This window comes from Salmo salar, chromosome 03 (genome assembly GCF_965601325.2).
Source record: "Salmo salar chromosome 03, fSalSal1, whole genome shotgun sequence".
NCBI classification, from domain to species: domain Eukaryota; kingdom Metazoa; phylum Chordata; class Actinopteri; order Salmoniformes; family Salmonidae; genus Salmo; species Salmo salar.
Window position 1 is genome coordinate 8,941,553 of NC_138293.1, and position 71,274 is coordinate 9,012,826.

General features: G+C 42.4%; 5 protein-coding genes across 7 annotated transcripts; 3 read left to right on the top strand and 2 right to left on the bottom strand.

Moving 5' to 3' along the window:
* The first annotated feature begins 429 nt into the window (after positions 1 to 429).
* Positions 430 to 13,478, top strand: LOC106597112 (dnaJ homolog subfamily C member 1). Of its 3 annotated transcripts, XM_014188344.3 has the most exons (12): positions 430 to 731; positions 1,685 to 1,786; positions 4,653 to 4,699; positions 8,927 to 9,092; positions 9,608 to 9,705; positions 9,998 to 10,091; positions 10,329 to 10,428; positions 10,937 to 11,109; positions 11,507 to 11,626; positions 11,803 to 11,851; positions 12,255 to 12,742; positions 13,043 to 13,478. In XM_014188344.3, exons 1-12 carry the CDS (start codon positions 576 to 578, stop codon positions 13,109 to 13,111), a joined length of 1,662 nt encoding a protein of 553 aa, XP_014043819.3. In that variant the 5' UTR covers positions 430 to 575; the 3' UTR covers positions 13,112 to 13,478. The 3 variants fall into 3 exon arrangements, with proteins under 3 accessions (XP_014043819.3, XP_082829375.1, XP_082829376.1); XM_082973249.1 differs by lacking the exon at positions 4,653 to 4,699; XM_082973250.1 differs by lacking the exons at positions 4,653 to 4,699; positions 8,927 to 9,092.
* A 3,051-nt stretch (positions 13,479 to 16,529) lies between these two features.
* Positions 16,530 to 27,658, bottom strand: riok1 (RIO kinase 1 (yeast)). Its single transcript, XM_014188363.3, has 17 exons — positions 27,510 to 27,658; positions 26,330 to 26,537; positions 25,983 to 26,073; positions 25,065 to 25,134; positions 24,911 to 24,953; positions 22,908 to 23,000; positions 22,477 to 22,589; positions 21,938 to 22,018; positions 20,703 to 20,789; positions 20,111 to 20,248; positions 19,523 to 19,626; positions 18,911 to 19,017; positions 18,671 to 18,736; positions 18,420 to 18,539; positions 18,124 to 18,177; positions 17,740 to 17,853; positions 16,530 to 17,151 (listed from the first exon to the last, which is right to left on the bottom strand). Exons 1-17 carry the CDS (start codon positions 27,563 to 27,565, stop codon positions 17,041 to 17,043), a joined length of 1,656 nt encoding a protein of 551 aa, XP_014043838.3. The 5' UTR covers positions 27,566 to 27,658; the 3' UTR covers positions 16,530 to 17,040.
* A 5,700-nt stretch (positions 27,659 to 33,358) lies between these two features.
* lyrm4a (LYR motif containing 4 a) lies at positions 33,359 to 35,040 on the top strand. The gene is made up of 3 exons (XM_014188368.1): positions 33,359 to 33,490; positions 34,184 to 34,304; positions 34,682 to 35,040. Exons 1-3 carry the CDS (start codon positions 33,405 to 33,407, stop codon positions 34,751 to 34,753), a joined length of 279 nt encoding a protein of 92 aa, XP_014043843.1. The 5' UTR covers positions 33,359 to 33,404; the 3' UTR covers positions 34,754 to 35,040.
* Positions 35,041 to 41,015: 5,975 nt separating this feature from the next.
* rpp40 (ribonuclease P/MRP 40 subunit) lies at positions 41,016 to 46,469 on the top strand. The gene is given in 8 exon segments (NM_001140959.1): positions 41,016 to 41,205; positions 41,350 to 41,494; positions 41,685 to 41,753; positions 42,741 to 42,836; positions 42,994 to 43,119; positions 43,448 to 43,646; positions 45,578 to 45,712; positions 46,093 to 46,469. Coding segments are annotated over 8 exon segments (1,086 nt in total). The 5' UTR covers positions 41,016 to 41,088; the 3' UTR covers positions 46,292 to 46,469.
* A 6,000-nt stretch (positions 46,470 to 52,469) lies between these two features.
* Positions 52,470 to 66,308, bottom strand: LOC106597143 (chromodomain Y-like protein). Its single transcript, XM_014188372.3, has 7 exons — positions 66,079 to 66,308; positions 60,626 to 61,430; positions 59,688 to 59,953; positions 59,165 to 59,337; positions 58,562 to 58,772; positions 56,405 to 56,548; positions 52,470 to 55,904 (listed from the first exon to the last, which is right to left on the bottom strand). Exons 1-7 carry the CDS (start codon positions 66,100 to 66,102, stop codon positions 55,746 to 55,748), a joined length of 1,782 nt encoding a protein of 593 aa, XP_014043847.1. The 5' UTR covers positions 66,103 to 66,308; the 3' UTR covers positions 52,470 to 55,745.
* Between the last annotated feature and the right edge of the window lie 4,966 nt (positions 66,309 to 71,274).

Below are 71,274 nucleotides of genomic sequence, written 5' to 3' on the forward strand. Positions count from 1 at the left end.
ATCACAGAAGTTCATATTCCAAAATGTAGTTTGTTGAAGTGTTGTCTTTCTCTAGGGTTGCAAACTTCCTGGTTATTTAACAAAGTTCCACGATTTTTTTTTAGAAACTATGTTAATTAACGCGTACATTTGGAAATATCGAACGTTTGGGAAATGTATCATTTAATTATTACTTTTTAAAAAGTATATTTTTTTCAGATTATTTATATCTGTGTCTGGTGTTGCCCATGAGCTCCAGTGGACAGACCACATGGTTCCTGAGAAAATAGCCTATTATAAAAACATCTAATCAACAAAGTAATTTCACTGGGTTCAAATCGGGGACACGCTGGATTGAAATCGGACTCGGAGGGATATCATGCGCATCAATTGGTGCTTTTATGTTGAAGGCAAAAATTACAAACCGGTGTGACACGTGTGGAAACCGGAAGAGGTGACAGAGGATTGTGGGAAATGTAGTAAATCTTTAGCGCAAGCAGCCTGTTGTAAGGATTGTAGCCGCGCTAGGTGTATATCAGCAGGGTTTTACATTTTTCGCGGTACAATATTACCGCCAACATTGTCAAAGCCTGATAATGACCTCAGCTTCATGGCACATCTGGTTTATTGCTGCCGTCAGTTTTCTTATTGCCTGCCCAAGACCCTCTCATTCCTGGGATTCAGACATTGAGCTCTACGATCTGGTGGAGGAAATTCAACAAAACTTTTACGAATTTCTGTCTGTTGAGCAGGTAAGTCATAACTAGTTGTTTTTGTAACCTGTAAATGTTTACTAACTAGCTTTTTCTTAAAGTCCTAAATAGAGATCTGTACCGATGATGAGGCCTGTTGTAGTTTTTTTTAACTAGCTAGCGAACTAGCTACGTGTACCTAGACTACCGGGAGACGAGCAAACCATGACGTGTCAGGTCGCTTCCCCTTATTTTGTATTATAACCCCTGATGGAAGTTAAGGTAGGTAGTTAAATATCGTTAACTAGTTGTTCATCTTGCAAGGAACACTTGCTGGGACACTGTTGCTTCACCAGCCAAAGTTTACTGGTCTGGGGGCAGGCTTTTGCTCCAGCCCTGCTCTAACACATACGATTTTTACTCATCTGATTCAGCTACGCATCAGTACCTTGATCAGCTGAATGAGGTGTGTTGAAATAGGGCTGGAACAAAAGCCTGCATGCCCGTCAGCTCTCCAGAAGGAGGGTTGGCCATCATATGAACAAACTTAGTACAGGATAGTGTTGAATACAGTGCCGTCCTGCAATGGAGTCATCCGAGTGCCATGTCTTGTAGGATGTCGTTAGCCCTGGAGGTGATTACTGTCCTCTGGATAGGATGGAGAAGCGTAGGCCCCTGGTAACCTTGGGGTGGTTACTGTCCTCTGGTAACCTTGGGGTGGTTACTGTCCTCTGGATAGGATGGAGAAGCGTAGGCCCCTGGTAACCTTGGGGTGGTTACTGTCCTCTGGATAGGATGGGGAAGCTTAGGCCCCTGGTACTGTGGGACATGTCAGGTAGAAGGAGAGCGTACAGACTGATTTAGTGCCATAGACTAGTTATTATGTTTGTGATAAACCATGTGTGATATATCACCACACACAATACACTCTGAAATGTGTCATGTACATGTCGTTTTCCTGCTCATCTCTCTCTCTCTCTCTCTCTCTCTCTCTTTCGCTCTCTCGAGTGCAGGATGCCTCGTCGACGGACATCAGAAAGGCCTATCGCAGGCTGTCGCTCACGCTGCATCCTGACAAGAACAAAGATGCAAATGCTGAAACACAATTCAGACAGGTCAGCCCACTCACTTAACATTTTGTATTTATTATGGATCCCCATTAGCTGCTGCCAAAGCTCTTCTTAGGGTCCTGCAAAATTAAGGCCGTTTATACCATTTTAAAACATTACAATACATTCACACTGTGTGCCCTCAGGCCCCTACTCCACCACTACCACATGTCTACAGTACTAAATCCATGTGTATGGATAGTGCGTGTATGTGTCTGCCAATGTTTGTTGCTTCACAGTCCCCTCTATTCCATAAGGTGTTTTATAATTTTTTTTTATCAAATGTTACTGCTTGCGTCAGTTACTTGATGTGGAATACAGTTCCATGTAGTCATGGCTCTATGTAGTACTGTGCTCCTCCCATAGTCTGTTCTGGACTTGGGGACTGTGAAGAGACCTCTGGTGGCATGATTGTGGGGTATGCATGGGTGTCCGAGCTGTGTGTCAGTAGTTTAGACAGACAGCTCGTTGCATTCAACATGTCAATACCCCTCATAAATACAAGTAGTGATGAAGTCAATCTCTCTTCCACTTTCAGCCAGTAGAGACATGCATATTATTAATATTAGCTCTCTGTGTACATCCAAGGGTCAGCTGTCCTGTTCTGAGCTAATTGCAATTTTTCTAAGTAATTTTTTGTGGTACCTGACCACACGACTGAACAGTAGTCGAGGTGCGTTGTTAAGAAGGCAGAGCATCGCTTTATTGTAAACAGACTTCTCCCCATCTTAGCTACTACTGCATCAATATGTTTTGACCATGACAGTTACAATCTAGGGTTACTCCAAGCAGTTTAGTCATCTCAACTTGCTCAATTTCCACATTATTTATTACAAGATTTAGTTGAGGTTTAGTGAGTGTTTTGTTCCAAATACAATGCTTTTAGTTTTAGAAATATTGAGGGCTAACTTATTCCTTGCCACTCACTCTAAAACTAACTGCAACTCTTTGTTGAGTGTTTCAGTCATTTCAGTAGCTGTGGTAGCTGGTGTGTATAGTGTTGAGTCATCCGCATACATAGACACTCTGGCTTTACTCAGTCAGTGGCATGTCGTTAGTAAAGATTTTAAAAAAACAAGGGGACTAAACAGCTACCCTGGGGAATTCCTAATTCTACCTGTATTATGTTTGAGAGGCTTCCATTAAAGAACACCATCTGTGTTCTATTAGACAGGTAACTCTTTATCCACATTATAGCAGGGGGTGTAAAGCCATAACACATACGTTTTTCCAGCAGCAGACTATGATCGATAATGTCAAAAGCGGCACTAAAGTCTAACAATACATCCCCCACAATCATCAAGTGCTGTGCTTGTTAAGTGTCCTTCCCTATAAGCATGCTGAAATTATGTTGTCAATTTGGTTACTGTTTGATAGCATTATATCTGGTCAAACACAATTGTTTCCAGAAGTTTAGTAAGGGTTGGTAACAGGCTGATTGGTCAGCTATTTGAGCCAGTAAAGGGGGCTTTACTATTCTTGGGTAGTGGAATGACTTTAGCTTCCCTCCAGGCCTGAGGGCACACGCTTTCTAATAGGCTTAAATTGAAGATGTGGCAATATCGTCCGCTATTATCCTCAGTCATTTATATCCAGATTGTCAGACTGGTGGCTTGTCATTGTTGATAGACAACAATCATTTTTTCACCTCTTCCACACTGACTTTACAGAATTCAAAAGTACAATTCTTGTCTTTTCATAATTTGGTCCGATATACTTGGATGTGTAGTGTCAGCGTTTGTTGCTGGCATGTCATCCGTAAGTTTGCTTATCTTGCCAATGAAAAAGTCATTAAAGTAGTTTGCAATATCAATGTTGCAATGCAACACTCCCTCCCTACACCCCATGGGGTTTAACACTCCCTCCCTACTCCCCATGGGGTTTAACACTCCCCATGGGGTTTAACACTCCCTCCCTACTCCCCATGGGGTTTAACACTCCCTCCCTACTCCCCATGGGGTTTAACACTCCCTCCACTACTCCCCATGGGTTTAACACTCCCCATGGGGTTTAACACTCCCTCCCTACTCCCCATGGGGTGTTAACACTCCCTCCCTACTCCCCATGGGGTTTAACACTCCCTCCCTACTCCCCATGGGGTTTAACACTCCCTCCCTACTCCCCATGGGGTTTAACACTCCCTCCCTACTCCCCATGGGGTTTAACACTCCCTCCCTACTCCCCACGGGGTTTAACACTCCCTCCCTACTCCCCATGGGGTTTAACACTCCCTCCCTACTCCCCATGGGGTTTAACACTCCCTCCCTACTCCCCATGGGGTTTAACACTCCCTCCCTACTCCCCATGGGGTTTAACACTCCCTCCCTACTCCCCATGGGGTTTAACACTCCCTCCCTACTCCCCATGGGGTTTAACACTCCCTCCCTACTCCCCATGGGGTTTAACACTCCCTCCCTACTCCCCATGGGGTTTAACACTCTCTATGGGTTTTTTTTAAGCCCAACTTTGTCTTGTTTGATCTCCATCTTACAAGTAGTCTATGGACGGACACCTTACAGAGAAATTCCTGCAACAAATAGAAAAGCTCATGTTTAAGTGGAACACTGTTTATATGCAGTGTTTTGTGGCAGTAAAAGTAGTTTGTGAGGTATAGTCATTTTCATACACTGCACTCTAACTGATTAGTTCAAATCAAATGTATTTATATAGCCCTTCTTACATCAGCTGATATCTCAAAGTGCTGTACAGAAACTCAGCCTAAAACCCCAAACAGCAAGCAATGCAGGTGTAGAAGCACGGTGGCTAGGAAAAACTCCCTAGAAAGGCCAAAACCTAGGAAGAAGTATTAGTTGAAGTATTGATTGCCATTTCTGTCTATTGCCTCACTGATTTATTTATTTTTCTCCCATAGTTGGTGGGCATCTATGAAGTACTGAAAGATGAAGAGAGGAGACAGAGGTTAGCCCCGCCCCCCCCCCCCCCCCCCCCCCAACCTTCTCTCACTACTTCTTCTGAAAGTGGGAGGAGTCTGTCACATTCACAATTTCATACACAATTTTGTGGAGAGAACATTACAGTATTCTGTCATTATTAGATATAAAAAAATCCATCACAGTATGGTTTAGGTTGGCACGGTAGTGTGAAACACCCCTAAAATTTGCCGTCGGGGAAATCCTCAAACCACGTTTTGGTTCCTCTGAACTACAGGTACAATGATGTCCTGGTTTTGGTTCCTCTGAACTACAGGTACAATGATGTCCTGGTTTTGGTTCCTCTGAACTACAGGTACAATGATGTCCTGGTTTTGGTTCCTCTGAACTACAGGTACAATGACGTCCTGGTTTTGGTTCCTCTGAACTACAGGTACAATGACGTCCTGGTTTTGGTTCCTCTGAACTACAGGTACAATGACGTCCTGGTTTTGGTTCCTCTGAACTACAGGTACAATGATGTCCTGGTTTTGGTTCCTCTGAACTACAGGTACAATGATGTCCTGGTTTTGGTTCCTCTGAACTACAGGTACAATGATGTCCTGGTTTTGGTTCCTCTGAACTACAGGTACAATGATGTCCTGGTTTTGGTTCCTCTGAACTACAGGTACAATGACGTCCTGGTTTTGGTTCCTCTGAACTACAGGTACAATGACGTCCTGGTTTTGGTTCCTCTGAACTACAGGTACAATGACGTCCTGGTTTTGGTTCCTCTGAACTACAGGTACAATGACGTCCTGGTTTTGGTTCCTCTGAACTACAGGTACAATGATGTCCTGGTTTTGGTTCCTCTGAACTACAGGTACAATGATGTCCTGGTTTTGGTTCCTCTGAACTACAGGTACAATGATGTCCTGGTTTTGGTTCCTCTGAACTACAGGTACAATGACGTCCTGGTTTTGGTTCCTCTGAACTACAGGTACAATGACGTCCTGGTTTTGGTTCCTCTGAACTACAGGTACAATGACGTCCTGGTTTTGGTTCCTCTGAACTACAGGTACAATGACGTCCTGGTTTTGGTTCCTCTGAACTACAGGTACAATGACGTCCTGGTTTTGGTTCCTCTGAACTACAGGTACAATGACGTCCTGGTTTTGGTTCCTCTGAACTACAGGTACAATGACGTCCTGGTTTTGGTTCCTCTGAACTACAGGTACAATGACGTCCTGGTTTTGGTTCCTCTGAACTACAGGTACAATGACGTCCTGGTTTTGGTTCCTCTGAACTACAGGTACAATGACGTCCTGGTTTTGGTTCCTCTGAACTACAGGTACAATGATGTCCTGGTTTTGGTTCCTCTGAACTACAGGTACAATGATGTCCTGGTTTTGGTTCCTCTGAACTACAGGTACAATGACGTCCTGGTTTTGGTTCCTCTGAACTACAGGTACAATGATGTCCTGGTTTTGGTTCCTCTGAACTACAGGTACAATGATGTCCTGGTTTTGGTTCCTCTGAACTACAGGTACAATGACGTCCTGGTTTTGGTTCCTCTGAACTACAGGTACAATGATGTCCTGGTTTTGGTTCCTCTGAACTACAGGTACAATGATGTCCTGGTTTTGGTTCCTCTGAACTACAGGTACAATGACGTCCTGGTTTTGGTTCCTCTGAACTACAGGTACAATGACGTCCTGGTTTTGGTTCCTCTGAACTACAGGTACAATGACGTCCTGGTTTTGGTTCCTCTGAACTACAGGTACAATGATGTCCTGGTTTTGGTTCCTCTGAACTACAGGTACAATGACGTCCTGGTTTTGGTTCCTCTGAACTACAGGTACAATGACGTCCTGGTTTTGGTTCCTCTGAACTACAGGTACAATGACGTCCTGGTTTTGGTTCCTCTGAACTACAGGTACAATGACGTCCTGGTTTTGGTTCCTCTGAACTACAGGTACAATGACGTCCTGGTTTTGGTTCCTCTGAACTACAGGTACAATGACGTCCTGGTTTTGGTTCCTCTGAACTACAGGTACAATGACGTCCTGGTTTTGGTTCCTCTGAACTACAGGTACAATGACGTCCTGGTTTTGGTTCCTCTGAACTACAGGTACAATGATGTCCTGGTTTTGGTTCCTCTGAACTACAGGTACAATGACGTCCTGGTTTTGGTTCCTCTGAACTACAGGTACAATGACGTCCTGGTTTTGGTTCCTCTGAACTACAGGTACAATGACGTCCTGGTTTTGGTTCCTCTGAACTACAGGTACAATGACGTCCTGGTTTTGGTTCCTCTGAACTACAGGTACAATGATGTCCTGGTTTTGGTTCCTCTGAACTACAGGTACAATGACGTCCTGGTTTTGGTTCCTCTGAACTACAGGTACAATGACGTCCTGGTTTTGGTTCCTCTGAACTACAGGTACAATGACGTCCTGGTTTTGGTTCCTCTGAACTACAGGTACAATGATGTCCTGGTTTTGGTTCCTCTGAACTACAGGTACAATGACGTCCTGGTTTTGGTTCCTCTGAACTACAGGTACAATGATGTCCTGGTTTTGGTTCCTCTGAACTACAGGTACAATGATGTCCTGGTTTTGGTTCCTCTGAACTACAGGTACAATGACGTCCTGGTTTTGGTTCCTCTGAACTACAGGTACAATGACGTCCTGGTTTTGGTTCCTCTGAACTACAGGTACAATGATGTCCTGGTTTTGGTTCCTCTGAACTACAGGTACAATGACGTCCTGGTTTTGGTTCCTCTGAACTACAGGTACAATGACGTCCTGGTTTTGGTTCCTCTGAACTACAGGTACAATGACGTCCTGGTTTTGGTTCCTCTGAACTACAGGTACAATTATGTCCTGGTTTTGGTTCCTCTGAACTACAGGTACAATGACGTCCTGGTTTTGGTTCCTCTGAACTACAGGTACAATGACGTCCTGGTTTTGGTTCCTCTGAACTACAGGTACAATGACGTCCTGGTTTTGGTTCCTCTGAACTACAGGTACAATGACGTCCTGGTTTTGGTTCCTCTGAACTACAGGTACAATGACGTCCTGGTTTTGGTTCCTCTGAACTACAGGTACAATGACGTCCTGGTTTTGGTTCCTCTGAACTACAGGTACAATGACGTCCTGGTTTTGGTTCCTCTGAACTACAGGTACAATGACGTCCTGGTTTTGGTTCCTCTGAACTACAGGTACAATGACGTCCTGGTTTTGGTTCCTCTGAACTACAGGTACAATGACGTCCTGGTTTTGGTTCCTCTGAACTACAGGTACAATGACGTCCTGGTTTTGGTTCCTCTGAACTACAGGTACAATGACGTCCTGGTTTTGGTTCCTCTGAACTACAGGTACAATGACGTCCTGGTTTTGGTTCCTCTGAACTACAGGTACAATGACGTCCTGGTTTTGGTTCCTCTGAACTACAGGTACAATGATGTCCTGGTTTTGGTTCCTCTGAACTACAGGTACAATGATGTCCTGGTTTTGGTTCCTCTGAACTACAGGTACAATGACGTCCTGGTTTTGGTTCCTCTGAACTACAGGTACAATGACGTCCTGGTTTTGGTTCCTCTGAACTACAGGTACAATGACGTCCTGGTTTTGGTTCCTCTGAACTACAGGTACAATGACGTCCTGGTTTTGGTTCCTCTGAACTACAGGTACAATGACGTCCTGGTTTTGGTTCCTCTGAACTACAGGTACAATGACGTCCTGGTTTTGGTTCCTCTGAACTACAGGTACAATGACGTCCTGGTTTTGGTTCCTCTGAACTACAGGTACAATGACGTCCTGGTTTTGGTTCCTCTGAACTACAGGTATAATGACGTCCTGGTTTTGGTTCCTCTGAACTACAGGTACAATGACGTCCTGGTTTTGGTTCCTCTGAACTACAGGTACAATGACGTCCTGGTTTTGGTTCCTCTGAACTACAGGTACAATGACGTCCTGGTTTTGGTTCCTCTGAACTACAGGTATAATGATGTCCTGGTTTTGGTTCCTCTGAACTACAGGTACAATGACGTCCTGGTTTTGGTTCCTCTGAACTACAGGTACAATGACGTCCTGGTTTTGGTTCCTCTGAACTACAGGTACAATGACGTCCTGGTTTTGGTTCCTCTGAACTACAGGTACAATGACGTCCTGGTTTTGGTTCCTCTGAACTACAGGTACAATGACGTCCTGGTTTTGGTTCCTCTGAACTACAGGTACAATGATGTCCTGGTTTTGGTTCCTCTGAACTACAGGTACAATGATGTCCTGGTCAACGGGCTACCAGACTGGAGGCAGCCAGTGTTCTACTACAGGCGAGTGAGGAAGATGAGCAATGGGGAGCTGGGCTTCCTGCTCTTCCTCATCCTGACCGTGTGCCACTATGTAGTCATCTGGTCCGTCTACCTGGAGAAGCAGCTGGTGAGGGGACCGTGCATGACCTTTCACCCTTCTGTTTTTTTTTTAACTGCCATGCTGTAATCCAAGTTTGCTGTAATCTGTTCCTCAGCTTCAATTCTATTAACTTAGTTCCCCCCCCCCTCAAATGGGCAGTTATTGCTGTGCTGAAAAAAATGGTCTTAAAAAGCTTTTTTCTGTGTTTGGAAAGTATAAATACACCGGTGCAATTTAAGACCGGGTTTCTCAGCCTCAGTGTATTCAGGATTTTATAATAACCAATTACTCCCATTTAACAATGCTCAATTAAGTAGTCCAAAATGTAATTTATTGAATTATTCAAAGTGAATATGTAAGAGATGTCACATTTCTCCCTATGTCATATAATAAATGTAAGTGATTTGCAGTAAAATGTTTCCCCTTGAACCAAGTAGATTCTGCAAATAAAAAGTTTTTTTTTGTGTGTGAGCAAAGTGGAGCCCATAGACTTCTAATACCCTGATTGACCTCTTCATTCCACATGGTGCTTCTCCTACTAGGATGAACTTCTGAGCAAGAAGAAAAAAGAGAAGAAGAAAAAAATGAGTAGCAAGAGTGCTGAAGAATCGCGTTTTGTCGGACAGGAAAAAATAGAGAGGTGAGTGTCACAAGGCGTTCCTAATTTCACAAGTAAATATCATATTGAATAATAATACAGCACTGCGGGTTTTTTTAGCTGTGAAAGAGAACGGCAACATTTGTCGCACCATGCCTAACTTCTCAAGCAGTGGAACTGTATATTGTAGAACATTTGAAGTGCTCGTTGCATGTGAAAATGTAATTGAAAACACATTGGAATATTGCTCCTTTGTTTAGCATGTAGTGTGTAGCCTATTCATGTGTGTTGTATGTACACTTCAGCATGGTCACATGTCCTTTTTTCCTTTCAGGTCACATGACAAACCTCATTGGCAGGATATCCTGCCACTCAAGCTGAGCACCTGGCTGTATCTCTCTGTCAAGTCTCTCCCCCATGTCATACAGGTAGTCCTCCAGCTAATTTACCCTAACCGAATTCTCTTACCTTCACAGTCCAGGAACAGCCCTTAGCCATGGTATATTGACCAATATATACAGAGCCTTGTGAAAGTATTCCCTCTCATTGCACAGTTTCTATCACTGTATTGGTGTACAATTATATATTTTTTTAATGGTAATTGATAAGATCCTATCAACATCCCCAGCGAGCGACAATTATCTTCTAGTTTGTCTGTGTTACAGGACGCCAAACAGTATTACGAAGATTATAAGGAGATGAAGATCAGAGAGAAAGAGGAAGTGGAAGCCATGGCACTGGCAGAACAGGAAGCTACTACAATAAGTAAGGACTTGTAGAAGATTGAAGTAGACAGTTTCATTATCTGCCTAATTATGTCTGATTGTTCACTTTCGCCTGGTCTTTATTTAAAAGTAAGATTTATTTTATTAACCTGCCTGGATAAATAAAGTTTAGCTGGATCAAACAAGAAAATAGGAAATCATAATACATTTTATTTGTAGAGCAAAATCTTTTTTCTGAAATAATTCAGTAACTGGGATTGAATGTAAAAATAAAAATAAATAAAAAATTATCCTTTAACGAGGCAAGTCAGTTAAGAACAAATTCTTATTTACAATGACTGCCTACACTGGCCAAACCCGGACGACGCTGGGCCGATTATATGCCGCCTTATGGGACTCCCAATCACGGCCGGTTGTGATACACCCTGGATTCGAACCAGGGTGTCTGTAGTGACACCTCATGCAGTGTCTTCCACAGCTGTGCCTCTCAGGAGCATCAGTTGTATTGTACCGTGTTCTTGTCTTATCACATTCCTCACTTCCCACAGAAGAGAAACGATCCAAAGTGAAGAAGCCGAAGTTTGAGTTCCCCGTTTATGAGCCTTCCCTTACAGTCGCAGACAGCGCAAACTCACTGGCGTACGACCAGGGCATGTCTATCGAGGAGATCGAAAACCAACTGGATGACTGGCTCGAGGATAAGAAGTCTCAGAAGAAAAAGGTGGGCCCACAATATTTTCCCTCTGTGGAAAGGTTTGTTCCCATGACATTAGTAAAGCTCTGCTTTTTTAATTCAGCCAAATATTGGATTATAAAGTTTGTTTTATTTGCCATTTGTAGGTATAGTTGGACAGTTACCAGAATTTGATCTGTCTAATAAGATCCTATTCTAGGATCAAGTAAGGTAAATTGCATGAATCTGGGGCAACAAGCGAGATGGAATAGATTTTGGATGGTCATTATAGCGTTGTGTTCACCAAAATACCTCAAATTCCCGCTTTTTTTCCCCAACAGGGATTTGCGTAAAACCTGGGAATTTTGGTAACTTTTCTGGAATTTTGCAGCCCTAAGCCAAAATGGTCTGGTGTTTGATCTAATCTTGTTTGTCGTTTCCTCAGGCTCCGGAGTGGTCAGAAGAGGACATTACTCTTCTGACAAGGAGTATGGCCAAGTTCCCTGGGGGAACACCTGGACGCTGGGAGAAAATCGCCCACGAACTAGGAAGATCGGTGACCGATGTGAGTATACATTGGGAATGGGTGGTGCATGGAAAACTCTGGACTTAAATGGAGGGAATGTGAATGTTTTGTCAGTCTTAGAAAAAATATATAGCAAAATTAACATTTTGTGTTTAGAAATTTAGGAGAATAGTAGCTTGTCAAAGAAAAATTCCAAATATTGTGATCCTTTGCAGGTTACTGCAAAAGTCAAACAAGTTAAAGATGGTCAAACCAACACATCAGGTAAGTCAGTTTCTTTTTACTTTAACTTGTTTGACCTTTGCAGTAACCTGCGAAAGGACCACTTTATTGTTCAGTTTTTGCCTTATCATGCATGGTAACATTTTTTATTTCTTCTACAATCATGCAATGTTTAATAAGAGATGAAAATGTAATGTATACAGCTGAATCCATGATATTACTCCGAATACTGAAGAAGCATTTGTATTTAATGTCCATGAGGAGACTAGGGACTATGATGTTTGGAATATAGCCATTCAAGTTTAAACTTGTTCTGAAATGAGTGCTGACAACTGCACCATTTTGTTTTGTTGTGTATAGAAAAATGTCCCCTTTTTGAATTGAATACTTTATTCATCAGCAGAGAGACAGCATCTTAACTTGTACCTCTTTCTCTTTGATGCAGGGCTGGTGAAACTCTCTGAGCTCAAGGCCCAGGGCAGCAGCGCTCTCCCAGGAAAGGGCTCCAAAGCTGGGGCCGGAGCTGTACCTGACAGCCTAATGACCCAGCGTGAAGACCCCCAGCCTCAGTCAGCAGCAATGGCAGAGGTGACAGAACACAGCGGCGGAGGGGATGAAGAAGAAGGCATCCAATCAGGTGGTGTCAGGAGGAGAGGTAAAAAGACTGGGGGTGGAGGTGCGGGGGTGGAGGCCAAGGGACACAGACAGAGGGACTTTGACTCTACAGCTGCAGCCGAGAAGGACAGCGAGGAGGAGCAGAGTCCGCCCCCCTCTTCAGTCCCACAACCGTCCAAGGAGAAGGCCACTGCGGTGACTGACGACGTCTGGACCCAGAACCAGCAGAAGCTTCTGGAGCTGGCCCTACAGCAGTACCCGCGAGGCACCACGGAACGCTGGGACTGGATCGCCAAGGTGGTCCCGGGGAAGAGAAAGGTGAGATTACCCCCCCCCACATTGCAAAGTGTGTCAAAATGTTTGGCCGACCCCAGTTTAAGTCGTGTGTACACAGTTTGCCTAATCTATATTGTCTGTGGTAATTGACATGATCCTTTAACTTTTCTGTCCACTTATTTATAATTGAAATACTTTCCTGAAACCTGAAGCAATTTTGATGAGTGTTAGATGTAGGTAGGTAGAATAATATGGAAATAACCTAACTTAAATTGTCATGAATAGCTGAGATGGTAAACATGATTTCATTTTGGATGGTGATGGACCTATACTGTTTTTCAGGAGGAGTGTATGATCCGTTACAAACTTTTGGCTGAGCTGGTGCTGAAAAGGAAGCAGGCCAAGAGCTGACTCCTCCCCCCCCAAAGACCGCCATCTTGAAATCAGTTTTCTTTTGGCTCCCCCACATTGCAGGGTGTGTCAAAATGTTTGGCAGACCCCAGTTTTAAGTCATGTGTACACAGTTTATTGCCTAATCTAGCCCCTTTTCCTGGCTACTATACCCTTCAATGTCATCTAAAAGGATGGAAGAAGAGGACCTGGGAGAAGGGACTAGGGCCCATCGTCTCATGTGCCTTAGCTCCGCCCAAAGCATGCCATCCAGCCTCCTCTCTATGGACTGTCACAATTTTTTTTGCTGTGTCATTTTAAATCACACATGTACTGAATATAACTTGTTTGAGATAAGGAAATAAATGGTTTTATTTATTTACTTGGATCCATTGATGCACTGCTTGAAATTTCAATTTGACTCCCAAAATATATATAAATAAATTAGCGGTCAAACAGCGAAATGGTTCCAATAGTTTTTCCTACATAAGTGTTTCTAAAATTCAAGGGCTGTGTTTTGTGTAGGCTTACCCTGGCATGACGTTCTGATAACCATGTACATTCTAAGACAAGGTGATTTAAAAAATGTAATCAATATATTCATCTTTATTTACTCTGATTTGGAAGTAGACGTCATGCAAGACTACAAATCTCTGCATGCTCCTGCACCTCATCTCTAGCTGACACCTTTGCTAACAGGTATTGTGTCAATTTAAAACTTGCACAAGACAGTTCACAAAATTGTCAATTTAAAAAAATGTAGCCAATTTATTCATGACTAAATGTAGGTAACATTGCAAGAACTAGAGATAATTACTTTTTCTTCGATGCAACAGTCTTGTCCAGGTCATCATGGCATTTGTATTTCTTTGCGATAGCCATATTAGCGTTTCATTTTGGGGGGGTGAATATATTGTCATCTTGTCCGTGAGAGATTTACAGTTTTCAAAACGTCACGCCAGGGTAAGCCTACACAAAACACAGCCCTTTATTTTGTGTTTGTCATTTTTCCCGGTAGTGGATTTTAATGGTGGAAAAATGATTGGAACCATTTTTTTTTGGATCGCTAGGTATTATGACTCATACTGTGGTACTCGTATGGAGACAGAGCTGCATGTAACAGTGTCGAGAAACATTTTAGCCTCAGGTGCTGACGAACAGACCATTTAATCAATAAGGTTGGCAAGGTTGACTCTTTTAAAGAGCTTTACTTTTGTCTACATAGGGAAATGTTTAGACAGTGTTCCCTTAAAGACCTCTTAAGAATCTGCCCCTTTTTCAATTTTTGCCTAAAATGACATACCCAAATCTAACTGCCTGTAGCTCAGGCCTTGAAGCAAGGATACGCATATTATTGGTACCATTTGAAAGGAAACACTTTGAAGTTTGTGGAAATGTGAAATTAATGTAGGAGAATATAGCGCAATAGATCTGGTAAAAGGTAATACAAAGAAAAAACAAACTTTTGTACCGTCTTTGAAATGCAAGAGAAAGGCCATAATGTATTATTCCTGCCCAGCTGTAATTTAGATTTTGGCTACTAGATTGCGGCAGTATATGTGCAACATTTTAGACTGATCCAATGATGAACCATTGCATTTCTGTTAATTTGTCTATCAAGACTGTCCAGATATGCCTAATCTGTTTAACTTTTCATGTTCAAAAGTGTGCACTCTCCTCAAACAATAGCATGGTATTCTTTCACTGTAATAGCTACTGTAAATTGGACAAACAATAATTTAAGCTTTCTGCCAATATCAGATGTCTATGGCCTGGGAAATATTCTTGTTACTTACCTCATGCTAATCACATTAGCTCAACCGTCCCAAAGAAGTTAAGAAAACCCTGAATTAAAGTGCATATTTAGATAATCTGACTTTCATATTGAAATAGTTTCAAATTATACATTTTCCAAACTCAATTAACCTTGGTTAAAAGTTATCTTTCCTCAGATTGATAGCATGTATACTTGCATGCGAAATACCATAAGGACTGAGGTGAAGGGGTCACACAGGGTGTGCGTACGTACACCTTACCAACTGCGCCCAAACAGGAAATACAGGGCATGAGTGTACAGGAGGTGGTTATATGTCACCAGTACATAGTGGAGGGAGCCGTCAGCCAAAAAGTTATACTTTTTAGTCATCAAGACTGTTCTATCTAGGTGCTTTATGGCAAACTTAAGTCAACTTTTTGGATGAGATGGGTTCTATTGTGTCCAGCGAAAACCAATTACTGCTTTCCACAGAAAGAACCTCATACCATGGTGAAAGTGTGATGGTTTGCTGCCTGGACGACTTGCCTTAATAGAAGGAACCATGAATTCTGCATCAGAGAATTCTACAGGAGAATGTCAGGCCATCCGTCTGTGAGTTGAAGCGCAGCAAAACAAGTCTAGATGAAAATTGTTAAAAAGCAACAAATTTGAAGTTTTGAGATGTGGCAGGACTTGAAATGAGGGGTTCATGCTTGACAACTGAGTTAAAGCAGTTCTGCATTGGACAGTGGGCCAAAATTCCTCCCCAGCGATGTGAGAGACCAGTCAACAACTACAGGAAGCTTTTGGTGGCAGGTAGCCTAGTGGTTAGAGCGTTGGGCCAGTAACCGAAAGGTTGCTAGATCGAATCCCCGAGCTGATAAGGTAAAAATGTGTCGTTCTGCCCCTGAACAAGGCAGTTAACCCACTGTTCCTAGACCGTCATTGTAAATAAGAATTTGTTCTTAACTTGCCTAGTTGAAAAAGTTAAATTGTTTAAGGGGGCAATTAGGTGTTGCATAACAAATTTAATTAGTACCATTTATAAACTCAGGTTCCCTTTATCTAATATCAGGTTTTGCTTGAAGATCTGACAACTTTCAGTATCAAAAATAGAGAAATCAGAAAAGGGGCAAATACATTTTCACGGCTCTGTACAACGCATTTTACATTTTCACGGCTCTGTACAACGCATTTTGCATTTTCACGGCTCTGTACAACGCATTTTGCACAAAAGTAATTGCTCGAAGCATTGGAGACGCCACACAATGGTTAGACAAACATTGTGTCAAATCAGTTGTGGGGCCTGAGAGGAATTATGTTGATAAGATGCACCATGACACTCAAGCCCTGTATGGTGAGAATTTACATCAGAATAGGCAAGTGGTAATAACACCTGAAATAAAATGTTCATAGAAATATAAAAAAAATGTATGTCACTTTGTGCTTATAGCATGTTGTATTCACAGAAGTGTGGCCACTACAATGAATTAGGTCATTTCAGTGTTCCATCGTCATTTCTGCTAATATAAAGTTAACGTGACAAAATGCCATTATGTAATGTCACGCTACAGTATAACAACTGGGCACGTTGCACTTCTTGGATTCAAATACAATTTTCCCTATGGGGATAAAAATCAGTCAAATTAAGTATTTCATGTTAAATAAAATATACACTACAAACACGAGGTAAATAATGTTTAATTATTTCCATCCCTATAAAATGTGAGGACTGGCTAGCTGCAAGACACAATTTTCATGTGGTTATTTTGGTTTCCAAATGATGAGCTTTAGTACAGACCATTAGGAGCATCTGCCCTGCAAGCTGTTGTAGTAACTGTACATATAAGAGCCTTGAAACCTCTTTAGTAAAATGTTAAGGTAAAGTACAACTTCATTTAGACTTATATGTATTTATCATTTTTTTTTTTTTACATTTAATTGAACTGCTTTTATATAGCGATTATCATAAAACACTAAAGCATTGTGCGTGACACCTGACATCGGCAACAATATTTTTCCCCACATGTCATGTCTTTTCGTGTGGCTTAATACCACACTTCTGTTCACCAGTTTCACTACAGTGTTACTGAAGGCCAGTGTGTGTTGAGCACGGAGGTTTTCATCAGTTCATAAAGTCACTGGGATAAAAGTTCATGTTTAGGTCTGATGTATTCCCGATTACTGGGTCTACTCATTTGCCTTTCTTCATCTTTGAAACCCTCTCCTTTCTCTTCTTCACGTGTTTCGGTGTTTTGTTTTTTCTCTTTTCCCTCTGGGCCTCCTTGGCCAGTTTCTTCATCTCCTAAGAAACAGGTTTGGGTATAGAATGTTAGATTAAAACAAACAGGTTTGGGTATAGAATGTTAGATTAAAACAAACAGGTTTGGGTATAGAATGTTAGATTAAAACAAACAGGTTTGGGTATAGAGTGTTAGATTAAAACAAACAGGTTTGGGTATAGAGTGTTAGATTAAAACAAACAGGTTTGGGTATAAAATGTTAGATTAAAACAAACAGGTTTGGATATAGAATGTTAGATTAAAACAAACAGGTTTGGGTATAGAGTGTTACATTAAAACATTGATGTAATTTTAGGTAACTTAAATTCAGACTGAAAGATATCCAAATAGTTTGGGATATTTGCAGAACATGCTCCAGATTTAGTTTTGTATAGGCCATGTAATAACCTAAAAGTAGTGTGCACAGTTGCAGGGTTACAATAACCACAAGGTGCTCACTCCCTCTGGTCAGTTTTGTAATTTCCTTATTTATTCATACCTCCAATGCAATACGATTAAAAAAATAAAACAAATAATGTATCTGCTGATAGCAGTTAAATATTGCAAGATTACTTGACAAATTCACCTTCACAGCCTTAATAGAAACATACCTTCTTGTCAATCTGAGACTCCTCTCCCACAGACTCCTGTTTGCCACCATCCTCATCTTCATCCTCTGAACTTGAGCTCTCCTCCACATCACAGTCCTGCAGCAGGGCAGGTACCTACAAATGGAGGGACGAATTAACAGTCAACAATTAAACATTTACAACAATCATACTTACCATTCCTCAACTCATGCAGGGTCATGGTAAAAATATTCACAACCACACATTACTTTATTCTCAATAGAAGCCATTATTAAAAGCTGTTTATTTCAGTTGACAGTCGCCACAGAAAGCCATACCTCTACAAAATATCAACCTCTCTTTAATGGACACGTAACCTTTGCTGCTAATTCACAAGGGAAAATGGTGGCATTGAGTATGACTTACTGTCTGAACTCCAGACAGATCCTTCTTCAGGCCCGTCACTGTCTGGTAGAGGATCTATATCAGAAAGAGATCACAGCCATTAACACGGAAGAGCCAGATTAATAACCACACAGTGTAGGGGTTGGATCAATCACATTGCTACTGAAAAGTAAACAATAAATATCAGGAAGTAGAGAAACCTGTAATTGTGCATACGTTAAAGTGAACCATGAGTTAGGGGGTTGTTGACAAAGTCGACTACTTTGGTATCGGAATGGTGTGTTTGAGCGGTTACGTCAGGGTTTTAGTCAACTCACGTTGTCATTCTGCATGTTGCGTGAGGACTCGTCGTCTTTCATGTTTGTCATGGCATCCACGTCACGTTCGTAGTGGCTCACTTCTGTAAGTGTGCGTGGGATGTACGCGTTCTTAAACACCTGTCACAGTTCAACAATAAACCAAAACAGAGAGAACGTTAGAATATCGTGGAAGAGCCCAAAAACATTTCACCACGGTTATCCGATCTTATATATATATTTTTTAATAAAATAAATAAATCTGCCTGTACCTCCTCATTCACACTATCCTGATTGGACCTCTCCTCTGCTGTCCTCTCGGAAGCAATGTCCATCGCCTACAATGAGAAGAGAGCCATCATGAACACAGGCATATCAAATGGCCACGCTCGCCAAGTACTGAGCGCCCACAGTGCAACTTTTGACTTGACAAAACGACGGCATAAGGTTATGATTCAATCGTGTAGATAAGCAAGCTTCACATCAACTGAAACATGTCCCCCCCCCCCCACCTTTTCCAAGTAGAGGTTGATGTTGCTGCTGGTGATGGAGGGATCGGTGACAAACTCAAAGAGCTCGCGCAACGTCATCGCCGCTACACCTCGCTTCAGGAAAAAGTCTGAGGGACATGGGACCAAATCTCATTGAGCCTTTCATTCTAACGCAGAGCCTCATACTTCAACAGAAACAATAGGCACTGGACACTCCTAGTATATGGACTGCCTCCTGTCCTATAACCTGTCTACATTAACCTCTACGTTTCACATATTATTACGTGCATGTCAGGTTGGAGTGACGGCAATCTCAGATCAAATGTAGCTACATTTGACGATATTAAACGAAACAGAACTTTCATACATGTTTTGTTGCGAAAACCTTCTAGAATAATATGGCTAAAGGACGCTTTTGTCAAATGATCAAGAAAGAATCTGCGCTACAGTAATGCAATGCTCTATTACCCACAAGCATTAAGGCTGTGGTTGATTGACAATGTCACAGAGCGCTGATCTAGGATCAGGTCTCCCCCTAGCCATATGTATTATGACGGTAAAAAGGCTAAACTGATCCGGTATCAGAACTCTTTCTCTAGTGACTATGTGAATACGGGCCTGGGCCACACGTACCGTTGACATTGGTACAGTCTTTGCGCAGGAACTCCAGAGCGTGGGGGTGGTCGTGCTCCACAGACTGGGACACGTCGATGATGTAGGCGTCGCCGTCGTTGTACCTTGAAAGATAAGCAATAATATATTTTTTTAAAAGACATTAAAATTAATACAATTGAATGCATCAATTTAGTCAACCCCAGTATCTGACAAAATTGCACTTGCAGCGAATGGAACTTCCATAATTGCACCAATGGAAGGGTTTTTACTTAAAGGCACAAATCAGTAATATTCCCTGTCGTTCAATTCAAATGGTAATTTCAATGTATGACATTTTACATTTTAGTCATTTAGCAGACGCTCTTATCCAGAGCGACTTACAGTAGAGTGCATACATTTTATTACATTTTTTTTTTTTTAAGTACTGGTCCCCCGTGGGAATCGAACCCACAACCCTGGCGTTGCAAGCGCCATGCTCTACCAACTGAGCTACAGTATGACACAACACCATTGATTCTCTATGAATATATAACGAAGAAGAAACACCTTATGAATATAACTAATAAGCTTAGTTCACACACGTCAAGATAACAAGAGGGAACTTACAGCATGTTGAACTCACTGAGGTCTGAATGGACCAGCCGGGCCTCCTGATACATAACCCTCATGTTGTGTATCACCTGGAGGTACAGCTCACGGGCTTTGGACTCGGACAGGGAAGCGTTCTTCAACAGAGGAGCAGGCCTGGGACCAGAGATACGGATTAAAACAGATCTTTAAAGCCCGGAGAAGCATCCACGTTTATCAATTTTCTATAGTAAACGTGGATTTGTGTGCAGACCTGTGTAGAATGTATCTCAAACACCACACACACTCCTATAACACAGCAGCAAAAACAACAATGTTCAACATTGACATAGTCAAAGTATCAAAAAACATAGCCTTACCAGAAGTTCCAGAACAAACCCCCTATTGAACCTATTTGCTCTCAATTCATCACATTAGCAATGACTACAGTTGAATAAGTTAATTGTCCTTTTTGAGAGAATTGATTTGGACCACAACTTCACTACACACATACAAGCTAGATAGAACCAGAACTTACACATAGAACTAGGAAACAACCTTTAAGCCAGACATACAAACCGGTATATAATATTGACATGTTAAAACAGAAACGAAGCCTGATCATCCTTACATGTCATCCTTGCCGATGAAACTCATAAGGAGCACGTGGCTACGCAGCATGATTGGCTCCGGACTCGGGATGCCGGCCGTCTGCAACCTGGAGACAGGCAGTAGGGAGAGACAAGCAAAAACGCAAGGTCGTATTCTTTCGTGCACACCGCAGAGTGTTGCAACAAACGTAAAACCGCCGTTTCTTATTGGACAAGTCCAAGTAGTCCCTCCCTTTTTCAGTCAGTTTTCAAAACCAATTAAAATTTGTTAATTTAGGGTCAAAAGGTTATTCATTGACAAGCGTAGGCTTGTACCATTTGGTGCCAAGTAGTTACCCAATGGTGTTGAATTATTTGACGTTCCAGAAGGTATCTAGTATAGGTTCTTAACCATTTACACTAAATTAAAATGTTTCTTTACAGAAGGAATATGAAAAGTACATGCATAAGCATGGTAGCAATTGAAACAGTTTGGAGATTATGGAAAAATTATTAGACCAAATTTGAGGACAACAGTTCACTGAATTCAAACATTACACTTGATTTTATGCGCATTTTACATTTACTGTACTTTTCGCTGCATTTGTTGATAGCGAAATCTGAAAATCCTCTGGATACCTTCAGTAACATGAGAAAATTCCTGGACAATGTGTTGCAGGTGCAACATAAGACAAGAGAATGACAAGGGTTTGACACAGAGGACTAACTGGTGTCTCCAAGTGGACACACACACACCTCTCCAAAGTGTGCATATTTCCTAAGAATACTGAACAATATAAAAGCAACATGTAAAAAAATAAAAATAAAGTGTTGATCCCATGTTTCATGAGCTGAAATAAAAGATGACAAAGTCCATATGCATACATTCTTTTTTTATCTTTCAAAATACATAAAATACATAAAGTATCTTTCAAAATACAGTATTTCCCTCACTCAGACAAAACATTTTGCAAAAGCCCAATTATAGAGGGAGGGACAGGCGCAACTACTCATCGCACACAGTGCTCAAGTTCAGATTGTCTGTCAGTCAAAACCCATACAGAGCTGTGAAGCGCAGTCTGAGCTCTGACGTCATGTACAGCATGTTACTGTACAGCCACTGTGTTCCAATTTAGGCTCTTATTAGTGCCCAAATCTGACATTTTCAACCAGTATACAGGTATGAGTGTAAAGGGGTAAATACCACCTTAAACCGGGCGTAAAATAAAGCATAACCAAGGTTACTTTTGCCATGGCTCATCTTGGGGATGCTCACCTGATGAGGTTTCTCATCTCCTTCTCGGCCCAGGTTCGCACCATCTTCCTGGGGTTTCCTTTACAGTAGCCATGGCGGAACCTGGAGGGCAGACGACAGACTTCATCAGCTTTAAACATGGCTGATGCAATCCAAGTCTACTGTACGCTAGGGATGGGGGTGAGTACTCGATTAGTTTCTATTGGATTAATAAATCGCATACAGGTACTCAATATAAAATTGCAATTATTTAGCAGGTTACATTCCTAAGCACTGACAAAATCAACTAACGTGTGTTTGTAGAGTAGTTAAAGTGCAGCAAAAAAATTAAAAATGTTCTGCTTTCAGCCTTATTTCACATTTTAAAACTAACATACGAGTACTCAAATATTTTTCAATGCGAGTAAATCCAACACAGAATCTTTCAAATGCCCATTCCTACGGTACACAACAGACTGCACCAAATGGGTTAGTTCCACATTGACCCCTTCTGAAATACGGTTACTTTTAGGTCTTGGTTTTACAACACCATCTTAGACAAGCCAGGAAATGCTGTTCACCTGAATTCTCCACTAACATATTTGTCACGGTCCTTGAACAGTAAGATGGAGGTCTTGTAGATCTTGATGGCTCTGCTCTCACCATTGGCAGTGGTTGCGTGGTAAACATTTGCCTGTTGGTAAAAAGCACTTTGAAATAATGAAACTGAATATGCCAGTCATAGGACGATAAGTTGCCCACAATTTTTTTTATAAATATAACTAGGCAAGTCGGTTAAGAACAAATTATTATTTACAATGACGGCCTACCCCAGCCAAACCCTGACGACGCTGGGCCAATTGTGCACCGCCCTATAGGGACTCCTGATCACGGCCGGGTTGTGATACAGCCCGGGATCTGCAGTGCCTTATCCCGCTGTGCTACTCGGGGAGGCCTGAGTGTTCCACAGTGGTGGATACGTTTACCTCATGACGTTGTGGGATCAACTTGCCTCTTTGCCTGTGCTGATGCATCCATTGATCTCTGAAATGACACCCCTGCTGAGCATCTTAAACAGAATCATTCTCGTCCGCGGGTCCAACACCTTTCAAACAATACAAGGAAATAAATTACAGAAAATCAACAGTGAACTCAGGCTTACGCTTACACTGAAATCAGGTACGAAATCCAAACAGAATGCCATCACCATATAAAATAACATGTCATTTTCATCTCTGATTTAATACTATTGATTCAATAGGTTTTTCCCCCCCCCCATCAATCTACACACAATACGCCATAATGACAAACCAAAAACAGGTTAAGAAATGTTTACTAATTTACTAAAAATAAAAAATAGAAATATCACATTTGCATAATTATTCAGACCCTTTACTCAGAACTTTGTTGAAGCACCTTTGGCAGCAAATACAATCTTAAGTCTTCTTGGGTATGACGCTACAAGCTTGGCACATGTATTTGGGGAGTTTCTCCCATTCCTCTCTGCAGATCCTCTCAAGCTCTGTCAGGTTGGATAGGGAGCGTTGCTGCACAGCTATTTTCAGGGTCTCTCCAGAGATGTTAGATCTGGTTCAAGTCCAGGTTCTGGCTGGGCCACTCAAGGACATTCAGAGACTTGTCTCGAAACCACTCCTGCGTTGTCTTGGCTGTGTTCTTAGGGTCATTGTCCTGTTGGAAGGTGAACCTTCACCCCAGTCTGAGGTCCTGAGCGCTCTGTAGCAGGTTTTCATCAAGGATCTCTCTGTATTTGGCTCCATTCAGCTTTGCCTCAATCCTGACTAGTCTCCCAGTCCCTACCTCTGAAAAACACCCCCACAGCATGATGCTGCCACCACCATGCTTCACCGTAGGGATGGTGCCAGGTTTCCTCCAGACGTGACACTTGGCATTCAGGTCAAAGAGTTCAATTCTTGGTTTCATCAGACCAGAGAATCTTGTTTCTCATTGTCGGAGTCCTTTAGGTGCATTTTGGCAAACTCCAAGCAGGCTGTCATGTGCCTTTTACTGAGGAGTGGTTTCCATCTGGCCACTCTACCATTAAGCCCTGATTGGTGGAGTCCTGCAGAGATGGTTGTCCTTCTGGAAGTTTCTCCCGTCTCCACAGAGGAACTCTAGAGCTCTGTCAAGAGTGACCATCGGCTTCTTGGTCACCTCCCTGAACAAGACCCTTGTCACCAGATTGCTCAGTTTGGCCGGGTGGTCAGCTCTAAGAAGAGTCTTGGTGGTTCCAAAATTCTTCCATTTAAGAATGATGGAGGCCGCTGTGTTCTTGGGGACCTTCAATGCTTCAGAATGTTTTGGTACCCTTCCCCAGATCTGTGCCTCGACACAATCATGTCTTGGTGCTCTACGAACAATTCCTTTGACCTCATCGCTTGGTTTCTGCTCTGACATGCACTGTCAACTGTGGGACCTTAGACAGGCGGGTGCCTTTCCAAATCATGTCCAATCAATTGAATTTACCACAGGTGGACTCCAATCAAGTTGAAGAAACAGCTCAAGGATGATCAATGGAAACAGGATGCACCTGAGCTTAATTTCGAGTCTCATAACAAAGGTTCTGAATACTTATGTAAATAAGGTATCTTTTTATATATATATATATATATATATATATATATATATATATATATATATAAAAACTTTTAAAATGTCATCCTGAAATATAGGTGAAGCATGTCAAAGACAAAATGACAGATACATTTGAAAAAAAAAAAAAAAAAACATTTAACTTTGTCATTATGGGGTACTTTGTGTAGATTGATGAGGGGGAAAATGATTTTATAAATTTTTGAATAAGGCTGTAACATAACAAAATGTGGAAAAAGTCAAGGGGTCTGAATACTTCCCGAAGGCACTGTATGCATGTATTTACGTGTAAAATATGTATTTGTGTAAAATATATCACACACACACACACACACACACACACACACACACACACACACACACTATAAAACTCCAACGGGAATAAAACTATTTTTAAAAGCACACCTGCTCAACTGTAGCCCGATCAGATTTGTCTTTCACTCGAAACCTAGCGGAAGTAACCACAACAGCCAACAAAATTATTTTTATACGCTAACAGAATTCAAAGTACTCTTTATTCCAAGCAGTGCAATGTCATGTTCAGTGACAGGTTACGTACGTGTCAGCATTTTGTTGTTTCTGCATCACGGTCACTTTGTTGATCACAGAGTCAGCATAGTTGAGCTTATCTACAGTAAAACAAAATAACACATTCAGCGCTCTATACAGTTAATTCTCACATTGTATTATCCATCTACCCAGCTAAAATACTTAGTGCTGAGCGATTGGTGCTTTGAGGACGGTTCGATTCCGGTTCGATTATCAAAAAGAAATACCACGGTTTGCGATTACTTGGGTTGAATGCTGTAACGCAGAATAAAACAATTAATAAAAGTCCCATGACAGTATTAACCATAATTTATCCACATTACTTTAATAAAATATTTCAGTTGTTGTGTATATTATTTGATTACTTTTATTATTTCACTCCAAGTCATCTCTATAGAGCTACTGCCTATGCTGTCTGACGAAAATCACTATTTTGTAGTAATTTGTAAGTCGCTCTGGATAAGAACGTCTGCTAAATGACGTAAATGTAAATAAGGCATGCTGAACACCAACTATCAATCACTTTCATCATTTCAGGTAGAGACATAGAGAGCAGCTGTTGCTTAGCGACATGACCTCACAATCGCGCATGCTTGTCGTCTTTTCTGTCGCAGGCGTAAAAGAAACAGACCGTACAAGTAGATGTGCAATGGATTATGGTCATTGTAGTTAATTACTATGTTTTAAGCACAAAATATGTAGATTATTGGCATGTTGGAAACTACAATTCCCTACTACGGCGCACAGTTCAGGGTGGATCTTGATTTATCTCTACAGAAACTGAAATGTGCTCATTGAGCTCAGAAAGAAATACAGAACGAAATTGAATTAAAATAATTGAACAGTCATCAATTAGTTGTTTAAAAAAATGAAAAATTGCCAAAATTTCACTTAATCGCTCAGCACTAAAAATTCTACTTGAACTCACCTAAATTAATTTTGTGTTCAAATTTCCTCAGAGCTTTGTCAGTGGGGGTTGACAGTTTCTGTGATTTGTTACTAAGATTTTGTTTATTTGCCTGAAAAAAAAACAACAAAAAAAACAGATGACATCAGTTTGCTTCATCGTCTCAAATACCCAATATTGGCTCCTGCTATGGGAGCAGATTATTATCAACCTCCACTAGCACATGTACATTTTGAAATAATGATTGATTTGCTGATAGTCTATAAAGTTCAGTTTTGGGCTGCCTGGGACTCAACACCACACCAGCCTGGGACATGGCCCAGAATAGGACGAAGATGTGGAGATCTATGTCGAGGTTCTGAACTTACCTGGTGATTCATTCCTGTTCTATTAGCCATGTATCTTTTTGTCAAGTCCCCAGTCTCATTCCAGTCCCAATCATCCTCCTCATCTTCCTCCTCCTCTTCTTCCTCTTCATCATATTCACACAAATCATGATATGGTGTGTCCAGGCTAACTCCACTGACCTGGCCCTCTATCGCAAGCATCTCCTCAGCTGGAAGGGTGATGGCAACACTATTTAAAAGAAACATAGCTAGTGGTCAGGCTCCGTACATTGAGACACTGACAGAAAGGAAACAAATAATTGACTTGGCTAGCTACATGAACAAAGGGAGAGTGCTGTTTGTCTTGAGTCATTACATACGTTCCTTGAATAAGCTCTGCTAGATTTGCCATGCTAAATGCAATGTAAAGAGACATGGGCTACCTTGTTTTATACTAGCTAGCCAGCCCAAAGGCCGGCAGATGGCGATATTCTGGCGCATGATTGTGGGAATTTGTGTTTCATAAGGAAAGTATACATATTTTCACTTTTTTTTTTCAGCCTTCTCGCCATTAAATTGAGTTAGGGAGGAAATCAACGCAAATTGTAACCTGAATGGAGAATGTTATGTACGAACCGGTCCACAAGTGGGTATGAATGTATAAGCTGGCTGCGTAGAACAATATCGCCATCTGCCGGCATTTTGGATACTAACTAGCACTTGAGTAGGCACAGAACACGGGCACAACTCCACTAGGGTTTTAATTTACTTCACTAGGCAAGTCAGTTAAGAACAAATTCTTATTTACACTGACAGCCAAACCCGGACTACGCTGGGCCAATTGTACGCCGCCCTATGGGACTCCCAATCACCACGGTTGTGATACAGTTAGCTGGTTAAACGACGGTTGTGATACAGTTAGCTGGTTAAACGACGGTTGTGATACAGTTAGCTGGTTAAAGTAGCTAGCTAGAGCATTTAGTCAAAACTCATGTTGTGAAATACAAATTCAACACGCTTTAAAAACAAAACATATCCAATAAGTTGTTCAAACAATGAAATAGCTAAATAATTAGCTATAGCTAGCTATATGCCTGTGTTGTTGGTAGCTAGCGTTAGCTAGAAAACGTTAATGACAATGCCACGCATGCTAGCAACAACAAACAAGGAGATAAGTACGACTAGCAGTAAAGGGATACAAATAAAGGATACTTGTCGACACCTGTTTGATTCCTCCGCATCATCAAACTGTCCTGGTACAATCTGGGCCATGGACATTTCAATTCAGTATTTCACTCCAATGTGAGTCGCAACTCGTGTAAGAAGTTCGTCTGTTTCTACACACTTCCTTCTATTTTTCTAATTCTTCGGTGAGGTTTAACAGCGGTTGGCATCCAATAAATGTTGCATTACCGCCACCTGCTAGACTGGAGTATAACTACCTTATACTTTGCTTGAAAAAATACCCTACCATTTAACACTACACTCACCAAAACAAAAAAAAATAACACCACCCTACTCCACTATTCAAATATATTAGTCCTGCCTCAGTCCAATAACCTGAAAGGATGAGACACCACCCCTTAATACACCCTGTGACTCTTCTGATGTCAAGTCTCGCACACCCAAATACTTCTCTGCAGCTGCCACCACGACCTCAATATTCTGCGACTATTCGGGAACTCTGACATTTCTGACTTGCTATCTCATTGAAAGTGGAACGCATTATGCATATAACTACAACCAGTTAGCAAGTCGGACATGTAGACATTTAAATCTAACTGAAGGTGTACAGGTTTTTCGGGTAGTAGAGGGAATTTTGGTTAGTGTTTCTTGTTTTTGGTAATTAGTATGAATGTTTTCAACTAAAACAGCTTTTGTTTTTTTCTGATGTTTTTTTTTTTTTTTTGCTACCTCATACAGTAGGTGGTGGCAATACACCTTATGAGTGTAGTCTGCTTACAAATCTAAAAAAATATGTCCAAAATGTCAGAGTTTCCTCGTTCGGACTGGCACATGAATATGGCATTACCCCTGGTTGAATGCAGGGTGCATTTTCAGGAAGTAGCATTAGCCACTGTAGCATGGTGGTGGAAAATTGTGTTTTATTAAGACAGTATGCATATTTCTTCCTTTTTGTTGTTGTTGGGCAGCACGCCATTAAAGTTAATTAAGGAGGAAAGCGATGGCTTTGCAGCCTGAATGGAGGATGTTTTATGTAAGAACCGGTCACTGGGGGACACTAGTGTATTACCGGCTAGGCACAAGCCCAGACGATAGTGGGGACCCATAGCGCCCACAATGACCCAACACACCTCAAAGCTGTGTAAGGGCTATTTGACCAAGAAGGAGAGTGATGGAGTGCTGCATCAGTAGACCTGGCCTCCACAATCACCATACCTCAACCCAATTGAGATGATTTGGGATGAGTTGACCGCAGAGTGAAGGAAAAGCAGCCAACAAGTGCTCAGCATATGTGGGAACTCCTTCAAGACTGTTGGGAATGCATTCCAGGTGAAGCTGGTTGAGAGAATGCCAAGAGTGTGCAAAGCTGTCATCAAGGCAAAGGGTGGCTACTTAAAATAATTTGTTTAACACTTTTTTGGTTACTACATGATTCCATATGTGTTATTTCATAGTTTTGATGTCTTCACTATTATTTTACAATGAAGAAAATATTTTAAAAATAAAGAAAGACCAATGAATGAGTAGGTGTGTCCAAACTTTTGAATGGTACTGTATATATATATAATTGTTTTTCTTTCTTTAAAACAACAATACAGTACACAGACAATACAAATGGCCGCTCCCGTCAATGGGTGCTCTGGTCAGTGGGTGCTCTGGTCAGTGGGTGCTCTGGTCACTGGGTGCTCTGGCCAGTGGGTGCTCCGGTCAGTGGGTGCTCCGGTCAGTGGGTGCTCCGGTCAGTGGGTCGCCCCAAAAGGGATTTTCCAAGGGCGGGAAAAACCAAGCTCTGCCTGACGCCCGGGCAGGCATGGAAGCGAGCGCACCTATAACTACCAGGACCAGCACACACACCGCTTACAGCACGAAACCAAACCACAAAACATAAATAACGAAACGCAAAACATAAAATAATCACATCCCCCACCCTCACCCCTGATTGGAGGACCTCGAACATTTATACTGTACATTTGTGTATATAATTATTCCAACACTTATCAATTCCACCCTTCAGACAGCCACAGATCAACCCATCTTTCCCAATGAATCATCATTTTTATTTTATTTAACCTTAATTTAACTAGGCAAGTCAGTTAAGAACAAATTCTTATTTACAATGACGGCCTACCGAAAGGCTCCTGCGGGAACGGAGGCTGGGATTAAAATAAATAAATAACATAAATATAGGACAAAACACACATCATGACAAGAGAGACAACACAACACTACATAAAGAGAGACCAGAGACAACAACATAGCATGGCAACAACACAATATGACAACAACATGGTAGAAACACAACATGGTAGCAGCACAAAACATGGTACAAACATTATTGGGCACAGACAACAGCACAAAGGGCAAGAAGGTAGAAACATTAATACATCACGCAAAGCAGCCACAACTGTCAGTAAGAGTGTCCATGATTGAGTCTTTGAATGAAGAGATTGAGATAAAACTGTCCAGTTTGAGTGTTTGTTGCAGCTCGTTCCAGTCGCTAGCTGCAGCGAACTGAAAAGACAAGCGACCCAGGGATGTGTTTGCTTTGGGGACCTTTAACAGAATGTGACTGGCAGAACAGGTGTTGTATGTGGAGGATGAGGGCTGCAGTAGATATCTCAGATAGGGGGGAGTGAGGCCTAAGATGGTTTTATAAATAAGCATCAACCAGTGGGTCTTGCGACGGGTATACAAAGATGACCAGTTTACAGAGGAGTATAGAGTGCAGTGATGTGTCCTATAAGGAGCATTGGTGGCAAATCTGATGGCCGAATGGTAAAGAACATCTAGTCACTCAAGAGCACCCTTACCTGCTGATCTATAAATGATGTCTCCATAATCTAGCATGGGTAGGATGGTCATCTGAATTAGGGTTAGTTTGGCAGCTGGGGTGAAAGAGGAGCAATTACGATAGAGGAAATTAACTTTAGCCTGCAGCTTTGATATGTGCTGAGAGAAGGACAGTGTACTGTCTAGCCATACTCCCAAGTACTTGTATGAGGTGACTACCTCAAGCTCTAAACCCTCAGAGGTAGTAATCCCACCTGTGGCATTCTTCTTACAAAACCACATTACCTTTGCTTTGGAGGTGTTCAGAACAAGGTTAAGGGTAGAGAAAGCTTGTTGAACACTAAGAAAGCTTTGTTGTAGAGCATTTAACAGAAAATCCGGGGAGGGGCCAGCTGAGTATAAGACTGTATCATCCGCATATAAATGGATGAGAGAGCTTTATTGTTGATGTAAATTGAGAAGAACGTGGGGCCTAGGATTGAGCCTTGGGGTACTCCATTGGTGACAAGTAGTGGCTGAGACAGCAGATTTTCTGACTTTATACACTGCCATCTTGGAGAAAGGTAGTTAGCAAACCAGGCCAAAGACCCCTCAGAGACACCAATACTCCTTAGCCGGCCCACCAGAATGGAATGGTCTACCGTATCAAAAGCTTTGGCCAAGTCAATAAAAATAGCAGCACAATATTGCTTAGAATCAAGGGCAATGGTGACATTATTGAGGACCTTTAAGGTTGCAGTGACTCATCCATAACCTGAGCGGAAACCAGATTGCATACCAGAGATAATACTATAGACATCAAGAAAACCAGTCAGTTGATTATTGACAAGTTTTCCAACACTTTTGATAAACAGGGCAAAATAGAAATAGGCCTATAACAGTTAGGATCAGCTTGATCTCCCCTTTTAAATAATGGACAAACCGTGGCTGCCTTCCAAGCAATGGGAACCTCCCCAGAAAGAAGAGACAGATTAAAAAGGTTGGAGGTAGGCTTGAGTCTAAACCATCTGACCCAGATGGTTTTTTGGGGTCATGTTTCAGGAGCTCCTCTAGCACCTCAGACTCAGTGACTGCCTGCAGGGAGAAACTTTGTCGCGGGGCAGGGGAAAAAGAGGGAGAAGCATCGGGGATAGTCGCATTAGAAGGGGTGGGAGATGAGGAAATGTTGGACGGGCAAGGAGGCATGGCTGAGTCACATAGGAATCCTGACTTAATGAAGTGGTGATTAAAGAGCTCAGCCATGTGCTTCTTGTCAGTAACAACCACATCATCAACTTTAAGGGACATTGGCAGCTGTGAGGAGGAGGGTTTATTCTCCAGGTCTTTAACCGTTTTCTAGAACTTCTTGGGGTTAGACCCACAGAGAGAGAACTGCTCCACAAAGTAACTAACTTTGGCCTTACGGATAGCCTGAGTGCACTTATTTCTCATTTTCCTGAACGAGAGCCTGAGTGTAAGTGTGCCGAACCTTTCCTCAAATGTAATTCTTGAGGTGGAGTAACTCTGCAAGATCACGGTCGAACCAGGGGCTGTCCAGGGCAGACAGTGAACAGATCGCCAGGTGGAATCCAAGCAGCAGTGCAGCAGGCAATGGGAGTAGGTGTCACACCAACTTGGGAGAAGCTTTTATTTCTGGAGGCAGATTTCTTGTGGAAAATGCCAGTGGATGGTCTTTGAACAGCAGGAGGGGGTTTCAAGGCTTCTGGATCTGGATGGGGTAGCCTGCCATTTGTTGGGCTCAAAGGCTTCGACACCTCTCACTTCACACATCGTTGCTAATTGAAGTTGTAACTTTTTGTCCTAGCAAAGCTTGGTAACCTGAGCATTCAGTCCTTATTAAGTAAAATATATAATTGTAATGTATTTTTCTTCTTGGCTTTTGAAAGTTAAAAATAATTTGTTCAGACTAAGCATTACTCACTCAGCTCCAGGTTGGATGGGGTTTTCAGGTCTCTGCTTGTTTGCCAGAGCATTTGATGTATAGTTTGGGAATACTAATCCTTGAATTTAGGAAGCCTTCCAAGTAATTCCATCCAAAATCAGGTTGTAGGTTTGGAGTTTCGATTTGGAGTGAAGGTTATGTTGTTTAGGGTAGCATCCTGTATATGTCCTGGTGACATAGTGAAGGTTGTGTTGTTTAGGGTAGCATCCTGTATATGTCCATCCCCCAAAAATCTAAGTTTGTCTAACTCTAAATCTGTCCTCCCAATTCATCTCTCCATTCTCCCATGGTGTCTCACTAGGGACTTGAACCTCCCAATTCATCCCTCCATTCTCCCATGGTGTCTCACTAGGGACTTGAACCTCTCCCAATTCATCCCTCCATTCTCCCATGGTGTCTCACTAGGGACTTGAACCTCTCCCAATTCATCCCTCCATTCTCCCATGGTGCCTCACTAGGGACTTGAACCTCTCCCAATTCATCCCTCCATTATCCCATGGTGTCACACTAGGGACTTGAACCTACCCATCTGCAACATTTTACCCAAGAGCACAATGATTTTTCCTATTGACTGACTGTGGTCCATCAAATCCCCCAGCAATACAGTTTGCAGGTCCAACAGCACCCTGACATTATGGCATAACAGCCATTCCTGGACCAGACTCCAAAAACAAGCCACTGATGGACAGTACTAAAAGAGATGCTCTATTGATTCTGTTTCTGTATTCTCCAGAGACTCCACTGGTCTGACTGTTGAAGACCTCATATACTGAGCATTCTTTTTGTAGTGAGAATGTTATTTAATAGCATAAATTGAAAATAATGAATTGATGCATCAATGGTTGTTTTGTATATCAGTTCATAAACCCGATGCCATGGTATTGGGACATAAAAAAAATCTGTTCCCAACTATCTCGAATTTTACGTGGCATAGTTGTCACGCCTCTTCACCTTAAGTGAAACTGATACGATACATTTTGCGATTTATATTAGTCATTTTAAACCATTTGTGATTTTTAATTGGTGGCAGACAAACTAATTCATTCCTTTCTCTTTTGAGAAACGTCCTGTCGGGTACTTCTCAAAACCGATTGGAGGAGAAGGTCAGAGGGGCAGGACATCTGACTTTATTATCCAATGGGTTTTGAGAAGGAGGCGAGGAGTCAAGGGAACGCAATCATAGTGCTTACATTAACCAACATGGCGGCATGCAGCAGAACGCAGGTGATCTCCTTGTACAGGATGCTTATAAAAGAGAGCAAGAAATTCCCCTCTTACAATTACAGGTAAGGGATTTAATGTAGTTCACTGGTCGCAGTTATATGTGTTCAATCTAATGTTGATATAGCTAGCTTACAGTAAGTTCGAAATGTCTTTCACAACGTCGTTAGCCAGTCGTTAACATTTCCATTGCTAGAAGTTGTGGAAAGCACAACTTCTTAGTGTGAATTTCTAGTACCACCTTTTTATATAATATATATACTTTTAAAAAATGGTATTGTGCTGTAACGTTACAGGTAGCTAGCTAACTAGTTGTTTTAATGAGGTGTAACGTTGCTAGCTAGCTCACTCTAGCGAAAGTAGTGAACGTATTCAAACAAAACACTTTGGGGTTTGCAAAGATCTGACACCAATGATATGACAGTTAACTATCTAGTGGTTGCCCTGACAGGATCTAGCTATGTGGACCAAGCAATTAAACTAACCTCGATAAACTACTAGTGGTCGCAGTTTTGCCTGTCTTTCCACTTGCATAAGTCAAGATCGGAACAACAGCGTCCGCATGAGCCCTCTCAAGGCTATAATCAAATGTAGGTATGAGTCGCATGATTTTATACTGCACAAAAAAAAGGCTGCAAGGCGAGCATACAGTAGGCTTTTCTTTATTACCGTCTGAATTGTTTGTTGAATTGCAATGTAAGTAACATTTCTCCTGCAGATTTAAGATGTATTTACTTTTTGCTCCTACCTTCTTTCAGAACATATGCCCTGCGCAGGGTAAAGGATAGCTTCAGGGAGAATCTCCATGTTGACAACCCAAAAACTCTGGATATGCTGCTCAACCAGGCCAGAGAGAACCTTGCAGTCATCAGGAGACAGGTGAGTGACTCTTCAGTAGTGTTGATTTACATGTGCATATTATGGATGTTAATTGTTAGTAGAATAGCCTATTCAAATATTCAGTTAGGCAATGCCTTGTGGATTGTGAAATAGTAGCTTATCAATATTCAGAAGAAATTGTCTCAAACGCAAGGGTTCAGTGAGTACAAAAACATTTCTCTACCTGACGATGGCCCAACGGATGCTTTTGTTGCCTCTAAATTAAATAGCATAAAAAAAAAAGTTAAATCTAATTTGAGTGCAGGCCTTACACAAATCCATCTACTCCAGTCCATACAACCAACTACAGGCTATAAAAAGAAAGAAAACACCTGTGCATTCTCATGTAGACACTGATTGTTCTCTTTCTATTGCAGGTGTCCATTGGCCAAATGTACACTGCTCAGAGGACCATTGTGGAGGAAACTGGAGTGCACAGGGACCTCTGAGTTTGTAGTGGTGGTGTTGTTGATTGTTGTTATCATAGGATGTCTTGGACCACATTTTGGACAGTTAGTCATGTTTTGCTATGGTAACAGCACTGAGGAAAGGCTTTACTCCCAGAAAGCACTTCCACCAGACAACATTTCTCTGATGTATTGAAATGTATGACCTCTTTTTAAAACTCTTAACTCATGTTATCATTTATATGTATTTGTAACAGCTTGTAGTGATATGTAATACCCTTTTGTTGCAATGATGGCAGCATCTCAATTAAACAGTAATATATGAAGTATGTGGTTTTTAGAGTTTGGTTGGATGTTTTTATAATACTATTTAATAATTTCACATGATTTACTCTCAATGTTTAAATTTCACTAGTTCTGGTGTCTAAGCCACAGATTCTTATAAATTCGTGCTCTGCTTGTTGAGTCAAGCCTTGACAATCACAGAAGACACCGTTTGTCTATGTACTATGCAGATGTTTAACTTGTGCAGAAAATATTTTTCCAACCCGCTGTTGAAGCTCAGATTAGAGAAACTAATTCACGACTGAACAGGTGATAAACATGAGCGCAAATCTGGCCAAGTGGCTGAAAAATTAAGCGGATATCAATGAATATAAAATGTATTATTAGCTTTGTATCTAATAAAATAACTAAAGCTTAAAGGGGTAATCTACGTTTCAAACACCAATGTGTCACAGCTGAGGGATGGGACTTGAGAAATCGAACCACTCTCAAATTCATAGACGGGGCTATGGAGGCAAGGACTGACCATTCATGAAATGAAAGTTTGTAAACAGACACTGTATAGCTTCAGAACATGATGCGGTAAGACGGTTGAACTAAACACATTGGGCATTTATAAATATTCTTCAAGAATCAATGGCAACAGTAGGTCACTTGCTGATTGTCCCTTTTAATAATACATTTTAACGTGACAAATTTATAAATATGGAACTGATAGACTCTGACAAGAACTGCCGTAAAGCGCTCAACCCTTGCCGTATTCGTCAGTGTGTTATTGTTTTGTTCTCACAGAAATTACTACAAATAAATGGGAGAGTGCTCTGAGATATTCAGGTAAGGCACAATGAATGTGAACCTCTCCTACCAGATACATTTTCCCTATCCATCACAAGCAGTGGGGGCTGCTGAGGGGAGGACGGCACGAATGGAATGGCATTGATACCTTTCCACTAATACCACTCCAGCCATTACCACATGCCCATCCCCAATTAAGGTGCCACCAACCTCCTGGGATTTACAAGTACATCTTGTGTATCCGGAAATGTCTGCTATAAATGACTAGTCGTGGCTTCACCCGCATGCAGTACTAATTTCCATTTCATACATTATGATCTTTCAGCAGATATACCAGGCGGTGGAAATTAAAGCTTATATCATGTAGAACTCACGAGGGTCTTCCCTAAAGGTGCAATCTGTAAGATTTTCTGCTGCTCGTTGGTCATTTCAACTATGCTGAGCAAAAATATAAACAGAACATATGAGGAAATCAGTCAATTGAAATAAATTCATCAGGTCCAAATCTATGGATTTCACATGACTGGGAATACAGATACAGTGAGAGAAAAAAGTATTTGATCCCCTGCTGATTTTGTACGTTTGCCCACTGACAAAGAAATTGTCACTCTATAATTTTAATGTTAGGTTTATTTGAACAGTGAGAGACAGAATAACAACAAAAATATCCAGAAAAACGCATGTCAAAAATATTATAAAATGAGGGAAATTTTTATTTTTTTGCATTTTAATGAGGGAAATAAGTATTTGACCCCCTCTCAATCAGAAAGATTTCTGGCTCCCAGGTGTCTTTTATACAGGTAACGAGCTGAGATTAGGAGCACACTCTTAAAGGGAGTGCTCCTAATCTCAGTTTGTTACCTGTATAAAAGACACCTGTCCACAGAAGCAATCAATCAATCAGATTCCAAACTCTCCACCATGGCCAAGACCAAAGAGCTCTCCAAAGATGTCAGGGACAATATCTTTGGTGGATGGATTATCTTGGCAAATGAGAAATGCTCACTAATAGGGATGTAAACAAATTTCTGCACAACATTTGAGAGAAATAAGCCTTTTGTGCGTATGGAACATTTCTGGGATCTTTTATTTCAGCTCATGAAACATGGGGCCAACACAACATGTGTTTAGATTTTTTTGCTCAATGTAATTGAAGCTCCTTCATATTTTATTCATGTGGATACATTGATTGGTATTTTTTTTTATGTGTATTTTTTTTATTACCATCGCATCACATTTTAGGGCTCCCGAGTGGCGCAGCGGTCTAAGGCACTGCATCTCAGCGCAAGAGGCGTCACTACAGTCCCTGGTTCGATTCCAGGCTGTATCACATGTGGCCGTGATTTGGAGTTTCATAGGACAGCGCACAATTGACCAAGCATCGTCCGGGTTTGGCCGGGGTAGGCCGTCATTGTACATAAGAATATGTTATTAACTGACTTGCCTAGTTTAATAACGTTTTTTTTTTAAAGAAGCTTTTAAACAAATGTGTAACTTCAACTGCAGAGTCTCTGCACCTTAGAACACATGCACTCACACACATCACAACTGCTGCTACAAGACTCGTATTTACTATTGCTAAATACTGCACAATTTAAACACTTGCCCCCCAATCCCCCCTTCCCCAAAATGTGTAATTATTAGACTATAAATTGTGTATTCTACTGAGCCATTTACTTTACGTTCATATTGTTATCTTTTATTATTTCTTATTGTTGATGCATTGTCGAGAAGGAACCTGCAAGCTAGCATTTGGTTGGACAGTGTATCCGGTACATACGACTAATAAAACTTGAAACTGATGTTTCAGAATAAATGTTGCTCTCATGAAATGTAATTCCTTGACCACTACAGATCTTACGTATGGGACATCTCATCAAATGCACATTTCTGTTGGCAGGCCAGGGCCACGTTTGGTTGCCAAACATTCTCGAACGTAGCAGATAGAAATGCTGTCAATAGAGATCATGTGATTCCTTATACTACATGCAAGAGAGATGTAGAGGTGAATCCAGGCCCTACAGTGCCTAGCTCCACTCCTATTCCCCAGGCGCTATCTTTTGATGACTTCTGTAATCATAATAGCCTTGGTTTCATGCATGTTAACATTAGAAGCCTCCTCCCTAAGTTTGTTTTATTCACTGCTTTAGCACACTCTGCCAACCCGGATGTCCTAGCCGTGTCTGAATCCTGGCTTAGGAAGTCCACCAAAAACTCTGAAAACTCTTCATCCCTAACTACAACATTTTCAGACCAGATAGAACGGCCAAAGGGGGCGGTGTTGCAATCTACTGCAGAGATAGCCTGCAGAGTTCTGTCCTACTATCCAGGTCTGTACCCAAACAATTTGAACTTCTACTTTAAAAAAAACATCTCTCTAAAAACAAGTCTCTCACTGCTGCCGCCTGCTATAGACCACCCTCTGCCCCCAGCTGTGCTCTGGACACCATATGTGAACTGATTGCCCCCCATCTATCTTCAGAGCTCGTGCTGCTAGGTGACCTAAACTGGGACATGCTTAACACCCCAGCCATCCTACAATCCAAGCTTGATGCCCTCAATCTCACACAAATTATCAATGAACCTACCAGGTACCACCCCAAAGCCGTAAACACGGGCACCCTCATAGATATCATCCTAACCAACTTGCCCTCTAAATACACCTCTGCTGTTTTCAACCAAGATCTCAGCGATCACTGCCTCATTGCCTGCATCCGTAATGGGTCCGCGGTCAAACGACCTCCACTCATCACTGTCAAACGCTCCCTGAAACACTTCAGCAAGCAAGCCTTTCTCATCGACCTGGCCTGGGTATCCTGGAAAGATATTGACCTCATCCCGTCAGTAGAGGATGCCTGGTTATTTTTTTTAAATGCCTTCCTCACCATCTTAAATAAGCATGCCCCATTCAAGAAAGTTAGAACCAGGAACAGATATAGCCCTTGGTTCTCTCCAGACCTGACTGCCCTTAACCAACACAAAAACATCCTGTGGCGTTCTGCATTAGCATCGAACAGCCCCTGTGATATGCAACTTTTCAGGGAAGTTAGAAACCAATATACACAGGCAGTTAGAAAAGCCAAGGCTAGCTTTTCCACGCAGAAATTAGCTTCCTGTAACACAAACTCAAAAAAGTTCTGGGACACTGTAAAGTCCATGGAGAATAAGAACACCTCCTCCCAGCTGCCCACTGCACTGAGGATAGGAAACTCTGTCGCCACCGATAAATCCACTATAATTGAGAATTTCAATAAGCATTTTTCTACGGCTGGCCATGCTTTCCATCTGGCTACTCCTACTCCGGTCAACAGCACTGCACCCCCCACAGCTACTCGCCCAAGCCTTCCCCATTTCTCCTTCTCCCAAATCCAGTCAGCTGATGTTCTGAAAGAGCGGCAAAATCTGGACCCCTACAAATCAGCCGGGCTAGACAATCTGGACCCTTTCTTTCTAAAATGATCTGCAGAAATTGTTGCAACCCCTATTACTAGCCTGTTCAACCTCTCTTTCGTGTCGTCTGAGATTCCCAAAGATTGGAAAGCAGCTGCTGTCATCCCCCTCTTCAAAGGGGGGGACACTCTTCACCCAAACTGCTACAGACCTATATCTATCCTACCCTGCCTTTATAAGGTCTTCGAAAGCCAAGTCAACAAACAGATTACCGACCATTTCGAATCCCACCGCACCTTCTCCGCTATGCAATCTGGTTTCAGAGCTGGTCATGGGTGCACCTCAGCCACGCTCAAGGTCCTAAACGATATCGTAACCGCCATCGATAAGAAACAATACTGTGCTGCCGTATTCATTGACCTGGCCAAGGCTTTCGACTTTGTCAATCACCACATCCTCATCGGCAGACTCAATAGCCTTCGTTTCTCAAATGATTGCCTCGCCTGGTTCACCAACTACTTCTCTGATAGAGTTCAATGTGTCAAATCGGATGGCCTGTTGTCCGGACCTCTGGTAGTCTCTATGGGGGTGCCACAGGGTTCAATTCTTGGGCCAACTCTTTTCTCTGTATACATCAATGATGTCACTCTTGCTGCTGGTGAGTCTCTGATCCACCTCTACGCAGACGACACCATGCTGTATACTTCTGGCCCTTCTTTGTGTAACAGTGTAGGTTCCGTCCCTCTCATCGCCCCAACCCGGGCTCGAACCAGGGACCCTTGCACACATCAACAACTGACACCCCACGAAGCATCGTTACCCATCGCGCCACAAAAGCCGCGGCTCTTGCGACGCAAGGGGCAACCCTACTTCAAGTCTCAGAGCGAGTGACGTCACCGATTGAAACGCTATTAGCGTGCACCACCGCTAACTAACTAGCCATTTCACATCGGTTACATTTGGACACTGTGTTAACAACCCTCCAGATGAGCTTCAATGCCATACAACTCTCCTTCCGTGTCCTCCAACTGCTCTTAAATACAAGTAAAACTAAATGCATGCTCTTCAACCGATCGCTGCCTGCACCTGCTCGCCCGTCCAGCAGGTGCGGTTCTGGACGGTTCTGATTCAGAATATGTGGACAACTACAAATACCTAGGTGTCTGGTTAGACTGTAAACTCTCCTTCCAGACTCACATCAAACATCTCCAATCCAAAGTTAAATCTAGAATTGGCTTCCTATTTCGCAACAAAGCATCCTTCACTCATGCTGCCAAACATACCCTCGTAAAACTGACCATCCTGCCGATCCTCGACTTCGGCGATGTCATTTACAAAATACCCTCCAATACCCTACTTAATAAACTGGATGCAGTCTATCACAGTGCCATCCGTTTTGTCACCGAAGCCCCATATACTACCCACCACTGTGACCTGTACGCTCTCGTTGGATGGCCCTCGCTTCATACTCGTCGCCAAACCCACTGGCTCCAGGTCATCTACAAGACCCTGCTAGGTAAAGTTCCCCCTTATCTCCGCTCACTGGTCACCATAGCAGCACCCACCTGTAAATAAAGGTGAAATAAATTTTTTTAAAAGAGAGGTATGTTTGTTCTACATAGCACATTTCTATCTGAACGTTCCAAAACGTTGCGTCCTTCTGAACGCGCCCAAGGCATATTTGATGGTTTGGACAAAGACTGTACAGGTTTCTGAACTATGGTTTGGATTTTTGCTATGGTCACGATTGGCTACTTTAAACACGTGACAAGCAAGCACCCTGGCTCTCTAGCCGGAAGTAGTTTACACGTTCAGAGAGGAACATAATTTATTTCATATGTTTGGTTCATAAGTGTGTGCAAAGCTAAATGTCTTTGGTTTATATTTGTTGATACAAGTCTAATAAAATGTACCCGGAGCTAGCCAAGTGTCCAAGAAGTTTACTTGTTTGCGAGAAATCGAACTTTGAGCATGAAAAGTCTAGACACGACACTCACGTGTCAAAACATTATTTTAACCACAAGGTAAGCAATTTTATGGTTCTGTGGTAGCTAACTGTTTGCTAACTAGCCAGTCTGTGGATTAAGCAAATTACCAATATAATGTGTGACACTATAGATGCATGTGATGTGAACTAAAAACAGTAGGTAATTAATGAATCCTCTCAGGTGTCGGTTGTAATACCGGAATGTGGTGCCCTTTCTTCCCGGCTGGCCACTGTCATAAACAATTTCAGCAAGTATTTTCTGGTGAAGAATTTACCAGTCTATGAGTTTTTGGATAAAGACTTCTTGAAGAATGTTGTGTGGAATGGTAAGTGCATAGAAGGAGAACACTATTGCATGCACTATTAAATTGGGTAAATGTCTTCCATATTTGATTCCTCATCTGAATCCTCTAACGTAAGTTCCAACCTCTCCACCATCTCATCCATCTTTAACAACTACCTTACATAAAGTGTTATTTTCATGCTAGTTTAAAGTATGCCAATTTGTTTTCCCAGGCGCTCTCTATGCTCTTTCCTACAAGACAAGCATTGACCAGGATAACACCATTGCACTTCTCCCTAGCAGTGAGTTCCCTTACCACTGTGTTCCCCCTTACCACTGAGTTCTACCTATTATCATATTATTACAGGACATGACTCGCACTGTAGTCCTATCGCTGTAGTCTTAATAAAAGACCACTGGCAACTTTAAGCCTGTGTGTAGAGTAGTAGCCATGGTCCAAAACAGGCTATAAAGTACACTACCGGTCAAAAGTTTTAGAACACCTACTCATTCAAGGGTTTTAATTTATTTTTACTGTTTTCTACATTGTAGAATAATAGTTAAGACAAACTATTACATAATACATATGGAATCATGTAGTAACCAAAAAAGTGTTAAACAAATCAAAATATATTTAAGATTCTTCAAATAGCCACCCTTTGACTTGATGTCAGCTTTGCACACTCTTGGCATTCTCTCAACCAGCTTCATGAGGTAGTCACCTGGAATGCATTTCAAGTAACAGGTGTGTCTTCTTAAAAGTTAATTTGTGGAATTTCTTTCCTTCTTAATAGAATCAATGGAAAAGCTCATTTGCCAGGCGTGTATTCACTAGGAAGCAAAGTGGCTGAAAACGGGGAGGGACTAACCTACATTAGTTCAATAAGAAACGCTCATTTTTTGTTGCAAACATTTTGCTACAGTGTACACTAATGAATACACCCTAGAGCTCCCCTGCCAGGCTGCCACATTGGTCAGTGGAGATTATTTATTTTATTTAACCTTTAACTAGGCAAGTCAGTTAAGAACAAATTCTTATTTACAATGTCGGCCTACACCGGCCAACCCCAGATGACGCTGGGCCAATTGTGCGCCGCCCTATGGGACTCCCAATCACGGCCGGTTGTGATACAGCCTGGAATCAATGCTAGTTCTATTAAACTAACTCCACTACCATCAAAACTGGTTGTATTTTGACTTCCAATACTAGCACAATGTACTACAAGAAAGGAGGCCCCGTGTTACATTGACTGGTCAGTAAATAAACCTCTGCTCTGTCTGAATCCAAGGTCAGCTGATCCTCTCTGTGGATAAGGACACGTATGAACAGCTGGGTCTGGAGGGAAAGCCGTCACAGTACAATCACAGACAGCCCATGAGATATGGTGAGAAAGGATCATGTATCTTTTAATATTATGTTTTGATATTTCATTGCTCCACACCTCACCTGGTTTCTTAGCCGCAATTTTTGTTGTTGTTGTGCTGTTCGAAATGAAATCTAACCTGGTTGAATTTAATAACAATGATGATGATGTTCTGCAGTCGTGACCATTGACCTGACGGATAAATCCATGGATCCGGAAGGGAAACGCTACCAGCGAGTTCTCTCCTGCCTTAAAGAAAGGGTGCCTCTGAAAAGCGACTTCCTGCTGGGACGGCACAATTCAGGTAGGAGAACCTTTTTATGTTTGTTTGTACTGTTGAGTCTGAGGCATGGAATGTCTAGTCTGTCCAAGTCCTGGGTTGTTTTCACTAGACTAAATGGAAGAAAACAGACTGAAATAGAGAGGGGACCACCTGAACTTGTTCAATAAGAAACTCTCGTTTTTTGTTGGCTACAGTATGCTCTTATGAATACGACCCTGAACTTGTCCAATAAGAAACTCTCGTTTTTTGTTGGCTACAGTATGCTCATATACATACGACCCTGAACTTCTGTAAGCTGACCAATGTTTTCTTTCAAAGCATTTCTAAAATTGCGTCTGTCGACTTCAAGGGGCGAATGGGGATAGAGCGCTGCAGAGTCTCCTGTCCCGTTACCAGTGGAAAGAGCACAGACCAGTGGTCAGTAGCCACACCCTGAAGGATCTGCCATGTCCATCCCTGCACGCTTTGGACCTGCGCGGGGACCAGCGGTCTTGTGACCCCCACAGCTTCCTGGAGTGGCTTGGAGCAGTGAGCGCTGGTGTCAGTTGGTACGTGCACAACCATATAGTTCTAATGGATATAAATACAGTGCTTTCAGAAAGTATTCTCACACCCTTTGACTTGTCCACATTTTGTTGTTACAGCCTGAATTTAAAATTGATTAAATAATAGGTGGCATGCACTCACTGTGTGCAATAAGTGTTTAACATGATTTTTGAATGACTACCTTAATCGCTGTACCCCACACATACAATTATCTGTAAGGTCCCTCAAATGGACACTCAATTTCAAATACAGATTCAACCACAAAGACCAGGGAGGTTTTACAATGCCTCGCAAATAAGGGCACCTATTGGTAGATGGATATAAAAAAACAAAGCAAACATTGAATATCCCTATCCCAGTGTGAGGTAGAATTGAGATTGCGTAATCTGTGGATCTGTATGTGAATTGGAGTGGGTCAAGGGTATTTGAGAGGATGCTGTTAATGTGAGCAGTGACCAGCCTTTCAAAGCACTTCATGGCTATCGACGTGAGTGCTACGGGGTGGTAGTCTTTTAGGCCGGTTACTTTTGCTTCCTTGGGCACAGGGACTATGGTGGTCAGCTTGAAACATGTAGGTATTACAGACTCAGTCAGGGAGAGGTTGAAAATGTCAGTGAGGACACTTGCCTGCTTTGAGTACACGTCCTGGTAATCCGTCTGGCCCTGCGGCTTTGTGAATGTTGACCTGTTTAAAGGTCTTGCTCACAACGGCAACCGAGAGCGTTATCACACTGTCATCCAGAACAGCTGGTGCTCTCATGCATACTTCAGTGTTGCTTGCCTCGAAGCGAGCATAAAAGGCATTTAGCTTGTCTGGTAGGCTCGTGTCACTGGGCAGCTCGTGTCTGGGTTTCCCTTCGTAGTCCGTAATAGTTTTCAAGCCCTGCCACATCCGACGAGTGTCAGAGCCAGTGTAGTAGGATTCAATCTTAGTCCTATATTGACGCTTTGCTTGTTTGATGGTTCGTTGGAGGGCATAGCGGGATTTCTTATAGGCTTCCGGATTAGTGTCCCGCTCCTTGAAAGCGGCAGTTCTAGCCTTTAGCTCGATGCGGATGTTGCCTGTAATCCATGGCTTCTGGTTGGGATATGTACGTACGGTCACTGTGGGGACGACGTCATCGATACACTTATTGATGAAGCCGATGACTGAGGTGGTATACTCCTCAATGCCATTGGATGAATCCTGGAACATATTCCAGTCTGTGCTAGCAAAACAGTCCTGTAGCATAGCATCCACACCATCTGACCACTTCCGTATTGAGCGAGTCACTGGTACTTCCTGCTTTAGTTTAGCAGGAATCAGGAGGATAGAATTATGGTCAGATTTGCCAAAATGGAGGGCGGGGGAGAGCTTTGTATGCATCTCTGTGTGCAGAGTAAAGGTGGTCAAGAGTTTTGTTTTTTTTCTCCTCTGGTTGCACATGTGACATGCTGGTAAAAATGTGGTAACTGATTTAAGTTTTCCTGCATTAAAGTCCCCGGCCACTAGGAGTGCCGCTTCTGGGTGAGCATTTTCTTCTTTGTTTATGGCCTTATAGAGTTGATTGAGAGTGGTCTTAGTGCCAAATAGACGGCTACGAATAAGAACTCTCTTGGTAGATAGTGTGGTCTACAGCTTATCATAAGGTACTGTACCTCAGGCGAGCAGTAACTCTAGACTTCTTTAATATTAGACATGGCGCACCAGCTGTTATGGGGTATTGTGTGAGAATTTTTTTTATTTTTTTTTAATATCAGGCTGTAACACAACAAAATGTGGAACAAGTCAAGGGGTATGAATACTTTCTGAAGGCACTGTACGTGGCACTGGGTACTAAGAGAGAGGGAAATCTGTCATGGTATTATTAACGTCTCCCTTGTGGATAATCTCTCTCTCATAACACGCATACACTCATGCAGAAAGCTAGTGAATATGTTGTTCGTTGTTTAGTGACAATACAGCAGCCAGCTTCCTTTCGACATGCATCTGTCCAGAGCCCCAAACACTGGTGAGCCAAGCCCTGCATTGCACAGTGTCCGGCCTGCTGCTGCCCGAAGACATCTACTCTCTGCTGCAGGAACTGCGGTAAGTTCACCTTCTGCAACATATGACTGTATCGGTCCTTCTGAACACCAAAGAACCTGCGATCTTTATAAAGTTGACTCCTATGACACTTAGTTCTACCATCTTAATTATCTGGTTTAGTGAAGGCATTTACCAAAGACCCAGGTCATCATATACAGCTGTTAGAGAGCCTGCAGAGCCGCGCGGTCTACAGTGACATGCGACTCGATAAAAGCTGAGGACTCCGAATTGAGCTTGTCAACTGTGTTGCCCCAAAAAATTGCTCACCTTTTTCATTTTGTTCATTGTTTGGAAATTCACTCATGAAATAAGTTATATAAAAAAAAAAATCAAGTCTTAAATATATACTAATTTACTATGTGGTCTTCTCTTAAACCCAGGCGGTACTTTGACGAACCCAAATTCACATCCTGGCTGTCACTGACTGTACACGGCTTCATGGACAGTCCCGTTTCCTGGGGAGACGCAGAACACGGGTTTCACAAGGGTGGCGAAAACTTCTACAACCTCGTCCTCTTCAAGAACCAGGACTACTGGTTGCACATGGGCACTGGCTCCCATGATAGATGCCCTCCATGATGACCACATGGCAAAACATATTTTTTTTTGTTCAGCTTGGTTTTAGGAAAATATGGTATTATGTGTACAAAACTGTTCACAAAATGTACTGCTTACAAATTGTGACTTTTGTAAAGAAATCTACTAATTTGCTCAATCTTAATTTGTCTTTGCCATCTTCAATAAAATAATTAAGTCCAACTGAAGTGCTCATAGTAAGTTATTCTGTGTTGTTTTTATACATTTCAGGAAACATGAAATTCATTTCATCCAGTCATTTCAAGGGATTAAATAGAAATTCAAGTGAAGGTGCTACACAGGATCCATTTTTTATTTTTTTTAAGAAATCTGGATAAAAAAAATGTGCATTGTCATTTCAAAACATTTCCATAATATACTGAACATAGATATAAATGCAACATGTAAAGTGTCTCATGTTTCATGGGCTGAAATAAAAGATCCCAGAAATGTAACATACGCACAAAAAACGTATTTCTGAATCATGTTTTGTTTACATCCTTGTTAGTGAGCATTTCTCCTTTGCCAAGATAATCCATCCACTTGACAGGTGTGGCATATTAAGAAGCTGATTAAACAGCATGATTATTGCACAGGTGCACCTTGTGCTGGGGACAATAAAAGACCACTCACAGATGTCTCAAGTTTTGAGGGAGCGTGCAATTGGCATGCTGACTGCAGGAATGTCCACCAGAGAATTGAATGTTAATTTCTCTACCATAAGCTGCCTCCATTGTTTTAGAGAATTTGGCAGTACGTCCTACTGACCTCACAAACGCAGACCACGTGTATGACCTCATGCTGTGTTAGCCGTTTGCTGATGTCAACATTGTGAACAGAGTGCCCCATGGTGGCGTTGGGGTTATGGTATGGGCAGGCATAAGCTACGGACAACGAACACAATTGCATTTTATCAATGGCCATTTTAATGCACAGAAATACCGTGACGAGATCTTGAGCCCCATTTCTTAAGGTATCTGTGACCAACAGATGCATATGTGAAATCCATAGATTAGGGCCTAATTAATTTATTTCAATTGACTGATTTACTCATGAACTGTAACTCAGTAAAATATTAGAAATTATTGCATTTATTTTTGTTCAGTATACAGTACCATTCAACAGTTTGGAGACCTACTCATTCAAGGGTTTTTCTTTATTTGTACTATTTTCTACATTGGTGAAGACATCAAAACAATGAAATAACACATGGAATCATGTAGTAACCAAAAAAGTTTAAAAAAAAGCAGAATATATTTGAGATGCTTCAAAGTAGCCACCTTTTGCCTTGATGACAGCTTTGCACACGCTTGGCATTCTCTCAACCAGATTCATGAGGTAGTCACCTGGAATGCATTTCAATTAACAGGTGTGCCTTGTTAAAAGTGAATTTGTGTAATCTTTCTTAATGCATTTGAGCCAATCAGTTGTGTTGTGACAAGGTGGGGTGGAGGGGAGTATAAAGAAGATAGCCCTATTTGGTAAAAGACCAAGTCCAAATTATGTCAAGGACAGCTCAAATAAGCTGAGAAACAAGAGTCCATCATTACTTTAAAGACATGAAGGTCAGTCAATAAGGAACATTTAAAGAACTTTAAATCATACTTTCAAAACCTTAGCTAGCAGTCATCATCATGAATCAAGTCGACTATCTTCTGGCAAATCCTTTTTAATCCTTGTCATATGAAGAGAAATTATAGATAAAATGTATTTGGTGCTCATTGGACATAAACATTACACAACAAGTTGGAAATCACAAATTCAACAGAGGTTTGGAAGGAATCAGTGGCTAACTGCAAGCATTGCACTAGCCTTCTCTTCAGTGGAGTGGATGTGTGGTCCCAAGTCTGGGTTAAGGGTCTCTTTTCCAAGCTTAAAAGGATAAACATTCAACATTGGCCATGGTGTCAATCCAGCATGACTTCTGCAACGCTCAAAACAACTGGAAACTCATAACTGGAATACCTGAAGATCACTGACATCGTCATGATTCTACCTTGTTTTTTCCGAGTTCCCAGTTGTCTTGAAAGCACCATAAATCCAGAAAATGCCGACTTTGATGAAATTTGCCCACGAAAGACCGCCGCGCCACCTTCCTGTTCAAGTGAGCACAGCACAAGGTGAGTCCAAAAATGTATTGTATGCTGCTGTATAAATGATGTAATATGCCAGGGAGATATGTATACTGTAGCTAAGAAAGTAATACTAAGTGTATGTTGTGTAGTAAGCTGTTAGTGGCCCATGTGCCTCACCCTAATAATTTGGTCCCGTTTCCCCTCTTAATTTCACCTACAGTTCTGACTTGGTGGTGCACATGTAGCCTATAGCCTGTTTAAGAGAAATGTAATCATCGAATATTGTAAGAGCTTTCATTGTCTGCTTATACCCCCTCTTTAATTTATCCTACAGTTCTGACTTGGTGTACAGGGAGAATACTGTAAGAACGGCCCATGTTCTGAATTGTCGCTGTACATTTCAAAATTGCTGAACAAATAGTTATTGACTATGTCCGTCCTAGCTCGCTCATGTCTTAATCAAAATTATGGATTGCCTCTTATCCGCTCGTTGTCCCCTTATGCCATAGTTTGTACATCTCAATTGTCAGTAAAAAACACTTTTTTAAGCAAGTCAGCTGGCATTCAGTAAATGAGGCTGAATGAACTGTTTCGCTGTCAGACAAGGCTCCGCTGATAGCCAGGTGTGGTAAGGTGTTGGTACTGCTGTTGGGACAGCTTTATGTAGGCCCCAACATTGTGTGGGCAACGTTTGTCACTTTTATAGTGCAATTCATGTATTATTTAGTGTTGTGTAGTGGGTTTGCTGGCATGAATCAACATATTTTTTGGGGGGCCCACCAAGATTTACATGCTAAAATCCCCACTGCTTATGTAAATATTCAGACCCTTTGCTATGAGACTCGAAATTGAGCTCAGGTGCATCCTGTTTCCATTGATCATCCTTGATGTTTCTACAACGGAGTCCACCTGTGGTAAATTCAATTGATTGGACATGATTTGGAAAGGAACACCAGTCTATATAAGGTCCCACAGTTGAGAGTGCATATCAGAGCAAAAACCAAGCCATAAGGTCAAAGGAATTGTCCTTAGAGCTCCGAGCCAGGATTGTGTCGAGGCACAAATCTGGGGAATGGTACCAAAACATTTCTGCAGCATTGAAGGTCCCGAAGAACATAGTGACCATCATTCTTAAAATGGAAGTTTGGAACCACCTCTTCCTAGAGCTGGCCGACTAGCCAAACTGAGCAAACGGGGGAGAAGGGCCTTTGGTCAGGGAGGTGACCAAGAACCTAATGGTCACTCTGACAGCGCTCCTCTGTGGAGATGGGAGCACCTTCCAGAAAGACAACCATCTCTGCAGTACACCAAATCAGGCCTTTAGGGTAGAGTGGCCAGATGGAAACCACTCCTCAGTAAAAGGCACACGACAGCCCACTTGAAGTTTGCCAAAAGGCACTTAAAGGACTCTCAAGAGTCAAGACCATGAGAAACAAGATTCTCTGGTCTGATGAAACCATGTGGGAGGAAACCTGGCACCATCCTTATGATGAAGCATGGTGGTGGAAACATCATGCTGTGGGGATGTTTTTCAGTGGCAGGGAGACCAGTCAGGATAGAGGGAAAGATGAACAGAGAGATCCTTAATGAAAACCTGCTCCAGAGCACTCAGGACCTCAGACTGGGTGAAGGTTCACCTTCCAACAGGACAACGACCCTAAGCACACAGCCAAGACAACACAAAGAATGGCTTTGGTACAAGTCTCTGAATGTCCTTGAGTGGCCCAGCCAGAGCCCGGACTTGAACATCTCTGGAGAGACCTAAAAATAACTGTGCAGCAACGCTCCCTATCCAACCTGACAGAGCTTGAGAGGATCTGCAGAGAGGAATGGGAGAAACTCCACAAATACAGGTATGCCAAGAAGACTCTGTAATCGCTGCCAAAGGTGCATCACAGTACTGAGTAAAGAGTCTGAATACTTATGTAAATGTGATAGTTTATTTTTATAAATGTGCAAACATAAAAATAAAAAAAGTTACCTTTTCATTATGGGGTACTGTGTGTAGATTGAGGGGGGAAAACGATTTAATACATTTTAGAATAAGGCTGTAATGTAACAAAATGTGGGAAAAGTCCAGGGGTCTGAAAAACTTTCCGAATGTATATATATCTATCTATATACAGTGGGGCAAAAAAGTATTTAGTCAGCCACCAATTGTGCAAGTTCTCCCACTTAAAAAGATGAGAGAGGCCTGTAATTTTCATCATAGGTACACGTCAACTATGACAGACAAAACAAGAAAAAAAATCCAGAAAATCACATTGTAGGATTTTTTATGAATTTATTTGCAAATTATGGTGGAAAATAAGTATTTGGTCACCTACAAACAAGCAAGATTTGTGTCTCTCACAGACCTGTAACTTCTTCTTTAAGAGGCTCCTCTGTCCGCCACTCGTTACCTGTATTAATGGCACCTGTTTGAACTTGTTATCAGTATAAAAGACACCTGTCCACAACCTCAAACAGTCACACTCCAAACTCCACTATGGCCAATACCAAAGAGCTGTCAAAGGATGCCAGAAACAAAATTGTAGACCTGCACCAGGCTGGGAAGACAATCTGCAATAGGTAAGCAGCTTGGTTTGAAGAAATCAACTGTGGGAGCAATTATTAGGAAATGGAAGACATACAAGACCACTGATAATCTCCCTCGATCTGGGGCTCCACGCAAGATCTCACCCCGTGGGGTCAAAATGATCACAAGAACGGTGAGCAAAAATCCCAGAACCACATAGGGGGACCTAGTGAATGACCTGCAGAGAGCTGGGACCAAAGTAACAAAGCCTACCATCAGTAACACACTACGCTGCCAGGGACTCAAATCCTGCAGTGCCAGACGTGTCCGCCTGCTTAAGCCAGTACATGTCCAGGCCCATCTGAAGTTTGCTAGAGAGCATTTGGATGATCCAGAAGAGGATTGGGAGAATGTCATATGGTCAGATGAAACCAAAATATAACTTTTTGGTATAAACTCAACTCGTCGTGTTTGGAGGACAAAGAATGCTGAGTTGCATCCAAAGAACACCATACCTACTGTGAAGCATGGGGGTGGAAACATCATGCTTTGGGGCTGTTTTTCTGCAAAGGGACCTGGACGACTGATCCGTGTAAAGGAAAGAATGAATGGGGCCATGTATCGTGAAATTGAGTGAAAACCTCCTTCCATCAGCAAGGGCATTGAAGATGAAACGTGGCTGGGTCTTTCAGCATGACAATGAACCCAAACACACCGCCCGGGCAACGAAGGAGTGGCTTCGTAAGAAGCATTTCAAGGTCCTGGAGTGACCTAGCCAGTCTCCAGATCTCAACCCCATAGAAAATCTTTGGAGGGAGTTGAAAGTCCGTGTTGCCCAGCGACAGCCCCAAAACAATCACTGCTCTAGAGGAGATCTGCATGGAAGAATGGGCCAAAATACCAGCAACAGTGTGTGAAAACCTTGTGAAGACTTACAGAAAACATTTGACCAGTGTCATTGCCAACAAAGGGTATATAACATTGAGATAAACTTTTGTTATCGTCCAAATACTTATTTTCCACCATAATTTGCAAATAAATTCATTTAAAAAATCCTACAATGTGATTTTATGGATTTTTTTTCTTCTCATTTTGTCTGTCATAGTTGACGTGTACCTATGATGAAAATTACAGGCCTCTCTCATCTTTTTAAGTGGGAGAACTTGCACAATTGGTGGCTGACTAAATACTTTTTTGCCCCACTGTATATAAAACACTTTCAGATTGTACAGCAAGTATATTTATAAGTTCAACTACAAAATAGGTCACATGTATGCAAAAATGCTGTACCAGGATTTGAGTCAAGGCAGTTCACACAGTTCTTCAGAAGGGTAAGGGTTATGTGATTCAGACTTAAAAATTATTTCGCTGTTGTACAAAAAAGGGGTCAATTTCAACAACGCTTCTTGGAATCTTTCAACAGAATGAGTGAATTCTGTGTACACTAGACAAGCCTCATCATCATGCTGTGTTAACACGACAAATTATATATATTTTTAAATACAGTACATTTTTCAATGAGAAAAACGTGGACATTACAAGTGTTGAAGGTGCTTGCTAATATTTCTAAAATCAGCATTCAGTGAAACATGTTTAAAAATTGTTTTTATTTATTTAACTAGGCATGTCAGTTAAGAACAAATTGTTATTTACAATGACAGCCTAACCCGACCAAACCCGGACGACGTTATGCCAATTGTGCGCCGCCCTATGGGACTCCCAATCACGCCCTGTTGTGATACTGCCTGGAATCAAACCAGGGTCTGTAGTGACGCCTCTAGCACTGAGATGCAGTGCCTTAGACCCGCTTCGCTACTCTGGAGCACTCCGAGGTGACATGCTTCTCAGACACAATTTGGGAAAACTAAGCAAAAGGACATGTTTTACAAAGAGCATCGCCTTATTGATACGCAATACCTCTTCACCTTTGCCTTCAGAAAATCTCAACCCGAAATACTGACTTCTATCCCTTCTAGAAGAAAAAAAATATGCTAAGAAAACAAGACGACAGGTGCAGTTGCGGCATTAACAGTTTTATACATCTATGCGCGAAGGCCAAAACTGAATTCTGACGAAGTTCGTGAAGAGGGCTGTAATAGACTAGAGCCGAAAGTGCTAACTAAAATCATACTACGTCCACGAGTAGACTGCCCGAAGAAGATACTTCACATTTCAATAAAATAAAATCAACTGTGGAAAAAAAATAAACATGACCAATGACTCAAAACAGACACTACTTTTGTCCAAACCATCTCCACTTTAAATATTTAAATACTCATAGACAATATAAATAAATGACATTTTCCATAATTCTTTATGGAAATAGGCGAAGGTAACAGCAGTTGTCCAGATATTGGGCGATGTTATCTGTTACCCCGAGCTCTGCTACTTTTATAAATCCAGTGAAATAAGGAATATGGCCAAATGATTGGTGAGGCCACAAAACATTGGCCAAGTCAGAATTCATATATAAAAATACAAACAAACTGTAGGCGAATAACGTTTTTGTTTTACAAACTCAAAAGCTGTACATCTGTTTTTTTTTTGCCTCCACAGCATTTTAGAAGTAACCTTTTCTCAATGCAACAACAACAAAAAAACAGGGTGAGATATGCTGAAGCTGCAAAAGTCCTATATCCATGGTACTGAGTGGTAAGATTAAAGGCTATTCTCACTGATAATCACTTCAGATCAGAACACACATTGTCATTAGAAAATGGAGTAAAGAACAAGGCACTGCTTTTAGCTAGAGCCTTGAACCGTGTACCCTAGCCTCGTCACAACGGAGCCTTGCACCGTGTACCCTAGCCTCGTCACAACGGAGCCTTGCACCGTGTACCTTAGCCTCGTCACAACGGAGCCTTGCACCGTGTACCCTAGCCTAGTCACAACTGCACCGTGTACCCTAGCCTAGTCACAACTGCACCGTGTACCCTAGCCTCGTCACAACTGAGCCTTGCACCGTGTACCCTAGCCTCGTCACAACTGAGCCTTGCACCGTGTACCCTAGCCTCGTCACAACTGAGCCTTGCACCGTGTACCCTAGCCTCGTCACAACGGAGCCTTGCACCGTGTACCCTAGCCTCGTCACAACGGAGCCTTGCACCGTGTACCCTAGCCTCGTCACAACTGAGCCTTGCACAGTGTACCCTAGCCTCGTCACAACTGAGCCTTGCACCGTGTACCCTAGCCTCGTCACAACTGAGCCTTGCACCGTGTACCCTAGCCTCGTCACAACGGAGCCTTGCACCGTGTACCCTAGCCTCGTCACAACTGAGCCTTGCACCGTGTACCCTAGCCTCGTCACAACTGAGCCTTGCACCGTGTACCCTAGCCTCGTCACAACGGAGCCTTGAACCATGTACCTTAGGCTCGTCACAACTGCATTCATAAACATTGTATCAGAATCTTGTAATTGTCTCTCCCTTGCATGTTTCATGGATGGAATATTTAATTAAATTATATTGTAATAAGTCTCAACTTAAAACATAACAATTATGTTTACCATTGAAACTGTTCGGTGGAAAATACAGTCCCCCAAGCCAAATAAGATGACCTGGGTGGAATATCTACAAAAGATATCAGTTAGACAAAAAGTAAAAATACAGTCAGGAGCTGTGTTAAAAATTAATCTGACAGACTCTGTCCTGGATTAAATCAAAGGCGTGCTGTTCATAAGGCACTCACTGTTGACAATGACTCTTTTAAAAGGCAATTTCCCTGATGTTCGAAGATGGCATTCATGGTGAACGCTACAGATGACGGCTCAAGCTTAAAATGACCTTTTAAAGTCAAGTGCAGTACACTTCTCAACAACGCGCCTTTAATTTAATCACGGCCTCTATTCAGTTCAAATAGCTATAAGTCCTGTTTTGAATGGAAAGCTTTACAGGCGTCAATATGGAGAATCCAATAAGCCTCCCATCCACTGGGCTGCGCTGTTTTCCCAAGAGTTCAGAGCGTTACATCTTATTGCAGGCTCCACAATGGAAAGTCGCCTAGGTTTTTGTCAAAGTTTTCAATGTGCACTTTTGTTGTGTCATAAATTCTGGTCCATGTTGATACAACATCCCACCCAAATCAATCCTGAGGTGAGTAGGACAGGCACCCCACTATGCAAGACACTTTTTTGTGTATTCATCAATGTCTTCACCTCCTCCAATCCCTCCATCCCTTTCAATCTAGGCCACGTTTAGTTGAACCTGTAATGTGGAATGGTATTTCGGGCGGGCCGGGCTATTGGGTAGAGCAGTGTTTCCCAACCCTGGTCCTCCAGTACCTTCCAACAGCCCAACCCTGGTCCTCCAGTAGCCTCAACAGTGTTTCCCAACCCTGGTCCTCCAGTACCTTCAACAGCCCAACTCTGGTCCTCCAGTACCTTCAACAGCCCAACCCTGGTTCTCCAGTACCCCCCAACATTGTTTCCCAACCCTGGTCCTCCAGTACCTTCAACAGCCCAACCCTAGTTCTCCAGTAGCCTCAACAGTACACAGTTTTGTTGTAGCCCTTGACAAACATACCTCATTCAACTCATTGATGGCTTGATGATTCGTTTACAAGTTGAATCAAGTGTGCTTGTCTAGGGTTACAATAAAAATGTGTACTGTTGGGGGGGTACTGGAGGACCAGGGTTGGGAAACAATGGGATAAAGGGTCGAAGGCCGGGGGTTATTGGGTAAAGGGTCAACACATGGTCACCAGGATGCTAGGAAGACTTAAAGGTCCAGCAGCAACATCTCAATAGGCACACACACACACACAATTCATCACACAGATTGCAGATTGAACCCGTTGCACTCCCAGTGCTGTTTGTCTGGTTCCCCCACTGAATAGGGCTTGGGAACATGGAGGGTACATGCTTTCCTTAAAACTCATCTATCTTCTTCTGCAGGTATTGGAGGATGGAGTCCATCCCCTGCGAGGAGCCCCAAACTCTCTTCAGCGCCTCACACTCGCGTTCGTTGGCCTGCTCCAGGGCTGCCCGGTTTGCGTTTCGGACCAGTGCTTTGGACTCCCGCAGGACCTACAGTGCCAGCAGAGGCCCCCACCCCACCCGGCAGGAAAAAGGAAAAGAAAATGACTGATGGATATGGATGCATTGAAGGATATTGGCATAGACTCGCTTAACCATTCACTGTGGGACATGAGGTCACTCTTATGTTAACAATGTCTGCACAGACGATTCATGAGAAATTTTGCAACATCCAGATATTGTGACTTGATCTCAATTCAATGTACTCCTAAAAGCATTATATCATTTTTTTAAAAACACACTCTCGGTTCCGTTTCGGGTTGGGAGACGTTGAAAAGTTAACAATTCAAGTGGCCACTGTTGTGGCTAGGAGAGAGTATATATATATATATATGAGTGTCAGCGACATAATGTTTATGGTTTTTGATGAGACAAAAACGAACAAAAAAAGAGGGAGGACAACGAGGGCTGGGGAGGGCAGTGGGCGTACTGTGACTGTGTAGAAATATTTTTTTATATCTTCAAAAATCAAATGAAAGAGGATGACTTACAACTGAATTACAAGAGACTAGCTCCCTAATGCGAACCATCACCTCCTGAGTGAAAGTCCCGGGCCACAGCACCTGGGAGACAAGCCCTTTAGCACAGGCCTCCTGGGCCGTCAGCTTCCTCCCACTCAGCAGCATCTCATTGGCCTGAGAGACGAGAGGTAGGGGGAGGGAGAGAGAGAGAGAGAGAGGGAAGTGGAGGGAGAGAGAAACAAAGAGAGAAGAGGGAGGGAGGTTAACGAGCCACTGAACATGACGATTGTCAAATGAGCAACAGAAAAACACGTGCCAAACTAGATTTCAGTCTTGGAGGTGTGTTTCCTGACCGATTCAGTTTGGTTAATGATTGTCCCCTATGAGACACTGTAGGAAGCCTATTTCACTTCCTCAAAATCCCCAGAATGAATCTAAGATAAAGAAATCTGTAATAAAATGTTGACATTTTTGCCGAGGATGTTTTAGTTAAGCAATTTGACATCTAGCTAAGGTGTTTGGTGCAGTATTTCTGAAGTAAAGAAATGCGCAACCTATTGTCTTATGTAAACAAAGTCTGTGCTGATGGACCCGTCTGTCTCACTGTCTATGCTATTGGATTAGAGAGCAAATCACGGCAGCTTTTCACCCCATGTGAAGTCAGGTGTACACTACACGATTTTTGCCCCGATTTGGCCTGTTCCAGACAAGTTTGAGATCGGAGACAAAATCCCCATGTCGTTGCGGTGCGGCCGTCACCGACGCTCGATTAATGTGAGCAGGTCAGGGACGCAATCTGAGGGCCGATCCCGTCTTCGGGCAGTCCTAGTATTTTGAAACATTTTACATTTAAATGTAAAAATTTTTTTTTTTTTAAATCGGGACAAAATCTGCAATGCTCTTGTAGTGTGAGATCTGCAACAACAAGTTTTGAGAACGGTGATCAGCAGTAGCCAATGAGAGCTCGCCAGAGAAAAAGCCAGTAAGATGATTACTACTGGTATGGATGTGTAGACTGGAGCCATGATTACTACTGGTATGGATGTGTAGACTGGAGCCATGATTACTACTGGTATGGATGTGTAGACTGGAGCCATGATTACTACTGGTATGGATGTGTAGACTGGAGCCATGATTACTACTGGTATGGATGTGTAGACTGGAGCCATGATTACTACTGGTATGGATGTGTAGACTGGAGCCATGATTACTACTGGTATGGATGTGTAGACTGGAGCCATGATTACTACTGGTATGGATGTGTAGACTGGAGCCATGATTACTACTGGTATGGATGTGTAGACTGGAGCAGGAGACATGATTACTACTGGTATGGATGTGTAGACTGGAGCCATGATTACTACTGGTATGGATGTGTAGACTGGAGCCATGATTACTACTGGTATGGATGTGTAGACTGGAGCCATGATTACTACTGGTATGGATGTGTAGACTGGAGCCATGATTACTACTGGTATGGATGTGTAGACTGGAGCAGGAGACATGATTACTACTGGTATGGATGTGTACTTTCCTTTAACCCAAGTGTAAAATCGTTACAGCTCTGATATTCACAAGAAATGTTATTCAATTCAAAATGTTGGCTAGATATTTCAACTCTGTAATGGCAAGCGTGAATGTCTCCGACTGAAAACATTTACGAGACTGCTTTGAGCCACAGATCGTTCTAGCTACGTTAACAACCTAAAATCACATCATTGTTTTCACGAGACAGCGTGGTATGGAGAATCGTCACGACCAAGTGAGGAATCTTGTAGTCTGAGCCAGATCCTTTTAGTGTGCACACCACTACGATCGGCAAGACAAAACAAGATAGGTCATTTAACGTGAGAGGCTCAGCGATGTTTAGGATTTTGAAAGTGGTGTACTGTACACCCGGCATTAGTGGGGAAAATGGACATAGTCAAATCAAAATCCAACCTTCATTTACCCGTTGTGAAGCACGGATGCTTGATTCAAACCCACGATCGCACCAGTACAATGTGATCTAGAAACCGCTAGCCCACCCCAAATCACTGACACAGATTAAACCTAGTCCTGGAGCAAAAAGCAGCAAAAAAAATGGTGAGTGCTACACTTAAAACCAGTTCCCAAAACAATATCTGTATTTCTGTGGTAAACAACTCCCCCCTCTGAGAATGTGGAGGATTTTCAGCATCAACTCACCGAGGCCACGCCCATGATGCGAGGGAAGGTGATGGAGGCGCAGGCGTCGGGTGTCTGTCCGTAGGTGGTGTAAGGCGTCTGGAACCAGGCTCTCTCGTTGGCCCAGACCACGTCACACAGCGGGAGGATGGAGGCTCCGAGGCCCACGGCCGGTCCGTTCACGGCTACGATGATAGGCTTCTTGAATTGGATGAAAGTGTTCACGAATGTCCTGAGAGGATGAGAACAACAGACTGGGTCTGAATCACCGTCTTCTGTGGCATTATTACAACGACTGACACTACAACACACAGCATTCTACTAGTCTTTTTCACCAGTTTCAAAAATAAGCAATGATTCCAGACAACCGTCTACAAATCTGTCATTTGCACTGATCTGAATGAACTGACCAGAGATGAAAATCCAGCCTAATGATGAGCTTCCACCATTTTGTTTTCTTTAATCAGTGCAGATGAGGATGAGGACAGATTTTTGGACAATCGAGAAATGAGGAAGTTGAGTCATCCTTCCGAACTTTTAAAAATACATGTTTTTTTCCCTCCCTTTTTGAAAATCATCCACATAAAAAAAAATATAGAAACAGAGGTAAGCCTTCTGACCTACCTAATGGTCTCGGCCATCTTGATGCTCTCTTTCTTACGGTCGTCGGTGAGCCGCCTGATGAAATAGATGAAGTCCAGGCCGAAGCAAAAGAAGCTGCCTACGGCGCTCAGTAGGACCAGCTTACTGTCATCTGATGCCGCTGTGGCCATGGCACTCTGTATCTCCTTCATCACCTGAGGCAGCCAAGAGAGGGAGAGGTATTCAAAAATATGATCAATTTTTATGGGCCAGTTTCCCGGACACAGATGAAGCCTAATCTTGGACTAAGAAGCCCTTTCGATGGAGAATGATCACTGGAAATACTTTTTTAGTCTAGGGCTTAATCTGTGTCCAGAAAACCATCCCAATATATTTTTGAAGGACCAGTATTTTACTTTCAGACATTTTGCTTACATTCATCAATTATATTTGACTACCAACTGCTTGGAAATGTTGGCATAACAAAACTATAAAAGTACTACTAACTGTCACGCTGAATAACAATTGTTTTGTTAGGGCAAAGACAGGCAGGCGTATGACTCACGTTGGGGTTGAGTGAGTTATTCTCCGAGGTCTTGGTCGAGAGCAGGATGTGGGTGAAGCCGTCCTGCTTCTTGACGACGAGGTCCCTGTAGCGATAGGCACTCTCCGTCTGCCGTACGCTAAACCGAAGGCGCTTGTCGAAGACCGAGCGCTGCTCTTCGAAGCGCCGTTTCCCCGCCACTCCGGAGACAGTGGTGACTCGCGCCACGGCACTCTGCAGGTTAGATGTCCCATTGACTGCCAGAGCCTCCATGAGTGTCGATGTACCTGGTGGTTAAAAAAAAAAAACCAAAAAAAAACACAAGATACAGGGGGATGGAAATGGGAATAATTTCTGCCTTTCTTAATATTGTCTGTTGTAATAATCAGCTAGATTAAATATTTGGAACATGCTGAATAGTTTACTACATGTCATGAGTAGGTCTCAGTGCGTTTCGGGGCTTCCCTTCTGTTCTACTCAACAGTAGATGAACAGTGCACCAAATTTGAGTTAATTGATAATGAATGAGTGAACACTGAGACGAAAGGGGAGAAAAGGAATTGGCCTGGAGTAAAGATTTGCATGGCAGTGACCCCAATCACTCCCCTCGGGCATTGTGGTCTACAGAATGAGAAGTTTGTATCTTCATAAGTCCTCCAACGCTACTTCCAGCAGCATCTGGTCCTCCAATGATAAAACAGGTCCAATCAGAGGCAACACAACAATGGCTTCTGCCGTTTACTGCTGCTCTTAAATTGATTGTTACTTTTATTTCTTATTTTCCTTAACTGCATTGTTGGTTAAGGGCTTGTAAAGTAAGCATTTCACTGTAAAGGTCTACACCTATTGTATTCGGTGCATTTGACATAACATTTGACATAATTGACTTTAAGGTACAACCTGGGTTCAGTAAACAGCACAACGACAACAGTTATTGCAGTCTATTGAAAAAGCCTTACCTTTCCCATTGAGGGTGCGTATGGATGCGGGTGTTACGGGCACTTGCTGAGGGATCAATGGGATTTGGCTTTGAGTCCTGGGCCGAGTCCCCATGCGTGCCCTTTCTTCCCCAGGCCCCAGCAACAACCCCAGAGGCTTCTCCAACAGGGCCACCTCTGGGGGCACAGAGTCCTGCTCCTGACCCCCCTGCTCCAGACTGTGGGCCGCCTCGCTGGGCGACTCTTCAGAGTCCACCCAGCTGCTCATGGGGCTTTTGGGAACCAGGATTTTGATCCCAGACTTAGCCAGGTCCATGTTCCGACGCGCCGTGCCCACTGGAGAAGCCGCAGGCCCATTTGTGAAGTTGGGACTAGAAATGGCACAGGTGGTGCAATCACTGTACTTTTGGCTCAATATAAGCTGCTGTGTGTCCGTTTTGGAGTCAAGTGGTGGCAACTGTGGTTGCTGCGGCCGTTTGGAGACGGCCGTAGCTGCTGTGGCGGGCGAAGAGACGGGTTTCACTAGAGCGTGGCTTCCTGCACCACTATTGCCACAGAGTGGCTGAGGCCTGCAGATCTGTTTGCGGGCGTTGTTGCTTGAACTGTGGCTGTGGACTGTGCTGGGAGAGCTTTGAGTGGAGCGCAGTAAAGTGCCGTCTCTCGGTCTTTCGCCGTGTGACTGATTAAAATGGTGAATGAACTCCATGCAGGCGGAGAGGTGCGACTCGGGCTCCCAGGTGTCCCCCTCGTATCCGTACCCCCTCCAGCGGACCAGGTACTCCATCTTTCCCTTCTTGTTCTTCCGTTTGTCCACAATTCTCTCAACCTGTGACAGAATTAAACAAAAGAGTTGGCAGTGGCAGTGACTGGACGTGGGGCAGTCACTAAGTCATGATCATTGAGACTGAAACGTCTAGGCTATAGCCCACACTGGGCAAATGTTTCTTCGGTATAATGGCGTTAGCAACAATTTATATGTGCATTCCGCTACCTACTAAAAAGGAAAGAAATGCGGGGGTAATTTTCTTTATTCCATACAAACCATTCAATGATGAAATGTTAAACTAAATGAGCCTGCTTCCCTGTTTTTAAAATCAGGTCCCTACACAGGCTCAGAATCCTGTGATGATGGGACATTTCCTGGCGACAGTAGTCCTTGCAGTGCTTCTGCCATTAAGTCTTGGAGGCCCAAAAACTTCTTAACTGCAGATATAATGATGTCCAGTACAATTACTAACTGTGGCTATAAAATGCTACAAGATCCACCTTCTTCACAATAAGTGGATCCAGATCACTTGATTGACGTATAACATTTGCAACTGGTTGAGATGCATCCACCACCATATCTTCTTCAGCACTGTGGCCTCTTGCCCCTTCAACTCTCTTCACCGCCAACACATAGGAGAGTTGTTGTACAGCCATGATCCTTGACACCTCAACCTTTTTCACCCTAACAGGGAACTCTGGGTATTCGGAATATATGATCCCTACCACAGTTGCAACATTTTACATTCACAGACTCTCAAACATATTCCTTCCGTCTGCAAACACATGACAAACATTTTACACTTCTTGCGTTGCATCGGGTTTTGCATGAACGCTCTTATGGCGTATCTTATATATCCCAAACTTTACATAGGGTGGTAAATACTCAACATCAATAATACAGATTAACTTTGCTCCTTTTTCCTATTCTCTATGCAGAATATTTTATTGGATTATCAAATGCCCAACGGGACACCAGAGAAGACCTTTTACTGGTGCCCTGTGTCGAAAATAAAAGCTTCATGTGTCGATCATGTCACCAGCCACAATGCACGCTCCTTTAACTCTTTAATTAAATACACAGGATATCAACACCATACCACTCCTGGTTCACACTGGGCTACATGTGAGACATCAGAGATGTATTCAGTAAACCACTGGGTTGATAAAAGGCAGTTACTCTACCCACAGGCAAGTAGTGTGACTACTGAATAGATGACTGTGGCTGAATGGGCCTGTTTATTGTATTAGCCTACTTTTTGATATTCCTCCTATCCTGTGTGTGTTTGTGTAACTAGGCAGCTGCAACAGCTTTGATTTAAAAAAAAATTATATATATTTATTACACACACACCCATTCAAAAGTTTGGGGTCACGTAGAAATGTCCTCGTTTTCCATGAAAAGATACATGAAATGAGTTGCAAAATAAAATGAATAGGAAATATAGTCAAGACGTTGACAAGGATATAAATAATGATTTAATTGAAATAATAATTGTGTCCTTCAAACGTTGCTTTCGTCAAATAATCCTCCATTTGCCGCAATTACAGCCCTTTGGCATTCTAGTTGTCAATTTGTTGAGATTTCACCCCATGCTTCCTGAAGCACCTCCCACAAGTTGGATTGGCTTGATGGGCACTTCTTACGTACCATACAGTCAATCTGCTCCCACAACAGCTCAATAGGGTTGAGATCCGGTGACTGTGCTGGCCACTCCATTATAGACAGAATACCAGCTGACTGCCATTTTACTAAATAGTTATTGCATAGTTTGGAGCTGTGCTTTGGGTCATTGTCCTGTTGTAGGAGGAAATTGGCTCCAATTAAGCGCCGTCCACAGGGTATGGCATGGCATGGCGTTGCAAAATGGAGTGATAGCCTTCCTTCTTCAAGATCCCTTTCACCCTGTACAAATCTCCCACTTTACCACCGCCAAAGCACCCCCAGATCATCACATTGCCTCCACTATGCTTGACAGATGGAGTCAAGCACTCCTCCAGCATCTTTTCATTTTTTCCGAGTCTCACGAATGTTCTTCTTTGTGATCCGAACACCTCAAACATAGATTTGTCTGTCCATAACACTTCTTCTTCTGTCCAGTGTCTGTGTTCTTTTGCCCATCTTAATCTTTTTATTGGCCAGTCTGAGATATGGCTCTTTCTTTGCAACTCTGCCTAGAAGGCCAGCATACCTGAGTCGCCTCTTCATTGTTGATGTTGAGACTGGTGTTTTGCGGGTACTATTTAATGAAGCTGCCAGTTGAGGACTTGTGAGGTGTCTGTTTCTCAAACAAGACACTAATGTACTTGACATCTTTCTTGCTCAGTTGTGCACCGGGGCCTCCCACTCCTCTTTCTATTCTGGTTAGAGCCAGTTTGCGCTGAGATCTTCAGTTTCTTGGCAATTTCTCGCATTGTATAGCCTTTATTTCTCAGAACAAGAATAGACTGATACGTTTTTTGTCTCTGGCCATTTTGAGCCTGTAATTGAACCCACAAATGCTGATGCTCCAGATACTCAACTAGTCTAAAGAAGGCCAGATGTATTGCTTCTTTAGATCAGAACTACAGTTTTCAGCTGTGCTAACATCATTGCAGAAAGGTTTTCTAATTATCAATTAGCATTTAAAAATGATTAACTTGGATTAGCTAACACAACATGCCATTGGAACACAGGTGTGATGGTTGCTAATAATGGGTCTTTGTACGCCTATGTAGATATTCCATTCAAAATCAGCTACAATAGTTATTTACATGATTAACAATGTCTACACTGTATTTCTGATTAATTTTATGTTATTTTAAATGGACACAATGTTTTGCTTTTCTTTCAAAAACGAGGACATTTCTAAGTGACCCCAAACTTTTGAACAGTAGTGTGTATATATACACACACACACAATATCAGTCAAAGGTTTGGACACCTACTCATTCCAGGGTTTCTTTATTTTTACTATTTTCTACATTGTAGAATAATAGTGAAGACATTAAAACTATGAAATAACACATGTGGAATCATGTAGAAACCAAAAAAAGTGTTTAATTAACAAATCAAAATATATTTGAGATTCTTCAAAGTAGCCACCATTTGCCTTGACAGCTTGCACACTCTTGGCATTCTCTCAACCAGCTTCCAACAGTCTTGAAGGATTTCCCACATATGCTGAGCACTTGTTGTCCATTGCTCGTGTTTCTTGGCCCAAACGTGTTTCTTGGCCCAAACAAGTCTCTTCTTATTGGTGTCCTTAAGTAGTGGTTTCTTTGCGGCAATTCAAACATGAAGGCCTGTTACTTGAACTCTGAAGCATTTATTTGGGCTGCAATTTCTGAGGCTGGTAACTAATGAACTTCTCCTCTGCAGCAGAGGTAACTCTGGGTCTTCCTTTCCTGTGGTAGTCCTCATGAGAGCCAGTTTCATCATAGAAACAGAAGTTCTTTACATTTTCCGGATTGACTGACCTTCATGTCTTAAATTAATGATGGACTGTCGTTTCTCTTTGCTTATTTGAACTGTTTTTGCAATAATATGGACTCGGTCTTTTACCAAATAGTGCTATCTTCTGTATACCACCCCTACCTTTTCACAACAACTGATTGGCTCAAACGCATTAAGAAGGAAAGAAATTCCACAAATTAACTTTGAACAAGGCACACCTGTTAATTGAAATGCATTCCAGGTGACTACCTCATGAAGCTGTTTGAGAGAATACCAAGTGTGTGCAAAGCTGTCAAGGCAAAGGGTGGCTATTTTGAAGAATCTCTTGTATACAATATATTTTGATTAGTTTTAACACTTTTTTGGTTACTACATGATTCCATAGATTTGATGTCTTCACTATTATTCTACAATGTAGAAAATAGTAAAAATAAAGAAAAACCCTTGAGGAGTTGTCAACTTTTGACTGGTACTAATATATCTATATATCAGATTTCTGTAGCTATGTGTCAGCCTATGTTAACTGTCTTGCTGTGTAAGAGCTCTGTGAGTAAGATTTCCAATGTAGGCAATTTAACTACCCAGTATATGGCAAACCTGAACGTGATAGAAAGACAATGAGCATGTTGAGTTTGAAACTAACTTTACGCCATTACATCACATGGTCTAGATAAAGGATAGGGGTAGACTTGGCTACCTATAATAGTTAGCCTACTAACTAAAGATGGAAAGCGTTCACAGAATTGCATATAGAATAGTAATTGAATATTATATCTGAAAGAATACGCCTAAAATGTTGGATTGGCATGTAAAAAAATATATATAAAAAAATACCTGGCTATAATTGTTTGTGAATCATTATTAGGAGTACACCTGGAGAAGTGAGGCACAATCTGGGTGCAACTTGTAACAGAGCGGAAAGTACAAAAAAGCTCACTAGTTACCTAACTTAAAACTAGTCAAGAAGACGCCGTGACTATCGCTGCCCGCATCTAATCACAACAACACACAGATCTAGCTAATCACACAGCAGCTCTTCATGCTAATAAATATGGAAGGCTAACGTTAGCTATCGTAAAGTGGCCCAACTTCGACCTACAGTAGTACTCTAGTAGGCAACGAGTCCTGGGCTGACATTTTTATGAAGCTGTTAAGTGGTTTTCAAGCCAAGTAGCTAGCTGGCTTACTAGCTACACGAAACCAAAAACAAACAACAAAAAAAAAACATTTCAGATAATGCTAGCTAGCAGTCGATAGTAGCTAGCTAACTCACCTCATAAAGCTCTTCCGAGGCCATTATGAGCAATTTATCTCGCCGTTTGGCTATCAAAACGTATTTGGTTTAAGGCACCTTCTCCTCAAGATGTGACGAAGCCCAATTTAGGTGTCTTTGGACTACGCCCAATCCTCGTAACGTTAGCTATCTAGGTACTCGGTGTGGTGTTCTGTCCAGCCCAGCATGTGAACTTTTTGTCTGGGGGTCTGTGTACCGAACTATTTATTTTGCGCTCTCACAGCTGCGCATATTTTGCGCATAAGGATGCGGTTTTGGAACCTAGACAGACTGCTGGTAGCTCAGTGATGCACAATGTATATATATTTATTTTTCGCTTCAGTGTATATATATTTATTTTTCGCTTCAGTGTATATATGGAGTCAATGTTCAATACATTAGCCTTCATAATCGACTGTTTGATATTGTCCTTTGCAATTGTTGGGTGATCACAAATGACATATTTTCCTTTCTTGCTTTTTCATATGCTCTACACTGTATCAGTGATGTCTTTGACTGTATGGATTTATGCATTAAAGCCATTTTCATTACTTGACTTAAACCTTTCATGTTGTAGTTACACATAGGCCTATATACATTGCATTTATACATCTTACATGTAGGCTTTGTGACCTGAAATCCTTCATACAAAGGCACATACATATGGATGGCGGAAGATAAGTCAGTTCATGTGCATTATTATGTCAAAAATCAGTGCTGCTCTCTCTTAGCAAAAATATACCAGATAGTCCTTGGTAAGCAAATTCAGTGTAGATTTGGCCTCGTGTTTTAGGTTTTTTTTCCTGCTGAAAGTGAATTCATCTCCCAGTGTCTGGTGGAAAGCAGACTGAACCAGGTTTGCCGCTAGGATTTTGCCTGTGCTTAGCTCCATTCCATTTATTTTTTATCCTGAAAAACTCCCCAGTCCTTAACATGATGCAGCCACCACTATGCTTGAAAATATCGAGTGTGTTGTATTGGATGTGTGGTATTGAATGCGTTGTATTGAATTTGCTCCAAACATAACTGTTTGTATTAAGGACATAAAGTGAATTGCTTTGCCACATTTTTTGTTGTTGCAATATTACTTTACTGCAGTATCACTTTAGTGCCTTGTTGCAAACAGGATTCATGTTTAGATTTTTTTGTTAAATTCTGTATTTTGACATTATGGGGTATTGTGTGTAGGTCAGTGACAAAATATCTTAATGTAAACATTTAAAATTCAGGCTGAAACAACAAATTTAGGAAAAAGTCAAGGGGGGTGAATACTTTAAAGCACTTCCCAACCTATAGACAGAAACTAAAACAGGAAACACCCGTGCTCAGGTCTGTCCAACGATGGTCTGACCAATCGGATTCCACGCTTCAGGATTGCTTCGATCACGTGGACTGGGATATGCCTCAGACAACAACATTGATGTATATGTTGACTCGGTGAGTGAGTTTATGAGCAAGGTGCATTGGAGATGTCGTACCAACTGTGACTATTAAAACATTTCCTAACCAGAAACCGTGGATTGATGGCAGCATTCTCGCAAAACTGAAAGTATGAACCACCGCTTTTAATCATGGCAATGCGACTGGAAATATGACCGATCCCCTCCGCAAGGCAATCAAACAAGCAAAGCGTCATTATAGAGACAGAGTAGAGTCGTAATTCAACGGCAAAAACACAAGAAGTATGTGACAAGGTCTACAGTCAAACACGGATAACAAAAAAGAAAACCAGCCCCGTCGCGGACATCGATGTCTTGGTCCCAGACAAATTAAACAACTTCTTTGCTCGCATTGAGGACAATACGGTGCCACTTACAAGGCCTGCTACCAAAGCCTGTGGGCTCTCCTTCTCCGTGGCCAACGTGAGTAAAACATTTAAAACGTGTTAACCCTCGCAAGGCTGCCGGCCCAGACGGCATCCCTCACTGTGTCCTCAGAGCATGCGCAGACCAGCTGGCTGGTGTGTTTACGGACATATTCAATCAATCCCTATCCCAGTCTGTTGTCCCCACATGCTTCAAGATGGCCACCATTGTTCCTGTTCCCAAGAAGGCTAAGGTAACTGAACTAAATGACTGTTGCCCTGTTGCACTCACTTCTGTCATCATGTAGTGCTTTGAGAGACTAGACAAGGAGCATATCACCTCCACCTTACCTGATACCCTAGACCCACTCCAATTTGCTTACCACCCCAATAGGTCCACTGACGATGCAATCGCCATCACACTGCCCTATCCCCTCTGGACAAGAGGAATGCCTATGTAAGAATGCTGTTCATTGACTAAAGCTCAGCATTTAATACCATAGTACCCTCCAAACTCATCATTAAACACCCTGTGCAACTGGGTCGTGGACTTTCTGACGGGCCGCCCCCAGGTGGTGAAGGTAGGAAACAACATCTCCACTCCGCTGATCCTCAACACTCAGGCCCCAAAAGGGTGCGTTCTCAGCCCTCTCCTGTACTTCCTGTTCACCCATGACTGCGTGGTCATGCACGCTTCCAACTCAACCATGAAGTTAGCAGACGACGCTACAGTGGTAGGCTTGATTACCAACAACGACGAGACGGCCTACAGGGATGAGGTGAGGGCCCTCGGGGTGTGGTGTCAGGAAAATAACCTCACACTCAATGTCAACAAAACAAAGGAGATGATCATGGACTTCACGAAACAGCAGAGGGAGCACCCCCTATCCATATCGACAAGACAGTAGTGGAGAAGGTGGAAAGTTTTAAGTTCCTCAGCGTACACATCACGGACAAACTGAAATGGTCCACCCACACAGACAACATGGTGAAGAAGGCGCAACAGCGCCTCTTCAACCTCAGGAGGCTGAAGAAATTTGGCTTGTCACCTAAAACACTCAAACTTTTACAGATGCACAATCAAGAGAATCCTGTCGAGCTGCATCACCGCCTGGTACGGCAACTGCACCGTCCTCAACCGCAAGGCTCTCCAGAGGGTAGTGCGGTCTGCAAAACACATCACCGGGGGCAAACTACCTGCCCTCCAGGACGCCTACAGCACCCGATGTCACAGGAGGGCCAAAAAGATCATCAAGGACAACAACCACCTGAGCCACTGCCTGTTCTCCCTGTTATCATCCAGAAGGCGAGGTCAGTACAGGTGCTTTAAAGCTGGGACAGAGAGACTGAAAAAACAGCTTCTATCTCAAGGCCATCAGACTGGTAAACAGCCATCACTAACATAGAGAGGCTGCTGTCAACATACAGACTCAAATCTCTGGCCACTTTAATAAATGGACTTAATAAAGGTATCACTAGTCACCTTAAATACCGCTGCTTTAATAATGTTTGCATATCCTACATTACTCATCTCATATGTATATACTGTTCTATACCATCTACTGCATCTTGCCTATGCTATCATTAGTCACTTTAAATAACACCACTTTAATAATGTTTACATATCCTACATCACTCATCTCATATGTATATAGTGCTCTATACCACCTACTGAATCTTGCCTATGCCGCACGGCCATCGCTTATCCATATATTTATATGTACATATTCTTATTCATCCCTTACATTTGTGTGTATAAAGTAGTTGTGAATTTGTTAGATTACTTGTTAGATATTACTGCATTGTTGGAACTAGAAGCACAAGCATTTTGCTACACTCGCATTAACATCTGCTAACCATATGTATGTGACCAATAAAATGTTATTTTATGATTTGGTGCTGAACGCTTAGCCATAGTCAATGAACAGCATTCTCACATTGGTGTTCCTCTTGTCCGGGTGAGAGAGGGCAGTGTGTGGAGTGCAATAGAGATTGCGTTATCTGTGGATCTGTTGGGGTGGTGTGCAAATTGGAGTGGGTCCAGGGTGTCTGGGATGATGGTGTTGATGTGAGCCATGACCAGCCTTTCAAAGCATTTCCTGGCTACAGATCTGAGTGCTACGGGGCGATAGTCATTTAGACAGGTTACCTTGGAGTTCTTGGGCACAGGGACTATGGTGGTCTGCTTGAAACATGTAGGTATTACAGACTGGGTCAGGGAGAGGTTAAAAATATCAGGGAAGACACTTGCCAGCTGGTCAGCAAATGCTCTGAGTATGTATCCTGGTAATCCATCTGGCCCTGCAGCCTTGTGAGTGTTAACCTGTTTAAAGGTCTTACATCGGCTACGAAGAGCGTGATCACAAATTCGTCCGGAACAGCTGGTGCTGTCATTCATGGTTCAGTGTTGCTTGCCTCAAAGCGAGCATAGAAGGCACTTGGCTCACGCCACTGGGCAGCTTGCGGCTGGGTTTCCCTTTGTAATCCTCTGATAGTTTGCAAGCCCTGCCACATCTGACGAACGTCAAAGCCAGGGTAGTAGGATTCGATCTTAGAAGTCGTAGCGGGATTTCTTACAAGTGTCCGGATTAGTGTTGCGCTCCTTGAAAGTGGCAGCTCTAGCCTTTAGATCAGTGCAGATGTTGCCTGTAATCCATGGCTTCTGGTTGGGATATGTACATACGGCCGCTGTGGGGACGATGTCGTTGATGCACTTATTAAATGAAGCTGATGTGGTAAAAGCCTCAATGCCATTGGACAAATCCCAGAACATTTTCCCGTCTGTAACTTAGCATCCGTTTGAAGTATCACTGGTACTTCCTGTTTTTGCTCGTAAGCAGGAATCAGGAAGTTAGAGTTAGTCAGATTTGCCAAATGGAGGGTGAGGGAGAGCTTTGTATGAGCTTCTGTGTGGAGTAAAGGTGATCTATTAAAAATGAGGTAAAACAGATTTCAGTTTCCCTGAATTAAAATCACCAGCCACTAAGAGCACTGCCTCTGGATAAGCATTTTCTTGTTTGCTTATGGCTCTATAAAGATTTTTAAGGGCGGTCTTAGTACCAGCATCATTTTGTGTTGGTAAATAGACAGCTACAAAAAATATAGATGAACACTCTTGGTAAAAAAGTATGGTCTACACTAGCTTATCATGAGGTATTCTAACTCAGGTGAGCAGAACCTTGAGACTTCCATAATATTAGAGATCATGAACCAGCTGTTGTTAACAAAAGACACATCTCCCCCAATTGAGTTTAACCGAGGCTGCCGTTCAATCCTGCCGATGTATAGAAAAATCAGCTTGGTTATATTAGCCATGTCCTTGTTCAGCCACGACTCAGAGAAACATATTACAGTTCTTCAGGTCCCGTTGATAGGATAGTCTCGAACTGAGC

Coding starts and splice junctions, on each gene's coding strand:
- lyrm4a (XM_014188368.1), top strand. CDS start 33,405: ATGGCGGCATGCAGCAGAACGCAGGTGATCTCCTTGTACAGGATGCTT. Junction 33,491..34,183: donor TTCCCCTCTTACAATTACAG/GTAAGGGATTTA, acceptor ACCTTCTTTCAG/AACATATGCCCTGCGCAGGG. Junction 34,305..34,681: donor TTGCAGTCATCAGGAGACAG/GTGAGTGACTCT, acceptor TTTCTATTGCAG/GTGTCCATTGGCCAAATGTA.
- LOC106597143 (XM_014188372.3), bottom strand. CDS start 66,102: ATGGCCTCGGAAGAGCTTTATGAG. Junction 59,338..59,687: donor ATAACTCACTCAACCCCAAC/GTGAGTCATACG, acceptor TGGCTGCCTCAG/GTGATGAAGGAGATACAGAG. Junction 56,549..58,561: donor GCATCATGGGCGTGGCCTCG/GTGAGTTGATGC, acceptor CTCGTCTCTCAG/GCCAATGAGATGCTGCTGAG.
- riok1 (XM_014188363.3), bottom strand. CDS start 27,565: ATGTCCATGGCCCAGATTGTACCAGGACAGTTTGATGATGCGGAGGAA. Junction 25,135..25,982: donor TGAACACAAAATTAATTTAG/GTGAGTTCAAGT, acceptor GTTTTACTGTAG/ATAAGCTCAACTATGCTGAC. Junction 19,627..20,110: donor CTCAGTGAGTTCAACATGCT/GTAAGTTCCCTC, acceptor TTATCTTTCAAG/GTACAACGACGGCGACGCCT.
- LOC106597112 (XM_014188344.3), top strand. CDS start 576: ATGACCTCAGCTTCATGGCACATCTGGTTTATTGCTGCCGTCAGTTTT. Junction 732..1,684: donor AATTTCTGTCTGTTGAGCAG/GTAAGTCATAAC, acceptor TCTCGAGTGCAG/GATGCCTCGTCGACGGACAT. Junction 10,429..10,936: donor ACAGGAAGCTACTACAATAA/GTAAGGACTTGT, acceptor CACTTCCCACAG/AAGAGAAACGATCCAAAGTG.